The sequence below is a fragment of the Leguminivora glycinivorella genome, chromosome 6 (assembly GCF_023078275.1).
Source record: "Leguminivora glycinivorella isolate SPB_JAAS2020 chromosome 6, LegGlyc_1.1, whole genome shotgun sequence".
In the NCBI taxonomy this organism is placed as follows: domain Eukaryota; kingdom Metazoa; phylum Arthropoda; class Insecta; order Lepidoptera; family Tortricidae; genus Leguminivora; species Leguminivora glycinivorella.
Window position 1 is genome coordinate 3410950 of NC_062976.1, and position 62836 is coordinate 3473785.

Sequence of the window (62836 nt, forward strand, 5' to 3'; positions counted from 1 at the left end):
ACGCTATTTTTTAAAAAGAAGCTTAGAAAATATATTGGAACGAAACGCATTTTGTCAGTTTGATTTGATTGAAGTAACTATGGAGATTAGAAATATAAGGAGCGAAAGCTTTAGGCTGGGCGCACACGGAGGCGACAGTTGCACGGCGACATTTTTTGTCTCTGTCTTGGACGCAAGTAGTAACGACAGAGACAAAAAATGTCGCCGTGCAACTGTCGCCTCCGTGTGCGCCCAGCCTTAAGTATCAGAAGTGCACATATAAAAGAAAAGATAGTTTGACAATCTCTTTGCCTTCTCGGTAGTGACCCCGCCTACAGAACAAGAGGTCCCGGGTTCAAATCCTGATGAGACCTTTTTAGGGTTCCGTAGTCAACTAGGAACCCTTATAGTTTCGCCATGTCTGTCTGTCTGTCCGTCCGTCCGTCCGTCCGTCCGCGGATAATCTCAGTAACCGTTAGTACTAGAAATCTGAAATTTGGTACCAATATGTATATCAATCACGCCAACAAAGTGCAAAAATAAAAAATGGAAAAAAATGTTTTCTTAGGGTACCCCCCCCCCCCTACATGTAAAGTGGGGGCTGATTTTTTTCATGCCAACCCCAACGTGTGATATATTGTTGGATAGGTATTTAAAAATGAATAAGGGTTTACTACGATCGTTTTTTGATAATATTAATATTTTCGGAAATAATCGCTCTTAAAGGAAAAAAAAAGTGCGTCCCCCCCCCCTCTAACTTTTGAACCATATGTTTAAAAAATATGAAAAAAATCACAAAAGTAGAACTTTATAAAGACTTTCTAGGAAAATAGTTTTGCACTTGATCGGTTTAGTAGTTTTTGAGAAAAATACGGAAAACTACGGAACCCTACACTGAGCGTGGCCCGACACGCTCTTGGCCGGTTTTTTATTTTTTTCTACTATTTTTTTTCTTGAATTATTTTATTTTTTTAATGTCCAAAAATATTTTGTTTTGTTATAACTTTTCGAAATTTCATTCGCAAGGCTTACAACATTACCGAAGAATCTTAAAGGGCTTAAGTTAACATTTCTATGAATAAAACAATAAATAAACACAAATAAAATACAAAAAAGAAAATTAATGCATAAAAAAAAACAAAAAGTAAAAACCGGCCGAGGCCGTGTCGGGCCACGCTCAGTGTAGGGTTCCGTAGTTTTCCGTATTTTTCTCAAAAACTACTGAACCTATCAAGTTCAAAACAATTTTCCTAGAAAGTCTTTATAAAGTTCTATTTTTGTGATTTTTTTCATATTTTTTAAACATATGGTTCAAAAGTTAGAGGGGGGGGACGCACTTTTTTTTCCTTTAAGAGCGATTATTTCCGAAAATATTAATATTATTTAAAAACGATCGTAGTAAACCCTTATTCATTTTTAAATACCTATCCAACAATATATCACACGTTGGGGTTGGAATGAAAAAATATCAGCCCCCTCTTTACATGTAGGGGGTTACCCTAATAAAACATTTTTTTTCCATTTTTTTATTTTTGCACTTTGTTGGCGTGATTGATATACATATTGGTACCAAATTTCAGCTTTCTAGTGCTAACGGTTACTGAGATTATACGCGGACGGACGGACGGACGGACGGACGGACGGACGGACGGACGGACGGACGGACGGACGGACGGACGGACGGACGACAGACAGACACACATGGCGAAACTATAAGGGTTCCTAGTTGACTACGGAACCCTAAAAAGATCGCTGTCAGAATCGAACCCGAGAACATCTGCGTACGAAGCCAGCGCACTATTACCTTGACTTGCTCAGTCTGACGAAATCAGCCTATAGAAAAGAACGTCTAATGTCATCTCACATCGCTGATCATTGAGCGAGACATGCGCTCCAAGCGGAGAGATTTATAACTGCAATTACAATGCCTCAGCCGGTCATTTTTGCGACTGTTCTACTTCGACAGACTTTCCTCCTTATCTCTACTCTCCCTGGAAGTAACGAAATGTCACTTCAAGTGACACTGTTTTTCCCTCCTTTTTCGTTTGGCGCCTGTTGTGTCGTACGCGTCGTCCGTGATTGTGCTCTATGTGATTAATAATAACACCTATTCGTTTCATGGAAAAGCGAAAACATGTACTCTGTGATAAAATTTACTGAAAAAGACGGCGGAACCGTATCATTAGTGAACAACCAGTGGTTTACGCCAAGGAGATGCGAATATCAAATTCTACGGACATCACTCGGCAGTTCGTGGTCCCGGCCGCCATCATGCTTTGTACTGCTGCTCCAGCTATCCTCCAGTGCAACTTGAAGGCCTAATCCATGCACACATCGGTGTTTTTTTATATCTATGTAATACACTTGTCATTGGCGAAGGTCCACGAGGCTGCCATATTGAATAGAGAGAAATTCTTTAAGGGCCAGTGATCGAGCCATGCTAATTTGAAATCGCGAGTACCTATTTCGTATAATCGTAAGTATTTTCTCCCATCTTCGAATAAAATTTGTTGTAATACGTTCAGTGCTAATTCTTGTGTCCATTATTTTCAGACATTATTTTCATAAAATGACTTGAGGACCCCTTCCATTGACATGAATGCACGGAACTACAAGCCGGCTTCTTTTCTGCGTTGGGTATGTTTCACATTTGTACGCCCATGATTTTAACCCTCGCCAAGGGTTGGTAAAAGCCTCAGGGTCATTGTTTCTTTTAAAACCTATTTCAGGGTTCTTCGATTTGGAGGTTACGTTCAAAGGTAGCGCGGAGCTGATGCTTCCCGAGCCTGAACCGGTGGACAGGAGGCTGTGGCGACTGGGATGGAAGAGCTTCCATTCCTGTAGCTGCAGCTTCCACCTCCCTAAATTCTGTTACATGTCACCAAGGTCAAGGTCTGCCTCGGCCAAGGCGTGCCTCGTTTTAGTATTTTTAAAAGGAGCCCAACATAAATTATCATTTTTTAATTAATAAATTTACCCTTTACCCGGTCTTCTAGTACCAGAATCACTGACTCACCCATATGCTCTAAAGTTAGGTATTTGTGTTTGTTTTTAGTAATAGACTGAGCTAGCTATTCTAACGTATAATATTTATTTATTTAAGTTTTATTATTCTACATAAAAGATTTTCCTTTTCGATTATTTGTTTTTTAATCATTATTGATTTTCTTCTGTAGACCCCTTCTGTGTAAAAGCTTCTTCCATAAAAGTTGTAAAAGCTGTTTCCATTTTAAAGAATCCTGCAAAGATTCAAAGTGACCTACTAATTAAATTGGTTGACCGTACAATTTCAGATTATTCCTACTAATGCAAGTCCATCCTATATGTTTACTTAATAACCTTGTTTACTAGGGGATGCATTATTTCGTGTTAATTTATTATTTTTGCATATTGTGTGTATTTTTTTATTTGCATGTACCTAAAGATGACCTAGAGAAAGCAAAAAAAATACTGAAACTGGTTGAGGATACATCAGACTTACAGACTGAAGCCGAAACAGAACCAAGTCTTAAACGTAAAATGCAAAAAAGATATGTTTCTAGCAGCAGTGACGAAGATGAACAGTGAAAAAGAAATAAACAACCACTTCAAGCTGCTGACAATGAAGGAGATTATGGAGGTGGGTTTTATATTCAAAACACCTGCACGGGAAGCATGGTCGCGCGATAGACGATAAAATATCAGGCCGTCCCTATCGCACTTACAAATAGTGTGATAGGGACGGCCTGCTATTTTATCGTCTATCGCGCGACCATGCTTCCCGTGCTGTTATGAATATGTAGTAATTTAGTTGATATTAATGATGTAATTCCGAAGTACCTAATTTCAAAAATTATATGTTATGTTTTGTGCAGATAGTCGTCAAGCTCAGCCAAACATTGCCCAAGAAACCGCTTCAATAGCAGAAAGTAAGTAAATTATAATTAATAAATAATAGATAAACACATATTATACTCTTACCTGGTAAAGTTTAGATTTGGGTAGGGCTTCATAAAAATGCATAACATTTAAAAAGGTAATTGGGCAAGGTAACCTTTGACCTATAATAAAATAGATTCTTCAGGCACGCAAAATACCTGATTAACGGCTTACAAGTGAATAGTCATTTTTGTCAAACCCTGTAATTATACTAATTATAAATTATAATGTATTACATACTAAGGCCAACTTTAGAGTTTAAATAAATTGCTAACCTGGGGGTGTAAATATAATTCATATTAAATTAAATGTTTTTTGCCAACAGGAACCCTCTCATTACTGACTGTAGCAGATGAGCTTCCCATCTTGACAAACAGTGACAACAGACTGCAAGGTAAGATATCCATGTTTATATATTTTAACCCATGCGGCGCTTTAACTTTCATCATCATGTATGTGTGTGTGTGGTGTTCATTACTGTGTTCCCTGCTAGGCTGCTGTAAACAGCAAGGATGACTTTTTGTTGGATTCATCTTTATTTATTAATAGGTAGGTACTAAAAAATTTCCGCTTTTATTTTTATAGTAACAAGCTTTTATATTAGGTCGACCTGTATGTAAATTCCAAGGATCATAGCGTCATAAAATGGTTTTTCTTAGAATTGTCTCGATGAGTATTAGTTGTCTGTCGTAAGAAAAGTGCAGTCATGCAGCGATAAGAGCTTGTACCAAAAATATATTTTTTTGCCAAAAACTTATTATATTTGTATGTTGTCAGATTTGGCAGAAGACGGCGACGGACGGTTAACTCCCTTTGCACGCCAAGTTAGTCCCCGGTGCCGATATGAACAACCGTCGAATATCGGCAGCGACGAGCCAGCAGCAACGCCATCGAGAGTTCAGGGATTAACAGGTAGGTAATATACTATATATGACTATGATACATACATACATACATACATACAATCACGCCTGTATCCCATAAAGGGGTAGGCAGAACACATGAAACTACTAAAGCTGCAGTGCCACTCTTGGCAAATAAGGGGTTGAAAGAAAACGAAACTGTGACATTGCAGTGACAGGATGACTATGATGTAGTACTTTTTAGGGTTCCGTAGTCAACTAGGAACCTTTATAGGTTGACTCGTGTTTTAAAAAACTCGCAAGTTCAATTCTCGAACCACTCGCTTCGCTCGTGGTTCAACTATAGAATCCTTTCACTTGTTCGTTTTCCAATTCCACACTCGGCATTAAAATACAACTTTGCCCCTTGTATAACAAATAACTACTAATACAGTATGATTATTGTTGTTGTGTCAGTTATTGGAAAAATCTTTTTATGAATTAAAAAATAATGGCGTTAGAGCACTTCTGAGAAATAACCCTATGTGGATTTAAGGCTTTGTCCAATGGTATACTGTATACATAGAAACATCTATTACTCAAGAACAAATATCTGTGATAAACGCACAAATATATGCCCTTACCGGGGTTCGACCCCAGAATCTCCTGCTATGTAAGCAGTTGCACTACCAACTAGGCGTAGGCTAGGAGGCCGTCAAATGCTAACAGATAGACTGAGTTCCTTTCGCATTTATAATATTAGAATTGATGACTGAAATGGCGTGCCCATCTCGCGTTGTAGTCCGTTGCTTCTGGAAAGTTATGTATGAAAATGTTGGCATAATTAATGGAAGATTTTTTTTTGATTGGGATATGTACATTACAGGCCGAAGTTATTTTTCATCAACCCTCCCCATCCGCGTCACCCCTCTTCACCCCCTTAAATAGCCGAAAATGCGGTTTTTCACGATTTCTGACAAAACCGTTGTAGATACAGAAAAAGCGTGTAGGAAGAAAGTAATCCTTGATAAATTTACTACAAATCGTTTATTGACACTTTGGTTCTAGCACTTATAGGTTTCGCGTGATCCATCACGAAAGTTGGTCCTTTGCTGCAATTTTCTTCAGTGAATGTTAAGTTTTCTTCCAAATTGCTTACGAAATCTGTTTAATATTACTAAAATATTATAAACTGAAAATGAATTTCAGGGGGAAAAATCACTACCATGGGTGGGACTTGAACTCACGGCTACTGGATTGATACTCCAGGGCTCTACCAACAGCTACCAAAAGCTCATCCCCAGTCATAGATATACTATATAGATCAATGGTACTCCTAGCGACTACTACCGTGAAAATATTACGTCTTAAATAGTTACTGGAATTCCAAGAAATATTGGAAATTCCACCCATGGTAGTGATTTTTTCCCCTTAATTTTATTTTAGTCATGAGTTACAATATTTTAGTTATATCAAACAAATTTCGACGATTTCGTATGCATTTTGGGCGAAAACTTAACATTTACTAAAGAAAATTGCAGCAAAGGACCAACTTTCGTGACGGATCACGCGTAAACTATAAATGCTAGAACCAAAGTGTTAATGAATGATTTGTAGTAAATTTATTAAGGATTACTTCGTTCCTACGCGCTTTTTCTGTATCTTCAACAGTTTTGTCAGAAATCGAGAAAAACCGCATTTTCGGCACTTTAAGGAAGGGTAGAGGGGTGACGCAGAGGAGGGAGGAGTGGGGAGGGTTGATGAAAAATAATTTCGGTCTATAACGTACATATTTCAATTAAAAAAAAACCTTCCATTAATTATGCCGTAATTTTAGCTAATTTCCCCTACTATTGTCTCGGCGAGTGTGTACAGTCGGCATAACATGTATCTATATCGCAGCGGCCAATGTACACGCTCTCAAGTCTTGTTCCGATATATTTGACCACTTTGCACTTACACTGTTTTTATTTTATATTTATTTTTTAGGATACCAAACAAAAGTGCTGTAATGTTGACATGTATCAAAACTCAAAATGATCAAATAATAAGTCTGTTAAAACATGCAGGCACATCGAAAGGTAGCCTAAAACCGGAATTCAAATTCCCAATTCAAAATGCCGATGAATTAACTACAACTGAATTATTAATAGAGAAAAAAGAAAATTATGACAATTTGGTAAGTTACAATACCTACAATAACTCTTTATTGAACACCATATAATAAGATTTACAGAAAAAAGATAAATGGAGAATATTTGCACCAATAGGCGGCCTTGTAGCTTCAAAGCTATCTCATTCAGACAGCTTATTACATTCATAGGAAGAAGGAAGGAACATCTTGAAAAAGAGGGTGCAATTTATTTATTTATTTAGTAGTAATACAACATTTGTAAAGCTGAGTTTAGACCAGCAAGTTATTGCTGCAAGTTTTGAGATGCAACTATAGGTAAGAGTGGGTGGCAAAACTGGCAAATATCTGCATCTCTTATAACTTGCACGTCTAAACTCGGCTAAAAAATGTATTTCACATATTGCTATAATCTTCACTCAATTAGTGGTTTGTCAGGATCGTAGTAAATGGAAATCCGTGATATCTGCCTACCCCTCTGGGAAACAGGCGTGATTATATGTATGTATGTACTAAATTAGTCTGACCAACAATAATTTTTATTTGCTATTTTTCAATTATACATTATTTTGTTTGTTACAGGATTCATACATGAGAACTATTGGAGGCAGGGATATTGCGAGCAGTGTCTCGGCTAATGAAATTTTGTTTCACTGACCAGCTGGCTCAACAGTACAACTTTTATGGAAAGAGATCGAACAAAAAGCCTTTCTGCCAACTGCGCCTGCGAGATTGTATCGTGGGTAAGTTGGCTGTTTCATAACTTGTGGTAAATTTTTTAGGATTTTGGGGTTGGTCCACGTCCCATAGAAAAAGTTGTTCAATATGACCTACCTAATTACCTCGTACAATATGGTTAGTTGTAAAAAAAGCAATCTGTATGCTGGAGAATCTGGAGATGAAGTAAAAACTTATTAGTTTGCATAAATAGTTATATTTTTTTTTATTGCGAGCCTATAGTGTCCCACTGCTGGGCAAAGGACCCGTCCCACTTTTTCCATTGTTCCCTATCTTGAGCAGTCTCTGGCCGTACTTTTAGAAAGGAGTCAAACTCGCCTCGCCACTGTCGGCGGGGTCTGCCGGATCCTTGATTTGAATTATTAGGTTGCCATTCAGTAGTAATGTTATAACATTAACAAATGTATTATATCTTTATCTTTATAGAAGGAGTTGTCACCACTACATCTGGGTCTACAGCTAAAGACGTAGAAGATTCCATTAAAATTTGGCTAAAACATGCCCCCGAAAGATTGAAGAAGATTAATAAACAACAATAAACATGGCAGAGAAAATAAAATATTCGAGAAAAGCCATAGTTGGCCAACGTCAATTATTGAGAAGAGCCAAAGAAGCACAGTTAAATGTAATTTCAAATTTAAAAAAGAGTACTACAACTGTAAGTGCATCCTCTTCCTTAGTTAATTTGCCATGTACTTCATATAATAATTCTCAATCTGAAATTGTATTCCAAGGTTCTTAGTCCGAGTTCTTAACGGCTAATAAGTATGAGAGTACAGTCCCTGCTGGCAGAAAGCATGAAACTTGGCATGTATATAGCTTATAGGTTTATAAGAAAATATGGAAGTAGAAACACGCCGAGGTGTCAATGTTTCCCCTCTTTCCCCCAACTTTTGTATCCCTGATTTCAGTTTTTTAATATTTCCATGAAAACCGTGAAAGCTATCATCACGATGTCTAGGAGAAGTATATTCTTCATAAAATTCTCCACAATATTGTCTTTGGAAGTATAAAGCTAGAACTTATAATTTTCAAACTATGCTCATTTTCCCTAACGATATTTCTCTTTGGTGCCCTGAACGATAAGCAAGACTAGCGACTTTGCTCTTTTACCTGTGGCGATGTTGCTTCACAAAATTGTTCCTTGGGTCAAACTGATCCGATTTTGCTCAATAGTCATGAAATCGCACGTCACTACCCCCACAAAGACAAGGGGAAAGGGCCGTAATCCTCGGTGAAAACTATGCATTACATCTTTTTGCTCTTAGTGACTAGGGCAAATCGTATATCATTTTCGTGTAATATAAGGACGAGTTAATCATTTCTGAAAAAAATCGTTGCACCTTATCATACAAAAATAACGATTTGTCAATGTTCTCAACGTAAATGCATGCTGTTCTTATAGAAACACAAAAATCACTATATCTTATGCCTTTAATATTTGAGGAGTTCCCTCGACCTCTCCACGATTCCATCATCAGAACTGGGTTATTGGCTAATCTGTCCTATGTTTTATTTGTTGATAATTACCGCATTGTAACTGTAAATGCCATAACTTCCATACTTATTGAAATACATCGAAATTCATTATTTTGCTATAAAATCGTTATTTTTGTATGAAAAGGTGCAACGATTTTTTCAGAAATGATTAACTCGTCCCTATATTACACGAAAATGATATACGATTTGCCCTAGTCGCTAAGAGCAAAAAGATGTAATGCATAGTTTTCACCGAGGAAACCGGCCCTTTCCCCTTGTCTTTGTGGGGGGTAGTGACGTGCGATTTCTTAACTATTGAGCAAAACCGGATCAGTTTGACCCAAAGAACAATTTTGTGAAGCAACATCGCCACAGGTAAAAGAGCAAAGTCGCTAGTCTTACTTATCGTTCAGGTCACCAAAGAGAAATATCGTTAGGGGAAAATGAGCATAGTTTGAAAATTATAAGTTCTAGCTTTATACTTCCATAGACAATATTGTAGAGAATTTTATGAAGAATATACTTCTCCTAGACATCGTGATGATAGCTTTCACGGTTTTCATGGAAATATTAAAAAACTGAAATCAGGGATACAAAAGTTGGGGGAAAGAGGGGAAACATTGACACCTCAGCGTGTTTCTACTTCCATATTTTCTTATAAACCTATAAGCTATATACATGCCAAGTTTCATGCTTTCTGCCAGACCGGACTGTACATCTGGTTAAGAACTCGGACTATCTAGAAATAATTCCGGTTTATTGATAGAACATGACATTTCTCACGATAATCATATCATTACTAGTGATAATGAGCATTTACTATCTGATTCAGATTCTGTTAAGTCTATAAAAGAAGATGATTTCAAAACAGAGTTAAAACATTGGGCCACTCAATATCAAATACCACATAATGTACATGATGTGAGTACATGTTTTCGATGAAACGAATAGGTGTTATTATTAATCACATAGAGCACAATCACGGAGGACGCGTACGACACAACAGGCGCCAAACGAAAAAGGAGGGTAAACAGCGTCACTTGAATGACTTGACTTCGTTACTTCAATCAAATCAAACTGACAAAATGCGTTCCGTTCCAATATATTTCCTAAGCTTCTTTTTAAATTAGATGATGTCTATTAATTATATTTGTCCTCTTAGGAGAACATTTAAGTACTTACTCGTAATCATATTTTTATCTTTATTCAGTTTTAACAGACATGTATTAACCTCGAAAGTCCTGTGCTTTTGCAACACCTGTACTGAAGTCATATCTGCCGGTTGTACTATACCAAGTACGAACCACGAATAGTGCATCAGACCGAGACAAATAGATGTCGTTATTACAGATTTTTTTGATGTGAAGTCTTGTTGTCTTTATATTTTTAGGAGACCAGTCAGCGAAAGAAAAGTCTTCTAAAAATCGTGAGCGTTAGGACCCCTGGACCACTACAGATATTTGATGTTTAGTACATACTAAAATTTAGTACCTATTTGATACTATTTGGTACCTTGGACCTATTTGATACTATTTAGACATTCTGACGTCAGGATGTCTGGACCATTTTTGGTTTACATAGTTCTAGACAACACTACTAATTGATATCTTAGTCAATATTTACTACCTATTTGGTACCTGTCAATATATTTTTTTCAAATTTTTTTGGCGTATCAGAAAAAAGTTATGACGGAATTTAAAGTTGTGAGCCCGGCCGTGCCGTTGAAGTATGTAGCGCCAGTCAAAAGAATAGAGGCAAATCCGCCTGCCCTCCTGCGCGTCAACTTAAATAGGAATTTATTTTTAGGCACTCGCACATCATCTCTACTGACTAGTGGCATTAATATAGTCGAACGAAATATAAAAGTAATTAGTGTAATTACACTAGTTTTCAACTTTAAATTCCATCATAACTTTTTTCTGGTACGCCAAAAAATTTGAAAAAAATATATTGACAGGTACCAAATAGGTAGTAAATATTGACTAAGATATCAATTAGTAGTGTTGTCTAGAACTATGTAAAACCAAAAAATGGTCCAGACATCCTGACGTCAGAATGTCTGGCCACTTTATTCGCTCGATTTTTCGATATCACTGGAGGTACCAAATATATGTACTCAGGTACCAAATAGTATCAAATAGGTACTAAATTTTAGTATGTACTAAACATCAAATATCTGTAGTGGTCCAGGGGTCCTGACGCTCACTAAAAATTGATTTTCGCTCATGTCGTCTCGGATATGGATGAATATAGTATCGAGGTATTCAGTATAATGCCCTGAACACAAATATATGAGATGACAAGCGCGAAAGTGGTTGGGGTAGTTGCTGTGACTAAAGTCGACAGTACAAACTTTTTCTTTTAAACATAACATGTGGGGCCCCCAATGAAAGGTCTTTAAGTAGATCACAAATATATGACATACTGTAACATTTTCAATACTTGGTCTAACAAATTATTAGAATACGTTTAAAAATTGTACAATCCACAGTTACTGCCGAATTTATGACGTCACAGCAACTACTCCCACCACTTTCGCGCTTGTCATCTTATATATTTGTGTTCAGGGCATTACACTGAATACATCGATATCATATTCACCATATCCGAAACAACATGAGCGAAAATCGATTCTTAGAAGATTTCTTTCGCTGGCCGGTCTACTAAAAATATAAAGGGGTGAATCAACTTTTCTTTGCCAGCAAAATTACGCATACTTCGACTACATGTGGTCAGAAAATTTAATTTGTATTTAGTGTAATTAGTTTATACTGCTATATATTATATAGCAGTGACCCAGTGGACATTGCTGTCCCTCACTTTTGTATGAAAAAAGTGTCTCTTCCACTGAGTCACATATAGATTTAATTGTAAATGTTTTTTTTTTATTATTCCCTTAATGTAAAATAAAAATAAGGATCTTTATTCACGATGGCCAGGTTAAAACTCACAAAAGTAGAGCTAATAATAAGTATGGGCAATTCTTGCAAAAAGCAAGAAAAAGTTGATTCACCCAAAGACAACAAGACTTCACATTAAATAAATCTGTAATAACGACATCTATTTGTCTCGGTCTGATGCACTATTCGTGGTTCGTACTTGGTATAGTACAACCGGTAAATATGACTACAGTACAGGTGTTACAAAAGCGCAGGACTTTCGAGGTTAATACATGTCTGTTAACACTGAATAAAAATTAAAAATATGATTACGAGTAAGTACTTAAATGTTCTCTTAAGAGGACAAATATAATTAATAGAGATCCTACAGACATCCAGGCCCAATGTACTTTTAAAAGCTACCGACAAGAGCTAGGTTCTTAATACACACAAAAGTCAGTAATTTAGGCAGATTTTTTCGTAGTTAGTAATTAGTTTATGTTTAAACATATGTTGTGTACTTTGTATGAGTAAATTCGGTTTTTACAGTGTAATAAAAACAAATTTAAAAAGTCATTGGTTTTATTTAGTATCCAAATAAATCACATTTTTGCTCTTAACATAACTTACTTAACCTTTTGACCGCCAAAGACGGTTATGACTTACGTCGGAAAATCGTGCTGTGGACGCCAACGACGGCTAAGGACGTCAGCTTTGTTAATGTAATAGACACCTACGGGGATTCCGCAAAGTTCAATTGCGCTCAACAAAAAATGCGATAGCGTGACATCAGGGCAACGGCATATTTCTTCGTCGTCTGGTGTTCAAAAGGTTAAAAAGCGGCCGCCCTAATATTTTCGGCCCAGTAACGTCCCTATGAATTCAGTATATGACGTCACTCCGACGTCAGTGGCTGCCCTAATATGTACGTCCGTGTAACGTCCTCATGAACTTAGTATATGACGTCTCTCCAACGTCAGTGGCTGCCCTAATATGTACGGCCTAGTAACGTCCCTATGAAGTCAGTATATGACGTCACTCCAACGTCTTGGCTGCCTTAATATGTACGTCCGTGTAACGTCCTCATGAACTTAGTATATGACGTCTCTCCAACGTCAGTGGCTGCCCTAATATGTACGGCCTAGTAACGTCCCTATGAAGTCAGTATATGACGTCACTCCAACGTCTTGGCTGCCTTAATATGTACGTCCGTGTAACGTCCTCATGAACTTAGTATATGACGTCTCTCCAACGTCAGTGGCTGCCCTAATATGTACGGCCTAGTAACGTCCCTATGAAGTCAGTATATGACGTCACTCCAACGTCTTGGCTGCCTTAATATGTACGTCCGTGTAACGTCCTCATGAACTTAGTATATGACGTCTCTCCAACGTCAGTAACGTCCCTATGAAGTCAGTGGACCGCGTCACCTTCAAAGTTAACGGGGAGCCATGCTCAGGTATTCATCATCATCATCATTTTAGCTATTAATCGCCCACTGCTGAGCATAGGCCTCCCTTCGTGTACGCCACTTATCCCGGTCCTGAGCTAATCTCATCTAGAAGTGTCCTGTAGTTATTCGAATGTCGTCCACCCAACGAGCCAACGGATGCCAGGCGCTTCTTAGATGTGATGCCACCATTCGGTCAAGACCATCACTCGGCCTGGCAACATGCCCCGCCCAATTCCATTTGTTTGGAAATGACGTCACCTACGTCCCGCACCTTATTGAAAGAATAAAATCGAATTATTTCTTGACAGAATTCATATTGTCTGTTCTGGGTAAAGGCCTGCGAATTCCTTTTTGTATCCCTATCACCTGAATATGCTCAAGTATGGAGTATTTTAATAAAGAATACGACTGATTCTGCATGAAAACTGTCTACGTTTTCCTATCTGACATCTAATATATGTTAAATCACTGTATACATACGAGTATCATGTAGTTATCCCCATTTGAGTAGGTAACATTGATAGCTTTTATTTTATTAAAATTTGTTATGAAGATAATACATGTGAAATTTTTATTTTATTCAGTGAGTTCGGAGGTAGACTCAGACACAACGGTGCTCGAGTATGTGCGCGACACTCTGAACTTCCACGGCACCAAGTTCATGTGCAAGGAGGGCGGCTGCGGATCCTGCATCGTCAACGCCACCATGCCGGATCTATACACCGGTGGCCGACGAACCATGGCCATCAATTCTGTGAGATTTAAACATAAACATAAAACATATTTATTCAACTTAACAAATTCATATACATACACACAACATTAAATTAAAGAACAGTGAATTTGAAAAGAGATTTATTCCTTAGGCAATGCCTGTCCCGTAGGAAATCAAATTACAACCGAGTTACAATTTTATTACTAACACCATAGGTATTTAATAAGTGTGAATGGCATCATCATCAGACAGGTCTTTTATTGCTTAGCCATTAATACACCGTAAGGGAGTCTTTAGTTTTGGATAACTACCACTGTCCATTCCTGTGGACAGAAGGTTTCATTTTTACCTCGTAATGTTACGAGATATTTTCGTTGATCGAAGAGCAACTAAGAACACACGTTCTCGTGTTATGCCTACCTCGATTATGCGATGCCTCGCTCGACGAATCTTAATATTGAATGAAATTATATCCAGCAGCCAGCCCTGACAATAACCATTTCTCTTAAAAGTGTCTAGTATCAATAACGTCGTGTCAAGACTGGGAGATCAAGACTATAGAGGGCTTAGGTGACCGCCGAACAGGGTACCACCCCGTCCAACGGGCGCTGGCGGAACACAGCGGCACACAATGCGGGTACTGCAGCCCTGGCTGGGTCATGAGCATGTACAGGTAAACCCTACTTTGAACCGTTTGAACTACTTATAGGTTTTAAAAACTATCGGGCATTAAATAATAGGAATACTGATCAAAACATTAAGAAGTTTTATGAATGATTCACAAAATTTTACACAATTTCAGTTTGTTGGAGTCCAATCATTATGACCTCACCCAGTTGCAAATAGAAAATTCATTCGGTAGTAACATATGTCGTTGCACCGGTTATCGTCCAATTCTTGATGCGTTCAAGACCTTTGCAAAAGACGCGCCGAAACCGGATAACCTCGCTGATATAGAAGACCTCAAAATATGCAACAAATCTTGTGACAAATCATGCGATGGCAAAGACTGGTGTTTAGTTAATAAAGTTGATGCTAGGTCAAATGAAATGAAGAAGATTATTTTGAAAGACAAACGTACATTTTACATAGTGCATGAACTAAAACAAATTTTCGAGATTTTGAAGAAGGAAGGTGACGACTATATATTGATTGGAGGAAATACAGGAAAAGGTAAGAATGAAATAATGAAAAATGACAATATTTAATAGCTTTCTAAATGGTATACATTTATTCTTGTTATCTTGTTGACTAACATCGATACTCATTTCATTTTACAGGCGCCTACCCAATATTCGCGTATCCCCGGGTCCTCATAGACATCAGCAGAGTGCTGGAACTGAAGACGCACGTCGTGGACCAGAACCTGGTGCTGGGAGCTGCGACCACCCTCAACGACACGATATCGATCTTCTACGAGGTCTCTCGACAACGCGAGGAATTCAGTTACCTTGCATTGCTCGCTGACCACATAACGTTAGTGGCCCACATACCTGTAAGAAATGTAAGTAGCTACTTTAATTTGTCAGCTATTTCTCCTTTTCTGACTTACGGACATGTCAAGATCGGCATCTCTTCCAAAAACTCTATTCAAAGTATCCAGAATATAATTTACCCTGTTTTGCTCTTCTGTAAGTCGTTTTTTTTTTCTTGAAATGTTTTCTGGTGGAATTTCTGACAAAGATGCACATTATATTTCTAGATAGGCACCATAGCTGGAAACCTCATGGTTAAACACAGGGTGCCTGTGTTCTCGTCTGACTTATTCTTACTGTTGGAGACCATTGGAGCTGTCCTTGTTATCGGTATGTTAAAGTCCTATTAGTCTATAAGCGAAAGCATTACCTACCTTTTTATAAAGTGTTTCGTAGTGGTTTTCAACCCACATAACTATGGCTTGGCTTGGATTATATCAGATACTTTTTTGATGAAAGAACAGACAGACAGAAATTTTTTTTTGTATGAAATAAGCAGCAAACGAGCAGACGAGCTGCCTGATGGGAAGCAGTCATCGCCGCCCATGGACATAAGCAACATCAGGGGAGCCACTTATGCCTTGCCGACCTTTGAGAACCCTAAATACATATAAGAGTAGTAGGATACCCCCGTTACCAGCCCGGGTCTGGGGCCTGCTCCCAGGACCCCACCACCGCCCATCCATGGTCTTGCTAAACCTAAAAAAAAAAAAAAAAAAAAAAAAAAAAAAAAAAAAAAAAAAAAAAAAAAAAAAAAAAAAACTAATAGCCCCCCATTTAGATTCATTGCGCTGGGTCTCGACGCTCTCAGAAGCCTCCTTCTAGTATTTACAGAATACGTTCTTTACACAATACACCTTGTGCACGACGGTCACAAAAGGATTACCGACCCTTTCTATTGTTCGATCTGGACTCGGCGCTAGACCATTGTTACCCTACCCAGCTACCTGGCAGTGTCATGCACACCTTTTCCTTGTGTCTCATACTGATAGGTATTTTATAATTAATTTTTAGTATAACTTTGTGATCATATGGATTGCGATTCTAACCTAACCTAACCTAATTAAAATACCTAACTTTTCCATTCGTAACCTAACCAAATTTAATTAAAACCTACTCTTAGTTAACCTAAGTAGTCTAGACTTACCTTTATGAAACCTAACTGAGTTTCACCTACTTTTATTTTTATTTCTATAAATGTAGGTATTTATGAAATGTATTATAATTACGTTTTAACTTAAGAACTTCTGAGTTACATTTAAGTTTATCCAAATACCTAAACTTAACGATCCTATCTAGCGTATCTTTCTTTTTCTCGAATATTTATGATATCTTATACCTATTTCTATCATACATCTCTTTGTTGTATTACCAAATTTGTACATATGATTAATAAGTCAATTTTTGATTACGTCTTAATAAAAGTTAATTTCCCATCTTATCAAACTTTTTTTTTTTACATATATTTCAATGTTTTGTATCTGAATAAACCTCGGTAATTTTGTGAAGTTGCGTTTTTGCTTAATTGCTTTATTTATTGTACCTTCTTTGAATAATTTACTTACCTATGTCTATTATTATTTTTTATGACTTGTGTATTGTTTAAGAGAATGCATACTTTCAATAAACTTGTTAAGACGTGAGAAACTGAGAACCGGTTAAAACATGTTTAAGGCTAATTCTATGTGAATAAAAATGTCTTTTGTGCATTTTTAAAGATAATATATATTTATTGTTTCCGTTTATTTGAATAATTCGGGTTTTAGGTAAAGAGATCCTTCGACGAACATGTCAAGGCATGATACTTTGTATTCATATTTAACAAAGCATTAACTGGTGTAAACATGTTTTAGACTAACGCACCGGTAATTCTTGTGACTTGAATTTTTTATTGTAACAACTTAGTTGCTTTATTATAGATGTTTATTGTATTGTAAAATGACAAAAAGTTTATTGTTTGCGTTCAGGTATAAGATGAACTGGTTGAAACAAGATTTATGGTACGTTCCCCTGCTCTCTACCATATTACGAGTATAAAAGCCAAAGAGAGTCGAGGCTGAATAAGTATTCCTGTAGAGGCAGCCTTCTGTACCAGAGCTCCTTGTATCTAGTGTGGTATATAGAGAAGTGGAGTGTGCGTTTAAAAGTGAAGTGTTTATAGACAGATCCAACAATGGACGTGAGTATGTTTTTCTTTTTAAATTACTGTAACCCATATTGCCTTTTTATAATATTGTTTCGTCTAGTGTTCTTTGTATTTAATTAATAGAATTGTTAATAGTGTTTAAAATATTGTCTTTCATTGTTTCAGTTCTCTGAAAATACTTTCAAGAACTATTACTACCCGGAAAATCAGGGTGATTCAACCGATGAGGAAGGTACAGCTGGTTTCAAAGTTAAGCAAGCCCTCGCAAAGAAACGTCCTGGAAATAATATTGACAGCTTCTTTGAACGACCTAAAAAGCAGTGTAAAACCTTGAAACGGTCTTCGAATGTAAGCAAAAGTTCGCCAGAAGGCGTGGCTAATTTATCATCTGGACAAGATGATGGGGCGTATTCATCTCACTTAATTAAAATAGAGATATATGATATGCAAACAATCAAAAACATCCCACCCACGGAACACTGGAAGCACGCGGACGTCAGACTGAAGTATTTTGCGTTGGAAGACGACTTGGAATTACAAAATACGCGAAATATTGTATATAATATTACAAAACAATTAGCTTCTAAGGACACATGTGTAAAATATTTTATAGATAATAAGAAACAGTGATAAATATAATTTTTAACGATAGCAGTAGGATAGTGTTAAAGTGTTTCACATTTCTTATCTTTCCTTTTTATGATTTAAGTAAATTTCCTTGTAAGATATTCTTTTGCATTGTTTCACATTAAAAATGACGAAAAGTGTTAAGTCGGTCCACTACATTTGTTAATATGTAATAACCCTCTTTGTTTTATAAAATGTATACTCTTTATTGAATTACTTAACGCAGAAACTCAATGTGGGGAGGCGGCCTCGTTTGACAATGGATTCTCTGAACTGTGATGTTTATGATGCGGAACTTATAAGACTCTGTGAAGTAATCGAACTAGATGAAGAGTTATATGAAGCCGCCCGACTTGTGAGCCAATGTCACGGAGAGACGTAAGTTATTTTCACTTAAAATATTCATGTTCCTGCATGTTCAAACCATTTAACGAATACCTGCTTCATGTTGAGTTTTAACTTGTTATGACCGGATCTTGTTTCTACTTGTAGCGATTATTCCATTACCTGCTGAACAATAGGATAGTTTTTTAACGAGGCGATACTTGATCTTATTGTTACGTTGATGGTAAGGTGGGAGAGCCCACATATATAAACGGGGTATCTGAGATTGTTATCATTCAGTGTTTTACCACCGTGCTTCAATAATTGTAATACTTATTTGTGACGTTCATTTCCAAAATGGTTTTTACTTACTATCATATTGGTCCCACTTTACCTCGTGACAAGATTGCACAATTAAGTAAAGAATTTATTTTAAAATGTTTCCATAACAGTATAAGGCTCTGGTACACAGAAAATAAGTTACCTTCTACATTAGTGGAAGATTTTGATATTAAACCATACTTTACACCATGTAGTGGTCATTATATCAACGATTCCAAGAAGAAAACTGTATCTGAAGATGTAATTGACGGTGTTTTAATGTTGCAAGCCTATTGTCAGCAGTGTCGAAAAGATTTGAGTTAGTATAAATGAAGTAACATTTAAATATTTTTAATTATATCTCGCATCAGAGTATTTATAAATGTATATGTTTTCGTTGTTTTAGATCTTCTCAAATAGGAGGTGGATTGAAAAGGTCGGCTACAGTTTTAGAGACAGAAGAAGAAGAAGTATCTGTTAAGAAAAGTCGCCTAGCTGTTGAGCCTACATCATCAACGTCATCTAAACCAACCCCTTCTGTCATTGTAAGTACAAATAATAATGCTGAAATTGAATGTTCTGTATGTAAAAAGTTAGTGTCTAAAAGATATTTTAAAAATCATTTAAACAGTAATCTTCATAAAAATAATGTTATAAGATCTGACTTAGAATGGATTGATGTTCAATTAATTGAGAATGCGTTTAAGAATAGGGTGGCCACTTATAGAATACTACTTAATGAAAAAGTTTACCAACCTTTTACACCTGAAACTATTTTACAAAAGAATAGAGATAAAATCTTTGCATTATTGGATCGTTCCCTTGGTAATCATTTTGCATTGAAAGTTAACTTTATTCTAAATGCCGATTTTACACAAGAGAGCAAACAAATCAATAATACTTTTGATTTCCAACTATGTAACAATATTATTGATACTAGTAGCGACAAGGATGAAATTTTCGAGTCCGTGGTTAAGGATATATTAACAAAATTATCTAACTTTGAAAGAAAAGACAGTGGGTGGGGTTTAGTAAAATTTAACTATCTAGATGTTAATGTTAACAAATTTAATCCGTTGCGCGGTTCTTCTTATATTGAGTTACCACGAGATATTCAAAATAAAAAAGCAGTTATTAATGTAAAAAATAGTGATCAAGAATGTTTTAGATGGGCAGTATTGTCAGGATTATACCCCCAACAAACCATCGTTCAAACTGTACTAAATCGTATATTGTTCATAAAAATAAATTGAATTTTAGAGATTTAACTTTTCCAATAAAATTGGGGGATATTCCAAAATTTGAAAATTATAATAATATGAGCATAAACGTTTTTGGAATTGAATACAATTCTCAAAATAAAAAACATGATATAGTAGGGCCATTGCATTTAACAAAGTGTAGAAAAGATATCCATTTGAACTTATTGTATATATCCAAAAATAGTAACGGACATTATTGCTTTATCAAAAACTTATCTAGATTAGTATCTAAGCAATTATCAAATACACAGCATGCTGTTCATATTTGCGATGGATGCTTATCCAACTTCACAACTCATGAAAATTTAATGAAACATCAAAGAAACGATTGTTTCCATGTTTGCACACATTTACCTTCAGAACAAGATAAAAAGAAAAACTGGTTCAATGAAAACGTTCCCACCAATGAAGTTACCTTCGATAATTACGAACGTAAATTAAGGGTGCCTTTTGTTGTTTATGCTGATTTTGAATCCTTTTTAAACCCAATAGCAACACAGTCAAATAACCCTACAACATCTTCTACTACAAATATTCAAAAACATGAGGTATATAGTTTTGGATATTATATTAAGTGTTCTTATAATGATAAATTGTCTGTGTATAGAACATACAAAGGTAAAGATTGCACCCAGGTATTTATGAAGTACATAGAAAAAGATTTAAAAAGCATTTGTAAGAGGAATACTTTCGGAAAAACTCCATTGCCTTTATCCACTGAAAATAATAAACATATTGCTCAGAGTAGGACATGTTACATTTGTGATAGAAATTTAAATAGTGATTCTATCATTTCCTACAATTTCCATACTGGTCTTTACGAAGGCGTAGCACATACATTTTGTTCTGAAAAATACAAAGCACCTCAATTTATACCTGTATTTTTTCATAATTTGAGTAACTATGATAGTCATTTCATAGTACATGGACTTGGTTTGGTGGAAGGGGACATTGAATTGATTCCACAGAACAAAGAAAAATACATTTCATTTTCTAAGAAGTTACAAATAAATAATCGCACAATCAAATTGAGGTTTGTAGATTCACTTAAATTTATGCCCAGCAGTCTTGATAAACTAGCAAAAAACTTGTTTCCTAAACAATTTCATGAATTAAAATTGAATTTCACTTGTGAGGACGATTTTAAACGCTTATTACGAAAGGGTGTGTATCCGTATGAATACATGACATCATACGATTCTTTAAAGTTAACTGATCTTCCCTCTAAAGACAATTTTTTTAGTTCTTTGACTGATAGTCACATCTCAGAAGATGATTATAATCATGCAAAAGATGTTTGGTCCCACTTTCGTTGCAAAAATATGGGCGATTATTCCGATTTATACCTAAAAACAGATGTTTTGTTACTGGCTGACGTATTTGAAAATTTTAGAAACCTTTGTCTTAAGACCTATGGTTTAGATCCCGCTCATTATTATACTGCTCCAGGATTAAGTTGGGATGCAATGTTATTTACTACAAAAATAAAATTAGAACTCCTAACTGATATAGATAAAATATCATTCATTGCAAAAAATATTCGAGGTGGCATATCGCAATGTAGTAACAGATATGCGAAAGCTAATAATAAATTTATGGATGATTTTGATTCAAACATACCATCGTCCTATCTTATGTATTTTGATGCAAACAACCTTTACGGATGGGCTATGTCTCAATGTCTCCCTACAGGTAAATTTGAATGGGTTCATGTAGATACAGACTTCAATATAGCCGATGACGCTGATCATGGTTTCATATTAGAAGTTGACCTCGAATACCCTAACGAAATTCATGACTCACATTCAGATTTACCATTCTGTCCTGAAAACGTTTGTTTGGGTAATTGTAAAGAAAAAAACTGATTCCTAATTTAAATAGAAAAACTAATTATGTAATTCATTATCGAAATCTAAAACAGTGTTTGAAGAATGGTTTGGTATTAAGTAAAATACATCGCATTCTTAAATTTCAGCAGTCTATGTGGTTAAAAAGTTACATAGATTTAAATACCCACATGAGATCGCTGGCATCATCTGATTTTGAAAAAGATTTTTTAAACTAATGAACAATTCAGTGTTCGGTAAGACTATGGAAAATGTTGCAAAACGTGTAAACGTCAAATTATTAAATCACTGGGAAAATCGAGGGAAATCGCAAGAGGTTCAGTCTTTGATAGCTAGACCTGAGTTCCACAGTCTATCCATATTCTCAGAGAATTTAGTAGCTGTTCAATTGAAAAAAACTAAAGTCTTTTATAATAAACCGATTTATTTGGGGTTTTGTGTATTAGATATATCAAAAACTTTAATGTATGACTTTCACTACAACTACATGAAAATCAAATATCCTAACAAACTCAAACTTCTTTATACAGATACAGATAGTTTAATTTATCAAATTTTCACTAAAAATTTTTATGCAGATATAAAACAAGATCTTAATTTCTATTTTGATACATCTGACTATCCTCCTATCAATAAATATAATTTCCCACTTATAAATAAAAAGCGATTAGGATTTTTCAAAGATGAAAATAATGGTAGAATTTTAAAAGAGTTCGTTGGTCTAAAATCTAAAATGTATGCCTTAGATGTTGAAAAGTATGATGAGAATGATGACAAAAAAGGTAAATATGGTGTTTTATCAAAAGCTAAAGGAGTCAATGTATGTGTTACAAAGAAATTTACTCTAAATAATTTCAAAACATGTTTATTTAATAAAAATGTGCAACGTGCTCAAATGCTAAGATTTAAATCTATAAAACATGTAATATTCACTCAAAAAATTAATAAAATATCATTATCTCATGATGATACAAAACGTTACTTATTAGAAAACACTTGTGACACCCTTGCGTGGGGACATTGTAAAATAAAAAAATAATTTAAATTTTGTCATGTAAATGACAGAACATTCAAATTCGAATTATTGTTTGTAATATATATTTTTTATGTAAATTTGAATAGTTAACTTAAATTTAATTGTAAATTATATTTTAATTAATTGTCTAATTTAACATTTATTCGTGTTTTGGCATAAGAATATTGTAAACATAGATTTATTGTTTTTTATGTTTAAATTTAAATTGGTGGTTGGGTATATAAAATGTAACAATAGATTATAAAGAAAAGTGTTAATATCAAAATAAATATACATATTTTTTATCAGGTTTTTTTTTTTTTTTTTTACTCTACTTTAGTTTAAATAGTAATATGTTTATTGAATAGCACCATTTAATGTCTATCCGCATTCATATCAACACTGTTAAACATATTACAGCATTCAAAGATGATTCATTTTTATCATCCTTTCACTACCATTGTCGCAGGTCCCAGTGGGTGTGGCAAAACTCAATTTGTTACAAATTTTTTGAATAATACTAAAGAGATATGTAACATAGAATTTGATGAAATTATTTGGTGTTATGATGAAATGCAACCTCTTTATAATCTAGAAAATGTAAATTATAGTCAAGGAATACCAGATTTTTCAATTTTCGATGGGAAAAAACCTAAACTTCTAATAATAGATGATTTAATGAGAGAATCAGATGGACGAGTTGTTGATATTTTTACTAAAGGAAGTCATCATAGAAATTTAAGTGTTTTTTATATAACACAAAACATATTTCATCAAGGAAGAGGTCAACGTGATATTTCACTGAACACAAGCTACATTGTATTTTTTAAGAACCCTAGAGATAAAACTCAAATACGATACCTGTCACGACAAGTTTGTCCTGAAAACTCAAAATTCGTGGATGAAGCCTACAAAGATGCTACAAAGGATGCTCATGGTTACCTTATGATTGATCTGAAACAAAATACAAATGACATATGTCGTTTTAAAACAAAAATATTTCCATTTGATGGACATTGCACAGTGTATGTACCCAAAAAAGGATTTAAATATGATAAAAATCAACAAATTTTAGTCAGTTCTACATGATGCATGCAAGAGTAAACACATATAAACATTTATTAGAAGCATTGCACTTGCTTAAACCCAAATATCGTACTGCATTACTTAAATCTTGTGATGATGAAGAGATCAACATTATATGCGAGTGCATTTATAATGTTCTGAATGGGAAAATTCCTTTAGAAAAAAAGGAAAAAACAAAGTTAAAAAAGTACAAAGACATATTAAGGAAATTAGTTTCAAAAGGTAAACATAAATTAAGAAAAACGGTTATAATTCAAAAAGGAGGTGCCTTTTTACCTATTATTTTAGGAGCAGTTCTAAGTGCCTTAGTTAACTCTTTATCATAAATAAACAAAATGGAAAACACGAAAAAAATGTTATTAGTTGAATCGGACTTTATTGAAAAGTTGAAACGCAATGAGAACCCTCCTGAAAATTCCTCATCTCGGCTAGATGAAGAAATGCAAAAAATTCTCAAAAGTAAAATGAACGATCGTGAAAAATGGATGCTTTATTCTCAAGCATTGCAGCGGTTTCTACATTTTATTGAAACAGATCGAAAACCGTTTAAGATACCTATAGTAATGGAGGGGTTCGATCAATTCAACAAAGAAAGTAATGATATCATAAATTCAAAGATACCCAAAAAGGAGGAGACAGAATATAAGGAATCAGCGAAAGGTGATGTAACTGAGATAGCTGCACCATCTTTGTTTAACACGACACCTGGTGAAATAAATCAAGAATCAATGCCGATCAGTCCATCAAAAATAATAGAGATATTACCTAAATCTTATGAAAAAAAGCTAGAACGCTATTAGATTACATTGTTTTAAGTAAACCTAAAATTTGGTGGAAGCAGACTGGTGAAGTTGTTATAAACAACCAGACTATTCAAAATAGCAATATTACCGATTTGGTGAGCGACACGGTTAGATGTCTTAAACGTCCTAAACCAATTGGGTGGGAAGTGTTTGCTTTACTTTTAAAAGATATCAAAGTTCCTAAGTCATGCATTGGTAATCCTACAAATTTAGCATTTATTAATGACACTCCTTTGATTGAGCCCTTTACCCCTCTACTTCTATAAGAACACGAGCCTCGTTAGATAAAGAAAACAACACATCTACTCCTCTTACTACACGAGTACAAAAATCATCTGCAAAAACTATAAATTGGGAAAGATGGACTCCTTATTAGATATTAACAGAATCTACTATGATATCTCTCATCCCGCTGGTTATAGCAGTTTAAATAATTTAACAAAGGAAATGAAAGGTCAAATGAATAAAGAAGATGTAAAAAAATGGTTACAATCTCAAGACACGTATACACTACATAAACCTGTTCACAGGCGGTTTACTAGAAATAGATACATTCTATCTAACTTTAATGAACTTTGGCAAGCTGATTTGAGTGACATGAGTACATATAGTCAATTTAATGATGGTTACAAATATATTCTTTGTGTTATCGATGTATTCAGTAAATATGCTTTTGCAAGAGCCATGAAGAAGAAGGATTCAGCAACAGTTAAACATTGTTTTGAAAGCATATTTACTGAAGCCAACTCAGTTCCTCGTCATATCCAATCTGATAAAGGTACGGAATTCGTTTCAAAGGTGGTAAGAGATTATTTCAAAAGTAAAAATATTAATTATTATACCACTAATAACCCTGATATTAAAGCAAGTATAGTAGAAAGGTTCCAGAGAACTCTTAAAACGAAAATGTGGCGTTACTTCACTCATAAGAATACATATAATTACATAAATGTTCTACAAGATCTTCTTTATTCTTACAACCACAGCTATCATTCAAGCATAAAAATGTGTCCAGTTGATGTTAACTCTAATAATATTATGACTGTTTGGTGTAATTTATATGATCGCAATACAGATAGACAAATCTCACTAGAAACTGCAAAACTAAACGTAGGAGATCATGTTAGAATCACTAAATACAAACATATATTTCAAAAAGGTTACGAAAGTAATTGGAGTGATGAAATATTTATAATTAATTCAATTATTAAAAGATCTCCTAGGATTGTTTATACACTAAGGGATTTGGAAGGCGAACGCATAATTGGGACGTTCTATTCAAAAGAATTACAAAAAGTAACTTACCTCCCCTCCAACGAGTATAAAATTGATAAAATATTACGTTCACGTCGAGTTGCTGGCAGAAAGGAAATACTAGTGAAGTGGCAAGGTTATCCTAATAAATTTAATTCTTGGATACCTGAATCAAGCTTAAAGAAAATATGAGTGATAATAGCTTTTATTTAACTTTGTTAAGTAATAGTTCATCCGATTATTACACAGATAATACGACTGCACATTTTTTAACAAAATTACCAAAGACCATTAAATTGGATGGAGAATGGGTAGTTGGTTTGGTGGAATTTCAATACCCTTGTTCTATGTATAATGTACAAGAGCATGAAAACATAATTTATATAAAGAAAAAAGTGTTTTCGCCTGCTGACAAGACTTCAAAAATTGTGGATATAAAAACTCATATACCAGCCACTACTTACGATAATATAGATCACTTTCTTCAAGCGTTTAATGAAAACCCTCAGTTAAAAAATAATGTAAAATTTCGTTATGATGAACTAACAAAAATGATAGGAGTAACAACATCAAATAAAGATATCACTTCTATCATAACAACCCCAATACTAAGTCTTCAAATGGGTTTTAAACCAAGAACAAATTTGAAACAAATCACATTGGGAAAAAACCCAGCAAATTTATATTTAGGTTTACCATCTCAAATATTTGTTTATACAGATATCATTCATCCACAAGTAGTTGGAGATGTTATAACATCGTTACTTAGAATAATACCTTTAGATCCAACTAAGTTCATTTATGGAGCTTATAAAACACATATTTTCTCACCTGCTCACTATGTACCAGTTTTACGAAGAGAGTTTGATACAATTGAAATAGATATAAGAACAACAACCGGTGTTAGAGTACCATTTCAATTTGGGTCTTCTTGCGTGAAACTACACTTTCAACGTGTAAAATGATGTATAACAGATCATCAACCTCTTGTCCTTACGAACATTATTATTCACACCAAGCCGGCTCTGGTGTAGGAATTGTCTATAAGGGAGTTCCATATCAAAGAGGACATGGTATAGGCAGTTTTTTGGGAGGCCTATTTAGATCCGTACTCCCTTTATTATCTAGTGGTTTAAGAACCATTGGAAAAGAAACTTTAGGAGCAGGAGTTGGACTCTTATCTGATATGGTAAATGCTCGCCCTATAGACAGTTCCATACGATCACGATTCAAGGAAGCAAGTGCAAACCTGAAAAGAAAGGCCGATGAAAAAATTGATTCCCTTATGTCAGGATCTGGGTATAAAATGTCCAATAAAAGAAGGGAACCGCTCATTGCTCTAAAAGCATCGCGACGAAGAGGAAGTAAAAAAAATAAAAAAGATATAAATAACGATATATTTTCAAACTAAATAATGTCATTTTTACATAATCATTCATGTGAGTGTGCGAAATCTGAATTAGATATATTTGCCCTTCCATCAACTCAAACAAGCATTGAAAGCGGACAGTGGATTCATTATAAACCAATTTCATCTTTAAGCGATGACGGTCCAATCGAATTTCAAGTACCTGGATCAGGTGATGACTACATAGATCTATCACACACAATGATACACATTACTGCTAAAGTGTTGAACCAAGATGGTACTAAATTAAAAGCAGATGCTGCAGTTGGACCCACCAATAACTGGTTACATTCTCTTTTTAATCAACTTGATGTATATTTAAATCAAAAACTCATATCACCACCAAACAATACATATGCCTACCGTGCTTATATGGAAAATCTTCTCAACTACGGACCAGCAGCCAAAACAACTCATCTTACTTGTGGATTGTGGTATGAAGATACGCCGGGCTATATGGATACTGTTGACGTTAACAACAAAGGGTTTAACAAAAGGCTGGAATTTATCAAGGAGAGTAAGGAAGTAGAAATGATTGGTCATTTACATGGTGATATATTTAATCAAGAGAAATTCTTAATAAATGGTGTAGAACTACGTATTAAGTTAGTTCGCTCAAAAGAATCATTCAATCTTATTTGCCACCAAGATAAAAAATTCAAAGTACAAATAATGGATGCCAGCCTCATTGTAAGGAGAACGAGAATCAATCCTAGTGTTTTGTTAGCCCATCAAAAAGTATTAGCCACAACAACTGCGAAGTACCCCATTACGAGGGCAGAAGTTAAGGTTCTCACAATACCGACGGGGGTTCAGGGTAAAACATTAGATAATATATTTCTCGGACAAATTCCTAAAAGATGTATTATTGGATTTGTATCAAATTCAGGTTTTAATGGTAATTTAGCATTAAATCCGTTTAATTTTCAACATTATAATATGAATTCATTTAGTTTGTTCGTAGATGGTCATGAAGTTCCTTCTAAAACATTACAACCTTCATTTAGTTCTGGTACAATAGCAGCAGCATATCACACTCTATTTTCTGGAACTGGTATTCATTTCCATAACGAGGGTAATGGAATAAGCAGAACAGATTTTGGTCAAGGTTATTGTTTATTGTGTTTTGATTTAACTCCTGATTTATCTGCTAATTCAACTTCACACTGGAATCTTGTTAGACATGGTAGCGTTCGGATAGAAGTACGTTTTGATTCCGCTCTAACTAGTACCATTAACTGTATTGTGTATGCAGAATTTGATAATATAATTGAAATAAATAAAAATCGTGATGTATCTGTAGATTACAATAGTTAAGAAACATATAAATACCCCGTTCTCTTTAATTTATTTTATTTGGAATTCATCATTGTTTGCATGATCATCAATAATTTGTATATGTTACTTAACTATGGATACTAAAGAAATTCAATTTTGTATGAGGAAACTAAACCCATTGTTTAATTCAAATGTTTTTGCTGCCAACAAAATACCTATTCGGGTTAATCTACCTACCTTTATTGTCAGTAATTTGGACCCTGATTCAAAACCGGGTTCCCATTGGGTTGCTATACACATTGATGTAAATGGTGTAGGTGAATATTTTGACTCCTTTGGCAGGAAACCTTCCGGTTATCATAAGTCATTTCTAGATAGAAATACGAGACGGTGGTTTTACAATAATAAATCACTTCAAAACCATTTCACTTCTGTTTGTGGTGAATATTGTTTAGTTTATTTGTATTTTAAGTTTCATGGAAAATCTATGAAACATATGCTTAACTTGTTTTCTGATAATTCTTTATGTAATGATCTAGTATTACGAAATATGTTTAAGACCTTTTTTGTGAAATAAATAAAAATACGTGTACTGGTAATAATGATTTTTATTTTTAATTCTCACATAGTTACCTTTATAAAACTACAGACATTTGACACCATTTTATTTCTTATTTATTTTGTTTGGAATGTGAAACAATGCAAAAGAATATCTTACAAGGAAATTTACTTAAATCATAAAAAGGAAAGATAAGAAATGTGAAACACTTTAACACTATCCTACTGCTATCGTTAAAAATTATATTTATCACTGTTTCTTATTATCTATAAAATATTTTACACATGTGTCCTTAGAAGCTAATTGTTTTGTAATATTATATACAATATTTCGCGTATTTTGTAATTCCAAGTCGTCTTCCAACGCAAAATACTTCAGTCTAACGTCCGCGTGCTTCCAGTGTTCCGTGGGTGGGATGTTTTTGATTGTTTGCATATCATATATCTCTATTTTAATTAAGTGAGATGAATACGCCCCATCATCTTGTCCAGATGATAAATTAGCCACGCCTTCTGGCGAACTTTTGCTTACATTCGAAGACCGTTTCAAGGTTTTACACTGCTTTTTAGGTCGTTCAAAGAAGCTGTCAATATTATTTCCAGGACGTTTCTTTGCGAGGGCTTGCTTAACTTTGAAACCAGCTGTACCTTCCTCATCGGTTGAATCACCCTGATTTTCCGGGTAGTAATAGTTCTTGAAAGTATTTTCAGAGAACTGAAACAATGAAAGACAATATTTTAAACACTATTAACAATTCTATTAATTAAATACAAAGAACACTAGACGAAACAATATTATAAAAAGGCAATATGGGTTACAGTAATTTAAAAAGAAAAACATACTCACGTCCATTGTTGGATCTGTCTATAAACACTTCACTTTTAAACGCACACTCCACTTCTCTATATACCACACTAGATACAAGGAGCTCTGGTACAGAAGGCTGCCTCTACAGGAATACTTATTCAGCCTCGACTCTCTTTGGCTTTTATACTCGTAATATGGTAGAGAGCAGGGGAACGTACCATAAATCTTGTTTCAACCAGTTCATCTTATACCTGAACGCAAACAATAAACTTTTTGTCATTTTACAATACAATAAACATCTATAATAAAGCAACTAAGTTGTTACAATAAAAAATTCAAGTCACAAGAATTACCGGTGCGTTAGTCTAAAACATGTTTACACCAGTTAATGCTTTGTTAAATATGAATACAAAGTATCATGCCTTGACATGTTCGTCGAAGGATCTCTTTACCTAAAACCCGAATTATTCAAATAAACGGAAACAATAAATATATATTATCTTTAAAAATGCACAAAAGACATTTTTATTCACATAGAATTAGCCTTAAACATGTTTTAACCGGTTCTCAGTTTCTCACGTCTTAACAAGTTTATTGAAAGTATGCATTCTCTTAAACAATACACAAGTCATAAAAAATAATAATAGACATAGGTAAGTAAATTATTCAAAGAAGGTACAATAAATAAAGCAATTAAGCAAAAACGCAACTTCACAAAATTACCGAGGTTTATTCAGATACAAAACATTGAAATATATGTAAAAAAAAAAAAGTTTGATAAGATGGGAAATTAACTTTTATTAAGACGTAATCAAAAATTGACTTATTAATCATATGTACAAATTTGGTAATACAACAAAGAGATGTATGATAGAAATAGGTATAAGATATCATAAATATTCGAGAAAAAGAAAGATACGCTAGATAGGATCGTTAAGTTTAGGTATTTGGATAAACTTAAATGTAACTCAGAAGTTCTTAAGTTAAAACGTAATTATAATACATTTCATAAATACCTACATTTATAGAAATAAAAATAAAAGTAGGTGAAACTCAGTTAGGTTTCATAAAGGTAAGTCTAGACTACTTAGGTTAACTAAGAGTAGGTTTTAATTAAATTTGGTTAGGTTACGAATGGAAAAGTTAGGTATTTTAATTAGGTTAGGTTAGGTTAGAATCGCAATCCATATGATCACAAAGTTATACTAAAAATTAATTATAAAATACCTATCAGTATGAGACACAAGGAAAAGGTGTGCATGACACTGCCAGGTAGCTGGGTAGGGTAACAATGGTCTAGCGCCGAGTCCAGATCGAACAATAGAAAGGGTCGGTAATCCTTTTGTGACCGTCGTGCACAAGGTGTATTGTGTAAAGAACGTATTCTGTAAATACTAGAAGGAGGCTTCTGAGAGCGTCGAGACCCAGCGCAATGAATCTAAATGGGGGGCTATTTTTTTTTTTTTTTTTAGGTTTAGCAAGACCATGGATGGGCGGTGGTGGGGTCCTGGGAGCAGGCCCCAGACCCGGGCTGGTAACGGGGGTACCCTACTACTTATAAGTTAAAAAAAAATCTCTTAATATACTATACAGGTAAATAATAACCAACCTAATGAAACAAAGAAAGTTTGAAATGCACATACCTTTTATACCTTTAATTTTATTGATATCTGAGAAACCCCGATTTCGTCACTCATTCACTCACCGATGATCATCAAAATTCTTAGGGTCTCATAAGTCCCAGAAAGCTAAAATTTGCCACGTGAGCTACTATTAGTACCTACTTATACAAACAACAAAAAAAAGTGTACTTTTACCCCAAACACCTACAAATGTGTTGCTGACTTGTGCGAATGTTGCTTAAGTCTGTGACCATTTTATTTCATGCCATACCATTGTACGAGTATCCAACATATTTTACGATTCTTACGAAACGAAACAGCCAATTACAAATTAGGAGATGGAAGATGGAGATTGTACCTGACAGCAAGTTCTACCCAATGACTTACGATTGCTAATGCCACAATAAGTAAGTTTTCCAGTTGACTATTAGAATATTCATGAAATAAAACTATGGAAACGGATTAAATCGCGTATAATGAATTTAAAATACATCCCGACGTTTCGAACTCTTTACAGCGTTCGTGGTCAACGGGTGACTGAGGAAAAATTAAAAAAAAAAGAAGAAGGCTGTGAGACATTTGTGTTGTATGGTGTTGGACATTTGCATTTTTTTTTTTTAAACAGAGTAATGGTAAAAATTTTTTTTTTTTGAATATTGTATAACTGGCTTTATTAATAGTGTGTGAACCTGCCTTAGAAATCTATATTATTTGTGGTCATGGTTCGTTAATATTTCTTGTAAGTGGGTAGCTTTTGCACATTTTAATTTTTCCTCAGTCACCCGTTGACCACGAACGCTGTAAAGAGTTCGAAACGTCGGGATGTATTTTAAATTCATTATACGCGATTTAATCCGTTTCCATAGTTTTATTTCATGAGTAACTATCGCGGTAACCGAAGACAATATTATTAGAATATTGTTTTTTTAATGTTCTAGTTGATAAACATGGAACGGTATACGTGGTGACGCCAGCCGATTTCCTTCACCTGGATATGACGGGGAAACTTATAACAGAAATCAGGATACCACCATACTCACAAAATTATCGCTTTGTTTCATTTAAGGTATTACAAATGTGCACATAATTATTTGATTAATCAATGCACACTTATTAATTTTGGAAATACTACTTTGTCGACAACCCAGTCTGGCCTTAGTACCCTGCCCGTGAAACGATATTTTAACTGCAACGCTAAACGCCGCAGAAATGTAATCTGGCTCTGTCATGTCAATACGCAAGAAAGATAGCTTCGAAAGAGATATTATCGTGAGCGTTTGTGCATTCGGCTACGCACACTGCAGGTAATCGTAGATCCTTCTGCGCGTTCTGAAACTATATTTACATACCGTTCTACCCTAGGGATGGACAGAGGGCGCTACGAGTCCTTGTATAGATTACTCATATGAGAGATAATTTCGACCTCGACAGCTGTGACCTGGGTGGCCGAGCGGATAAAGAGGCATCTCCCGCGATTGGAGAGTACGCTGGTTGGATTGGACTTGGTCACTTTTTCTTTCATAATTATGTGTAATTTATTTCGGTTTTAATATATTTACTCACTTGATCATAAAATGTAGGGATATAGAAATCAAAATGTCTATTCGATAATGATGTTTGTAAACAGTAGTCATATTTTTTCGTCCCAGATAATGCCGCGGGGTGCGAGTGCGCACGCGCAGGTGAACGCGGCGTTCCTGTACGAGTTCGCGCGCGACGGCGAGACCGTGCGCTCGGCCAGGATCGTGGTCGGCGGCATCTCCGCCGCCTTCGTGCACGCCTCGCATACTGAGGAGTGAGCCAGTATTTAGTGTAGTTTCTATACGGATTCAACATTACAGTGACCGTACTTTTTTATCAGTTGTCTAGTGATCCAACCCTAGTGGGTTGCAAATAGAAAAAAAAAACATTTTTTTTTTTCAGAATTATGAAAAACAAACATAAAAAAAACTACTTTCATTGAATTTTTTTTCTAAATATGGTTTTTTTTAGATGAATAAATAATACGACAATAATGGTTTTTCGTGATTTGTAACGCATTAATAACAATAACGTACATTTTAATTCGATAAACGTGCAGTATGACAAACGTTTATTGGAGAATCCCCGATGCGGCGTGGAGCGTGGAGAGGCGTTGGTGTTGCCAACAGTAAATACTAAATAGCGATAACTACTAAATTCAGATTTCGTAAATGTTAGTTTTATAAAACCAGAAATTAAATTTATTAAAAAAATTAGTTTAATAGTTAACATAAAGTTTAAAAAAATCATATAAAAGTATTAACTGAATTGCAAATTTTGAGATTTCGTACTTAAAAAAAAAACACTCCAGAAAAAAAACTGTTTTTTTACCGGTTTTTCACATTTTTTTTTTTAAACTTAAATTATTTGGAGCATAATTTTATTATAATTGTAATCGTTCCATCTGATAAACTCCTGCGAGAATATTAGAGTGCATGGCGGTCTTCAAATTCCACGAGAATTTCAACAGATTCTGAGGACAAGAAGCTCACCTTGGAAACATGACCACATTTTTCTAAGTGTTAATTCTATGGGTGACTACTGACTACTAAAGATGCATCCTCTTTACCAAAAAGTTAAAAAGGAGGGACAATACCTGTCTCAGAGATTAACACGAGAGTTCTACATTCAAGAATTAATGCTTATTCTATATCCAGGTATGTGGTCGGCAAGAAAATCTTCACGGACGAGGTGCTGCAAGGAGCGCTGAAGGTGCTGGAACAGGAACTGAAGGCTGAGGAAATCGCAGGAGAATTGAAACCTGAGTATAGAAAGAAGTGTGCTTTGGGACTATTCTATAAGGTAAACTGACTAACCACTTTCTCACTAAGTTTTACATATGTGTAATAGTTTTCTAATTCATAATAATATACCAAATATATACTACTATGGAGTTCGTCAACAACTTCGCTCTTCTGGCAATCTTTCTCCGTCTATAAAATCTCACCTAATACCCGGATACATGTCCAATTGCTTTTCTGTTCAAGCTGCGCGTCTGTGGAATAGTCTACCTGTCAAAGTTAGACAGTGTCCGAAGAGCTTTGATTTAAAAAAAAACCCTCAATACATTTATTTCTGGTACATATTTCTGAAAATTCGAAGTAGGTATGTTTTTTTGACTATTGTAAAAAAATCCAACTTTTTTAAATTGTTTTAACTTTTAGATGATTTTTCAATAATTTTATTTTACATATGAAGCAACTGAAAATGAAAACGAAAATGTATTATTTTCCAGAGTCTGCTGGTGTTGATTCCCGAGAGCCGACTGAACCCTCGTTATCGCTCGGGGTCTCGCCGTCTGCGAAGGACGAGACCTTTGTCTAAGGGGTCCCAGGAATACGATACTAACCCCCTCATCTGGCCTATTACAGAACCTTCACCTAAGGTAACGGATAATTAAATTTATATTGCACGATTTCATGTTTTTGATATAATGGTTGCATACCTGCACTGCTGCTCCTGTGCTATCAGAATGGTTAGAAAAAGGAGGAGAGCATCGGTGTCTTTATTTTGAACAGTCACGAAATAGATTCGGTGGGAAAGTTTCATAAAGGGTATATTTTTTAGGGCTTATGGCGGTCAATAAGGCTTATTCAAATACACAAAAAATGGGAATTTACTAGTATGTTTCAAATTTGCAAATATCTCTCAAATAAATGTGAATTTAAATGTAAGTTACAGATATTTTTTTCAGGTTCCCATGACTTGTTTTCTTTGTATAATATTTGTATATTTTAGCATAAATCGTTGTCTGAGTAGAGTCAATCTGCGTAAGAACAAATATTATTATTATTTGTTTTAAATGTAGGTAGAGGCATTGACCCAGTGTGCCGGTGAAGTGAAGTACGTGAACGACCTACCCTCGCAGCCTCGGGAAGTTTTCTGCGCCTTCGTCACATCGGATATCTGCACCGGAGAGCTGTTGGACATCGACCCTACACCCGCACTGGTACGCGTTTTTTATACACTTAGATACGAGTACATATAGACACGCCTGTATTTTAAGAAAAGAGCAGAGTATATGGATCAAGTTTCAGTGCTTTTCTTACTAATTAAGGGGTTGAAAGAAATCGAAATTGTGTCATTGCAGTGATAGGTTGCCAAACTCTCGCCTACCACAGCATCAAGGTGAATGGTCGCCCGTATTTATTCCTAGCGAGGGCCTTTCATCTTTACACGACAGTTAATAAAAAAAAAAACTCGCCTACGCCACAGTTGAACACAAATCCTCGGTCGATTTCAACGTCACCCAATTAAATAGAGGAGCTGTAGTGAAATTCTTATACTATGGGGTCTAAACTGTACCTACAAATGTCCCATACGCCACTGACAGTTGAGATTTGAGACAGTATAGCCGTCTTTGTTGAATGGCAATGTCGATGCATTAAGCGAGGAAAGAGCTGACCTTACAGTCATCAGTGGATTTGATCGATTGCGATTGTGATCCAAGATATTGTAGCTTTTAGAAAATTTAAGATCCTACGGTTTCGACAGTAAAAGACTTGCCTAAATTTCTTGTACTTTTCACTTATCTTTTATCTGTCTTCATAGCCTATGTAATTGACAGCAATCCAATGTTATATGTAGTACTATAATACTATTTTGATTTCAGAAACTGCCCGGTGTGATTGCTTTCTTCTCAGCAAAAGACATACCAGGGCCGAACTGTTTTCTTCCACCTCAAGTACCGATACTTTTAAGCAGCGAGCAGATTTTCTGCGACAGTCAGATCAAGTATTACGACCAACCCATCGGAGTTATAGTCGCAGAGACTGACAAACTTGCCAACCGGGCTGCTCTGCTGGTGCACGTCAAATATAAGAAAGACACGAGAAAACCAGTCTTAACTATTGCAGAAGCTGTAAAAGACCCAAACAGGTAATATAAAGTATAAAGGCTACCATTTTTAAAACCAGTATTTATTATAAATACACCGTGGCCGCCGTATTATATTACCCAAAACTACTTAGAATTTTTGACGCTTTTCTTCCCGTATCAAAAATTGACGCAGGTTGCACGTGGTAATATATTAGTTTAAGTAAATCAAGGTTCCTCCTGTCTATCCTAACATACGGCGCCCAAACTTGGTCATTGACGGAAGCCCAAAAGTCCCGACTCAAGATTTGCCAGCGAGCAACAGAGTCCGCAAAACCGATCGGGTTAGGAACACCAACTGCGCTCCAAAACTGGTATTGTAGATGTGGGTGTTAAGTCTGCAAGGCTCAAGTGGGATTGGGCAGGACATGTCTGCCGAATGCATCCAGATCGGTGGGCCAAATTGGCTACCGACTGGACACCACCGATTAGCCGGGGCAGAGGTAGGCCAAAGAAAAGATGGCGGGATGACCTCGACGCATTTTGCAGCGACTGGCCGGAGCAGGCGTCAAATCGTGATGGGTGGCGGAAGAAAGGGGAGGCCTTTGCCCAGCAGTGAGACACAATTATAGGCAAGAAAAAAAATCAAGGTTGATTAGCACCTGCGGTATAAGTACAAGGCTAGTCATCAATTGAATATGTCAGATCGTCCTACTGATTCCTAATATTAACGGTGGCTCAGCAAAGAAAAGCAAAGGAAGAAGTTTACACTTATAGTCACATAACGACTTCATAATTATTTAAATACAAATAAGCAACTATTTTGCGCCTTAATCTTTTACTGATGTGTTGTGCGTTGTGCAGAATAAATTAATTAAAGAATATAAATTTTAACATACATACATACATATAATCACGTCTGTATCCCATAAAGGGGTAGGCAGAGCACACGAACTACTATGTTTCGGTGCCACTCTTGGCAAAAAGGGGTTGAAAGAAATCCAAATTGAAATATAAATTTTAAATTCCAGAATATCATTATTCAGTGCCATACCAGCACGAAACGCTGGTGGAAATGTGCAGAGAGTTATCAAGGACTATAACAGGATACTGCATCAGTACCACTTCTCGATGGAGACGCTTCACAGCGTGACCAGGCCTAGCGACGACGGTCTGGACGCTTTCATCAGTACGCAGTGGGCTGACGCCGTTCAGTCAGCTATTTCATACGCTCTAGATATTCAATCAAATCGGTGAGTACGAGTAGAGTACATATATTATAGGTAATAATTATGTAACTTTAGTTACTTTATAATGTAAACCATGGAAAATATTTCGATTACTTGAAATTACCCGCGTCGTGATTGTGCCCTGCCTTAGACAGAATAGAAGTAGATATAATATGAGATATTAAATATAATCAATACAAAAAACGACGTTAATTTGAAATGAAAAATTACCTCCAAGTATTTAGAGCCGATTATTATCTGGGAAACAACAGTGTTTGGAGAAAACAGTTTTGCTAGACTCGGGATAGATGTAGCGCCTTAGAATCATGTAAGCCATATTTCGTAAACTTAAAAATATTGACTCTTCCTTGTATATATAGTAGTTTTTGTAAAAAAAAACATCCAGATATGTTTAAACCTTTGAACAGTCAACGTTTGCAAAACATGGTGCGTGCACATCCACTGTTCTTTTGTCAAAAAGCATTCATGGCTCTCTGAGTGTACAACAAGCTATGTACCTGAGCATATAAGGAGATTATGTGACATAACATTATAAACAGTCCGTCAAATGATTTTTGGTCAGCAAGGCTTTCTATTCTTGCCATAAACTGAACTTGCCATGAAAACTCTGACTAATTATTGTTGTGTTTATTAATTAATTCTGACAAAGACTTCTACTCATGTAATTCCTTCAAGGATCTGCAATACATACATACTTATAGACTAAATTAACCTAGAGTACTTAGGCCCTAAAATTTTCACGCGACTATATTAGCGAATACATGACTTGAGTACCTAATCGGTGAAGTGAGAGCTTTTTTATGGACTGTTATTCCGATTTTTAGGTTTTCTGAATAAATACTTTATCTTGCGTTTTGTACACAAATTTTAAGTCACTCACGGTTGAAAGTTTTTTTGCAAAATAAAATTTTTGGCACAAGCTTTTATCGCCAACTGTATGTAGGTATTTACTTTTCTTTCAACAGTCATCTACTGCTTCGTTTCTAAAAAAACCCTACTCGATGGGCAAACGACATTACAGAGTTCCTGCGGCCACCTTTCTGAATCAGGTAAAGATATCTGCTTCAAAATTGAGTCGCAAGATTTCCCCCAAATACACATACTTACATTGCAAGTTAAACAAAAGCTTGTAATAACATTTTCTAAAAATTTTTTCATCGCTGCGGCCAGGTTACACTGGCCATGGTTATGGAAGAGTAATGTCCCAGCAAAATGTCAACGGCTTTCAGAGTAAACCTAGTGATACCTCGTAACGGTGGTGCGTACGGAGTGAAGCTGACCCGGCCCGGCTGGAACGCGACCGTGTGCGCGTTGGCCACGTACCTCACCAACCGGCCCTGCCGCTTCACCATGAGCATCCAGGCCATGCTGAGAGTTATAGGGAAGAGGCCTCCGGCAACTGTGGAGTTTGAGGTTAGGACCTTATAAAACATACATATTTAGATATTTTGTTAAGTGTTATGTTTTCCTTATATCATTAAAACAATTAGAAGAATACGTGGGTTCTATGTCGCGGTAATCACGTGCGCTAGCGTTCCTGAAAAATTTCTTCACTGAATAAAATCTCTATCTTTGCACTAAATATAAGTAGACTGTAATTTATAAACATAAAATTACCTTCATCTACCGTCTCGAGCAGTCCGACACGATGCAAAAGTATTTCACAAGTATGTACCAAAACAATTGGTTTGCAGGTGGGCGTTGACGACAGAGGTGAGATCCAGTACCTGGATTACAATCTATACGAGGACCTTGGCTACGTATACAGTGACCAGTTTGTCATTCTAATATCGTCCGGCATTAAAAACTGCTACGAGAATTCTCGCTGGTCAATGAAGATATATGACGTTTTAACAGATACAGCTACCAGCACATGGATGAGGTCACCAGGTCATTTCAATTTATCTGACTAATAATATAATTTAAAACTTGATTTGATCTTGACGATTTGCTACTGTATAATTCCATAAATATTAGGTACCTGATACGGAGTAAACATACAAAGCGTTATTCTTAATTTCAGGCAATTTTGAAGCAATAACACATACTGAAATGATAATGGAAGAAATATCCTACGTCATTGACAAAGACCCCGCAGAGGTTCGACGTGCCAATATTAACCCCCAATACCCGGAAGTAACTGAGATGCTCGACGAACTGTTGCAAGATAGAGAATACTATAGAAGAAAAAAGGAAGTTGATGAATTCAACTCCAGAAACCGTTGGAAAAAAAGAGGAATACGAATATCCGCCATGAGTTGGGGAGCTAGCATAAATTCCGGATTCCAAGTTGATATAAATGTTTTACATATTGATGGCACTGTAGTCGTAAAGCATGGGGCCATTGAGATCGGTCAAGGGGTGAATACAAAATTGATTCAAGTAGTTGCATACACATTGAATATTTCTACAGACATGGTGAAAGTAAAATCATCTGATTCGGCAACAGCAAATAGTTTCTTAGCTGGCACGAGCAGAGCTTCATCCTCGGTGTATATTGGTGCTATTAAATGTTGTCAGGTGTTGCTTGACAGGTTATCAGCAACAAGAGAGACGCTGAACAACCCTTCTTGGGCGTTGTTGGTGCAAACCGCGTTCCTAGCGGGAATCAATCTGCAAACAAGTTACTACACGACATCAAATGATACGGTGAATTATAGAGTGGGAGGAGTAGCTATGGCTGAGGTGGAGTTAGATATAATTACAGGAGAACATGAGATTAGGAGAGTTGATATAATTGAAGATGCTGGAACACCGATTAACCCAGAAATTGATATCGGACAGGTAATTTATTTAAATCAAGTATTTTATCCACATTTGCTATGCGTTATATTTTATAATATTGATAACAATTTTCATGATCTGTTTAATTTTACAATCCCATCTAAAAAAACTAAGCAATTTAATTGATATGATATTCTATCTTCTCTCTCTTGGTCTCCCATTATTTGGGGTCGGCTCTCCTAGTCCTTCTTCGTCAGGACATCTTTCATGTCCTTATTTATGGTAGCTATCCATGTTTGGGGGTCTTCCTGGTCCTCTTTTAGGCGCCGGAAACATTTCGAGTACTTGTCGTGTCATGTGTTCAGGTGGGCGACGCATTACATGCCCATACCATCTCAATCGGCCTTCCACTAGCTTTTCTTGAATTGGTTCACCCTTAAGCTACCACGGATCAGAGTATTCTGATGCGATCTAGTCGCGTTACACCCCGGTCCAGCCCAGCATTCCCATTTCAGCGGCATGTAGCCTATCTTCTTGTTATTTTTTTAATAGCCAGCACTCGGCCCCATACGTTTCGTTAGAGCTGGTCGTACGGCGGTGATATGATATTCTATGTATGTACTTATTACCCCCGTCGGTTCGTATAATCCGCCTTAACGCATTACGGCTTACAGAAACCTTACCGAGTAATTTGCACATACTTGGAGTTCAATAGATCTTATGGTTCTTTATCAACGGCTTTCGTTTGATTCGTGCCCCGCCCTACATACAGAAATCAATCGTTTCACAGATCGAAGGTGCCTTTGTCATGGGCATGGGGTACTGGACCTCAGAGCACATCATTTACGACGAAAACACCGGGGAGATCTCACAGACAGGACGTGGTTCTACCATGTGCCAAGTGGGGCTGATATACCTCTTGATTTTAGGATCAAACTGAGGAAAAATTCTTACAACCCCAGAGAAGTGTTGGGCGGTAAAGGTGAGTTCATATTTGAAAAAACTGAAAGTGCGCCTAAACTTGTATCATTTAAAGTTAAAGTAAATACAAGTATCAAATTAATGAACCAGATCATTGAAGTAGGTATATCAGCACAAAAAAATAAATAAATTCTCCTTACAGCCGTTGGAGAACCTGCTACATGCTTGTCGATATGCGTGGCATTTGCTCTGAGAGAAGCTATAGCGGCATCTAGGGAGGAGACAGGGTTTCCACGCACGGAGTGGTTTCACGTCGGTATGTATAGAAAATACTTTATTATGTCCAGTATTCTGGGATTCCAACTTTTTTGATTTTTAGATATACTAAATACTAATACAGGCTCGAAGGTCTCCGGAATCCTTAACATAAATTATAATCGAAACCAATTTATATGAAAAGGTGATTTGAATAATGAGACAAGATGTGAAGCATGACTGTCATACGACTTTGCCTGGCTTTACTAAAGGATCTGTGATTGTATGAGTAATTCTTCTTTATTCTCTTCCAGATGGCCCATTCACATTGGAAGCAAACGTGCTGTCAGCAGATGTGCGACTTGATGAATTTAAATTCAAATAATTACTGAATTATGTATCGATTTTTTTCGGGCATTATTCGTAGTGGATAATCCTGATGTTGCACTGTTCTGACTGTTTTCTATTTATTGCTTACTTGTAGATTACACATTATTATTTAATTTATTAAACTATGATAAACATGAAGCTAATTATTTTAATTTAGCTGTACAAAACGTACAAAAAATATAATCTTACCTTCTTAGGACCCCATGCCTCATTTAAACTAGATTGTAAGACAGCGGAAAAACACCTGAATATGAACGTTGTTCACCAGAATATTCAGGGTTTTTCCAGCAAAGAATTAGAAGTAGGATTATTTTTAGATAGTAATAATGTTGAAGTTATGTGTATTACTGAACATTGGTTGAAACAAGAACAGTTGATATTTGATTATGTTAATTTTAAATTAGCTAGTTTTTTTGCCAGAAAATCTGCTGCTCATGGTGGCTCCCTTATTATTGTTAAAAATTGTATGAAGTGTAAAGAGCGCAAAGATGTTGTAAAATATTCCATAGAAAGAACTATAGAAATTTCATGTGTTGAATTAGACAGATATATTATTGTATGTGTTTATAGACCACCATCAGCTGACTTCAGCATATTTGAATCTACAATGGAAAATGTTCTGAATTTAGTATGCAAGGGCCAAAAACATGTTATTGTATGTGGAGATTTTAATGTTAACTTGCTCGAGTCATCTAGTAATACTGTTAAAATGTTCTGTTTGTTTAAATCATTTAATTTATTTAATTTATTTCTTGAACCTACCCGGGTAGGTGTGACTAGTGCAACATGCCTAGATAATATTTTTTGTAACTGTGAATGTATAGATAAGAAATTATTTAACTGTTTTCATTCCGATCACAGCGGCCAAAGGGCAGCTTTCTTAAACGTTATTCATGATACTCCACAAACAATAACATATAGCCCATTACTGGATCTCGCTTGGAATCATTCAAAAATGAAATTCTGCATAGTTTGTCTATAATACCATTTTCGCATTATGACTGTAATCATTTGTATCAAGATGTTTTCAATGTAATTCTTAATCAATTTAATAACAATTTCAAAGTGAAATCTATTAGTGGGTCAAAAGTTAAAACAAAGTTTAGTGAATGGGCTACTGTAGGTATTCACAAAAGTAGAAAAAGACTTTATGAACTTTATGGTGAGAGAGAGCTGAACAAGAATTCAGAATTCCTGGACTATGTAAGAAACTACTCAAGAATCTTCAAGAAAGTGTGTTTAACTGCCAAGAAAAACTTTATTAGTTCTAAATTGAAAGTGTCGGACAACAAAGTGAAAACAACTTGGAGTATTATAAATAAAGAAGCTGGTAAATGTAAATCACGCGATTGTCAAGTCAACATTGTATCAGATAATCAACAAATAGTGTCGAACAGCGATGTTGCCTCGGCATTCGAAGATTATTTCTCAAATATAGCCGTTAACACCACAAAATGTTTACATTCTTCTGCGGCTCAAGCCCATTCATTACTTTGTGCTAATGTTAAGAAATGTAATAATTCATTTGAATTTAGTCAAGTAGACTCTGTAAATATTGTTAAAACATTCAAGTCACTCAATTTAAAGAAAACGGAAGACTTATGGGGAACATCAGTTAAAGTAATTAGTCATGTCATAGATATAATAGCACCTTACTTGGCCGTAATATATAATATTTCAATTTCACAAGGCACCTTTCCAGATCTTATGAAATGTAGCAAAGTCATACCGCTTTTTAAATCGGGTGATTCGAGTGATATAACCAATTTCCGTCCCATATCAATACTTCCTGTACTAAGTAAAGTCTTTGAGAAGCTAATGTTAAATGATCTACTGGGACACTTCAACAGACATAGATTACTTACAAGCAAACAGTTCGGTTTCACAAGGGGCCGTTCCACGACCGATGCTGCTTCGGTACTCATTAAACATATATATAATTTTTGGGAAAATTCTTGTGATGCAATTGGCATATTTTGTGATCTTTCAAAAGCCTTTGATTGTGTGGATCATGGAACGCTCATTTTGAAATTAGAACACTATGGTTTGTCTATAAATGCCCTAAACTTTATGTCTTCTTACCTTAGCAATAGAACACAAACAGTAGTTGTTAACAAAACTCGCTCTAGCGGGACTGTAGTCCAATTAGGAGTGCCACAAGGCTCAATTTTAGGTCCATTCCTGTTTTTGGTTTATATAAATGATTTGCCATGTATAGTGAAAAACTTTTGTGAAATAGTACTTTTTGCTGATGATACATCACTGCTTTTTAATGTTGACCGAAAATCTACGGATTACAATGTAATTAATAGCACGTTAGCTGATGTACTGCAGTGGTTTACTGTCAACAATTTACTTCTTAATTCTAAGAAAACCAAATGTATTCGATTTTCTCTGCCGAATGTTAAACCAATCGATACAAAAATACTTTTGAATGATGAATGCTTAGAGATGGTAGATACAACACTGTTTCTTGGTTTAACATTGGACAAAAATCTACAATGGAGTCCTCATATAAAGAAACTAGCAAGCAAATTAAGTTCAGCCGCATACGCCGTTAGGAGAATCAGGCAACTGACTAATGTTGAGACAGCTCGCCTAGTGTATCATAGTTATTTTCACAGTGTAATGTCATACGGTATTCTGGTTTGGGGCAAAGCAGCTGACATACAGACTATCTTTGTATTACAAAAGAGAGCCATTCGTTCTATTTACAACTTAGGAACACGTGAATCAGTAAGAGAACTCTTCAAAGAAATTAATATCTTAACTGTAGCTTCCCAATACATTTATGATAGTATAATTTATGTTGTTAAGAATTTAGACTGTTTCACTAAGAATTCTGATATCCATAATTATAACACTAGAAACAAAAATAAGCTTGCCATAAAGAAGTTTCGTGTCCGTAAAGTACAGAAGTCATTTGTTGGGCAATGCATTCATTTTTATAATAAGTTACCTGACACTGCTTTGAGATTACCCCTCCCAGCTCTTAAGAACTACTTAAAAAAATCATTGATGTTAAAGGCTTATTACAGAGTCGAGGACTATTTGACAGACAAACATGCATGGCCCGAACCAGAAACTACAAAAAACGAATAGCAATTAAAATAATTGTATTATGTATAGAGGACACAGTTCAGATAAGAAAGCACATCAAATATTTTATATTTTATGTTGTGTAGGTAAATTACATATTTAATGATATTGAGATTCATATTATCTTTTTCTTCTATGACAATTTGATATGTTTTCTCTGAAGAAGAACGACGTATTATTAAGCAATAATATAATTTATTGAAATTGATTTCCATAGAGTACCTAGTCTGTTCATATTCTTTGATGAATACTTTTGCATGTTAAATTGTATGTTGTTATTTAATGCATGTTAATTATAAGATGTAATGTTTTGAAAAGAAGTTGCCCGCCGAGTTTCTTGCCGGTCCCATAGTGGATACCCCCCTCCCAACTGAGGGGGGACTGAAATCTTCTCGAGGCTGAGGCGTAGGGTTAGAGCCGGCGTAGCTTTATTTGACGTTCATATGCGCATTGTAATATGCCTACTTGAAAAATAAATATTTCATTTTCATTTTCAATAAAATATGTGTAAATGCTGGGAATTTGCATCGATTTGTTTCAAGTAAGTAAGTAAGTAATAGTGATTTACGGCCGTGGTCTCTGCAAAGATTAAGAACCTTCCTAATTGGATTTGTAACAATTAACATGAATTACATCCGCTGCCTGCCAATTTTCGCTTTTATTTCAGGAGGTAGAAACTGCGATTTGAATGAAATATTGCACTTCGGTTAGACATTCATCGACATAATAATATAATTATCGATTTCTCTAAGAACATCTAGCAAACGTAGTGATTATTATTTTCTTTGCCTGCAGAATACGAGTAGAGTAACCGATTTATATTTTTAACCGCTGCCCAAAACCTAAGGGCGTTCCTTTGCGCCTTCGATTTGAATCCATTGATATTATGATAGTTTCTAAAGCCTATCATATTAACAGCATCGTTTTTAAACAAAATATTATCTAATAATTCCTTCACAGCTCATTGTTTCTGTGATATTTGGCATCAAAGTTGAAAATTTTAGGGTCAAAAACGGGTTTTTTTAGTGATAACTTTTGTTTTAACTACTTTAAAATTAAAATCTCTTTTGAATTTAGAAAAGTCAAAGGTAAATCCAACATTTTGAATTCATGTATAATGTAACACCTTCACTAAATTCAAATTTCGATAAAAGTGTCCTTTTAGACCATGTTGTAAAAAATATGGCAAAACATTTTTTTTTTTTCATAATATGGCTCTTAAGAATAGAGATAAAAGATTGAAGAACCGATGGCAGTTGGTCTTATAATTGTATTTGTGTAGTGCAGCTTTAGGAGTTTCTACTCAAAACTTGTCAAAAAACGATGAAAACCGTGTGTGGTTTAAGGGTGGAGGTTCTCTTCTCAACAGCCATGTTCGCAACAGTATGATCACCCAAGCAAGCGATAGTTGCCAACATTGCGGCACAAAAAAAAACAATCGAATTAAAATGACATCTATTGTCGTATACTAAGGTCTATTTACATTTTGGCATCCCAAATCTATGAGTTTTCTTCAAATTCAAAACGTCAAATGTCAAATGATCTGTCGTCGTCTGAATTTTGTAAATAATAAAATAACTGAAGTTATTATTGAAATTTCGGGCAAACCAATAAGAAAGTCTGAAATTTGTGGCGTTAGACATATAAAAAGATTAACGCTATATGTAGTCATAAACATACGTACATAATTTTAGCGTATAATTAGTTTAATTAAATTATGGTGGCCCCGCCGCAGAGCAGTACACCAATTCCGCTCCCCGCTGAAAGTGCCGCCCACCCCCTCTCGGTTACCTCACAGTTACCGTCTGTCAAAAACACGAACAGTCGATCTGTCATATTTCACTCATACAAGCATAGTACGCGTTCACCTACACGAGCTTAGACTGTGTGCTAGGAACGCGCCTCTTTCATATATTTGATCGCAAGTGTCCGATGTGTGCTACTACTACTGGGTGGCTAGCCGAATGGCACAATCGCTCACGAAACGCTCACGAAACGAAGCGCTAGTAGATATCTATCTCTATCGCGCTTGCGTGTTGGCGCGACAGAGCCAGCGGCGTATCGCTTTCGTTTGGCGTCGGAGAAATGCCATTCGGCTACGGGGCCTGGACTACCTGAAGTAGTACAGTGAAAACCACTTACAAACTAATATAAAAATTCAGCATCAAAATAGCGGATTAAGTATTACCTACCATTCATCGACATTGAAAAATTAATTACACTTGGACAGCTTTTACCAAAAATTTAAAATATTCAGTTTCAATACATTGCGATATTTGATTAGTCTCCAAGTATCCATTATCCAACCTGTCAAGGTTGGAGGTCGGTAATACATACATACATACAATCACGCCTGTATCCCATAAAGGGGTAGGCAGAGCACATGAACTACTCAAGTTTCAGTGCCACTCTTGGCAAAAAGGGGTTGAAAGAAAACGAAATTGTGACATTGCAGTGACAGGTTGCCAGCCTCTCGCCTACGCCACAATTTAACCCATACTCGTATCCCACAGTCGACTTCTACGACACCCACGGGAAGAAATGGGGTGGTGAAATTCTTAACCCATCACCACACGGGCACGGGGTCGGTAATGTAATGTAATGAAAACGAGTACTTGACCATATTTGACTAGTAGACACATAATAAGGAGCCTTTAATTATATGACACATTGGAAATGCTTCGATTAATTGAAATTACCCGCCATTCGAAATTGCTCCGATGCTCCTTATATGCGAGTTTTCGCAGCGAGTAAATTATATACAATGAGCATCGGTTTCCACACCGTCCTTCCCGGCAAACTGCAATCTACACTAAAATGAATCTATTGAATTGCTCACGTGAAGTAATTGTTGGTAGTACAATTTAATTAGGCTTATAAATTAATGTTTTCAGTAGGTACAAATGGTGTTTTTTCTGCACAAGTAGTACATTTCTTCTCTGAAAATCGTCGTACGATACTCGTGCGAAAAGGGAATTCGTAACTCGTGTCCAATACATGGTGTTAATTTCTCGCAATAGTGCGCAAATAGTATTTAAGACGCTGACAACACCCAATGACCTTGACGCTAGCGTACACTGTCTATTCGTATGGGAGTAAGTGAGAGCGCGATATCACTAAAATAGGGCGGCTAGGTACGAAAAGTACAGAAAAATAATGAAACAAAATAGAAAGATGCATTATTTGTGCAAAATGGTTCGTTAGTGTTTTAGATATGCATATTTTTGTTATTGTAATATTAATTAAAGACAACTAAGTGAATAATTGAACGACACAGAACCGTTTCATGACGAACTCGAGACCAATCTTTGCAATTTTTTTCTATCGAGCCAATTTCATTAAATCGTGTATCGAGTACGTAGCCGTACCTACTCGATACACGTTGCATTGAACGTGTTCGTTGAAATATAATAGATAGATAGATAGATAGATAGATCTTTATTGTTCAACCGTGTTACACAGGTGTTAATTCATTACATTAGTAGGTTACAACGGTGACCCAATTCGGGTATACAATTATCACTTAAAGCTAAAAAACTATACTAGGTATACATTATTAGCAATCATGTCATGGCGAATCATAATTATCAGTCATATCTTTCAAAGAAGTCTTTTAAGGTATAAAATTCATTGTTAATTAACCATTTCTTTAAACTAGGGATAAATTTGGAGTCCTCTAACATTTTTAATTCATCTGGCAGCTGATTAAAAACTCGAATGGCAGAGATGTATGTGCTTTTGTCAAAGATTTTGTTATTGACTTGAGGCAGTTTTAAATCATACTTATATTGAGAGCGGAGGTTGTCACGGAGGGAAGCTAATGTTATGAAATAATTCTTGTTGCTCTTCAGAAATTTACAAAGCTCGTATATATATATGCCAGTTAGGGTTAGAAAACCTTTCTCCTTGAAAACATTTCTTAATGAGTGTCTATAATGAAGGCGAAAAATAATTCTTAGGCACTTCTTTTGCAAAATGAAAGTGGTCTGCACGTCCCACAGAACTAAATCAAGATAGAAGGAAAATGCTCGGCGATTAACAGCGAAACCGAGCGTGTAACGTTTTGTGTCGAGCCTATGACGTCACGAGTGTACTTTAGTGATGGGAACGTTGTCGCCGCGTAACCTATTCGATCGATTGTGGAGGTTGCTTGCGGGATGCCCGCCGAAGTTAAAAATATCGGATGTTCATCTTCGTTGTGAAATGAAGTAAGTATATACCTGTATTCGTGTGATGACAAACAATTCACTAGTAGGTATATAATTTGCCTAAGGCCAGGAACAAAGATTTTAGTAGGTAGATATTAATACTAGTTAATATTTCGTAATATTTTTAAGAAAATCGACCATGTACTCACTTCATTATCCTCATGTTATTTGTTACAACTTTTAGTAATATGTATATAAATATAATTAACCATTAACACATTTTTAGAGTTATTTAAATTCATAATAAATATAGAGCGTATTATGTTTGTATTTGTTTTTCTGCCGACCACAAATTCAACGTTAATACCGTAACTGTAACCTATTTTAAAGTTAAATTTACTTTTCACTCGTACTTTATAAATGTATAGTTTCATAACAATATAAAAACATAATTATAATTTCCACTGCTTCGCAAAATCGATTTAAATCGAATAAGGAAATCGCAGCATACATGACGATATAGTTCCGTGGTGCACCACTATTCTTAAGTTCGACGTGAGTTCGACGGACAAAATAACAAATCTACCTTCACTTTGTCTCGACAGTTTGAATAGCCTATTTTTATATCGCTTGTTTTAAACGCACGCCAAGTCGGACTCGTCAAATTAAAGCCGCAATGGAAAACTAGTTTGACGGCCGTACGTCAGCTAATGTTTTGATGATAAAAATAGGAAAATCGTGTTTTTTATTTAATAAAAAATATTTTAGGACAAATGGTACTTACCGATGATAGGAAACACTTTGTTTAACACTCTTGCTTTTATTGGTGGTGTTTGAACAGTTAATTATCGAATACCGACCCATTTTGTATTTTTCACTGTATGTCACTCGCGGGCAGCGGTCGGGAGCAGACTGACTTGCGCGGCGAACAATGTCGCTTAAATATCGTTAAATATTGCTAGTAGACTATTCCCTTCGTTAGCGAGATTAAAAAATCTATTTAAATGGTTTTATTAATCAATTTACTTCGTGACCAGGGTCTTCTCACTCTGATCCCTGAGAACCGTCTCAACCCTCGTTATCGTTCCGGAACTCGACGTATTCGAAGGACGAGACCTCTGTCCAAAGGGTCCCAAGAATTTAATACCAATCCACTCATCTGGCCCATTACAGAACCTTCTCCTAAGGTAAGATTACGTCAAATCATTCTCATACTATGATCGCTGAACATAATTAATAGTTACATTCAGTTTAGGATTATAATTATGCCAACTGTTGTTTGTTGAGCGTTACTCTAGTTGAGCAGGAATTGTGGATTTTAATCGTTAATAAAAGTAAAAAGACTACTATTAATTTACAGGTAGAAGCATTAATCCAGTGTGCGGGTGAAGCGAAGTAGGTACGTGAACGATCTGCCATCACAACCTCGCGAGCTTTTCTGCGCCTTCGTAACCTCAGACATCTGTACCGGAGAGATCGTGGAGATTGACCCTACACCTGCGCTGGTTAGTATTCACGTACTTTTTGTTATTTTAAATATAGGTAATGTACTTTCCAGTGTACCTATGTCAAAATCTGAGTATCTTTGGCAAATAAAACAAGCGAACAAGAACAGAAATTTTAAAGACTAGTAGTCAGCGTTTGTTCAATATTTTCTTGCAGCACAACTCAGATAAAAATGAAGCAATTAGCACAGTTATATTTTCTACATCATAATTATATTAAAGCTACTTCAAAATTTATTTTCTTTTTCAGAAATTACCAGGTGTTGTTGCATTCTTCTCAGCCAAAGACATACCGGGACCGAATAATTTTATACCACCCGAAGTACCGACACTTATAGCTAAAGAAGAAGTCTTTAGCGAGGGCCAGATCAAGTATTACGATCAACCTATTGGAGTAATAGTGGCAGACACTGACAAACTAGCTAACCAAGCTGCTCTGTTGGTGCACGTCAAATATAAGAAAGATACGAGTAAACCAGTTTTAACTGTAGAAGACGCTAAACCAGATCCAAATAGGTAATATGAAGTATTAATAGTAAAAAAATAACCTGTTTCAATTAAATCAGACGCTATAAAATATCCTAATACCTACTCGTAGGTAAAAAAAACCCTACCTGTCTTTAAACAGGGAGACAAGCTGATTTCTAAATTAAAAGGGTTAATCTGTCTTACTGAGTGAAATTGATTGCACTTTACTAAAAAACTGGTACCGAAATTCGTATAATTTTAATTGTAGGACAGTAATATACTACGTTCAACCAGCCCGTAATAGCCCAGGCCCAAACGTGCAAAGAGTTATCAAAGATAGTAACAGGATATTACAGCAGTACCACTTCACAATGGAGACGCTTCACAGCGTGACCAGGCCTAGTGACGATGGTCTGGACGCTTTCGTCAGCACACAGTGGCCTGATGCCGTACAAACCACTATGTCGTCCGTTCTGAACATTCAAGCAAATCGGTGAGTAAAGAGCACAAAAAAGATACATGTAAAATCGAATGTTTCCATGGAGTAATTGTTGACATGTCAGGGGACATCGAAGACAAGACTACACGGACAAACCAAGGGGTTCAACTGACCACTAAGGAGGGAGTTGCACAGTCTGGTCAGCAGAGATGTACAAAATGGTTTTAAAAAAGCATTTAAATACAAAATGCAAAATACTTTTCAGATTTACTATTTCAAATGCAAAATACCAAATAGTTTTGAGTTTCGTATTTCAAATGCTAAATGCGAAATAGGTATTTTCAAAATACTTTTTGAAAATAAAATACCTTTTGACCGAATCTCAGATATTTTTATTTATTTTCTGTATCATGAGAAATAGAGTCACAATGCCGAACAAAAACGTCTAATAACATAACAGAATTTATTGATCGCCTACTATTTTTAGGTATTATTATACCTACTCACTTAAATAATGTAAAAAAACTAGACTAACGAAAAGAGAGCCATGGCTCCATTTTGTTGATTGTGCATCTAAAGCCTGTCAACCAAATTTTGGCAGTAGCAATGTACATCAAACTAAAGTATGGTATCCCTATGAAACGAACAAAAACCAGCAATGTACGTCGAACAGCCACAAATAATTTTTTTTCAAGGGGCTCGCTCCTTCCTTACGAATTAGATAATGTATTAAAAATGGACGGATATGTGCTAGTTATTTCTCTTTTTGGTAGGACGGAGATTTCCACAGATAAGATACAAATGACACGCGAACTTCCACCGATTTTCAAAACTAGTGTTGCTAGCCCGCGATTTTTCAAATTTGCCGCCTTTTTCTAGTGACAAGATTTGGTTGACGGTCTATAGTTCTCATATTTCATACCTATATCACCTAAATGCTCTTTATTTATTTTCATTCTATAGCTTAGGATTTTTACAATAGGAATAATTACTCAACACTTAAAAGTAGGTAGGTAATTAAATCAAAATCAGTCATTAGCACTCGGCACCAGCAGTCCAGCAAACAATAAATCCGTTAAATCGTCGGCGTCAGTGGCGTCGCTTTCCATAGATAATATTCGTTTTCGTTTGACATTGACAGTGTCAAATTGACACTAGTCAGTCAGGCGCGCATGGCTAGCAGGCGCCTCTATCGGTCAAATTCGGCAATACAAGCGTCATTTGTTCACATTTTGTTTGACTGGTAATGTTGGCTAAACTTAATTTAATCATAAAGTATTTTGCATTTTGAAATGCATATCAAAAATGCAAAATACATCTCAAAAAGTATTTCAAATAAAATACAAAATGCTTTTTACTAAAAGGCATTTAAATGCAAAATACAAAATAGGTATTTTGCATTTTGTATTTGCATTTTAAATAGAATTATTTCAAATAAGTCGCATCTCTGCTGGTCAGACACTAAATAACCGATTGCTGTTTTCGCCTTCTGAACCTGAAATAAGCCCCTCCTTCAGATGTGATGGACGAATACGGTCCAAGCTCGCCGCTTTAACGTGCTAGTTAATACGTGCTAGCCCATAACGGGTTACCAGGGCATTTTATACATGAAATTAATTTTCCCACCACAAAACATTAGGCAAACATTGGCATTAAGTCCGCCATTTGTATTTGTAACTTATTTTTTTGTGCAATAAAGATTAAATAAATAAAACGAAATACACAAATAACAGATAACAGACCACCACCAAAAATACAAAACTCGACACGTAAGTCTACAAGACTCGACAAATAGTCATCTCCTGAAGATGCCTCGTGCCAACATTCGAGATGTTAACGGTGCAAAATTGATTGGTTAGTTGTAGGATTTCGTCAATTAGCACAGAATGTCTAGCACCTTATTTAATCTCGAATTACTTAGAAAAGGAAAGTTCTAGGAGGCTAATATAAAACTGTGTTGTTTTCAGCATAAATCTAGTGGTACCTCGGTGTGGAGGTGCATACGGGCTGAAGGTATCGAGACCTAACTGGAATGCGGCAGTGTGTGCATTGGTCACTTACCTAACGAATCGACCCTGCCGCTTTACCATGAGCATCCAGTCCATGCTGAGAAGCATAGGAAAGAGGCCTGCGGTATCTCTAGATTTCGAGGTTAGACATTTTGCTCATCATCATTCGCTTACCCTTATACCATTCATTTGGGGTCGGCGTAGCATATCTTGTTCTTCCATAACTTCTTATCGCCCGTCATTGCATCATTCACTCACTTTTATCATCTATAAATCAGTTCTTTCGAACCTTTCTTTGGTTTCTCTATCCCGTTTATTATTTCTATATTTCTTGATTTGCATTTTTTTAACTTTATAATTACATTAGACATTTTGCTATTTTAGATGTTCTGACTAAACTTCAGTATTTTTTATAATTTTAGAACCAAACTGGACTTTATCGCGTAAACGCTTACATTTATATTTGGCCTGACGTTCACGTTCGAAGTGCCTACCCGTGACCACGAACGTAACATGGTGGAACATTAGTTCTAAAATTATGAGTGCAAATCGTGTTACTTGTTAGTTTATATCAATACATATATTCAGGTATTTATTTTTAGGATTACACTACTGCCACTAGAACAAGGTCAATCAGTGTACGTGTAAGCGGTATAAATAGTATAAATACTAAACAGTACTCAACACATAATCATAATTAAATTGTAAAGTGAAATATATACAATACGATGCATCCGGGCATCCCCACCAGAGGACTTGGTCGCTTTTTTGGTGTATGGTATCTATTTCGTACTTATTTTTGCTGTATTCGTATTATTTAGCTGACCGTTTAAATACGTACGCCTTACAAATGTCTGGGACACCATGGTCCCAAGATATATTAAAGACAGGCATAGTAATGATATTAAGTACTTACTTCAGGTAGGCGTTGATGAAAGAGGCGAGATACAGTACTTGGAATACAATCTATACGAAAACCGCGGCCACGTAGAAGGTGACCAGTTCCTCGGTTTAGCAATACCGGCTATTAAAAACTGCTACGACAACTCACGCTGGTCAATTAAGATTTTCAATTCTCTAACAGACACAGCTGCTGCTACGTGGATGAGGTCACCAGGTATTTAATACCAACAACCCATTTTATTGAAATAATTTGTTTGCTTCTATTAAACTACTGTTATGAATTGTGACATTTATGACAGCTACTACACATAATTATAATAAGCACTTTTTAATCCAAAACAAAAAAAAAACACTTAATTTAACACAGGTATTTGTTAGGTACTGAAAAAGAGGCACCGACACTTAAACTCTCTGTCTTTATCCTACCTTATTATACTTCGTATCCAAATCCGAGACAACAAATATTATTTACTATGCAGCACACGGAATCGTACCGTCCAAAGTCACACATTTCAGAGATATAAAATTTAAAAAACAAGTTCTCGCCATGCATACCTACTACCTTCAACATAGCCCAGCGCCCTGCGGCGTAAACCCATCATTACATGTTTTTGTGTCGTCCGAGTCACACGTAATTTCGTCAAAATAAGTGTTCCTCTAAAAGTGTAAATGTTGTGAATTTATGAAGTTCGGTAAGTGATTTAATACCTACTTATGTACCTATAGTGCGCTAAATGGTGATTATAGAATTCAAACCATATTTGAACAACTGCCGACTGCCGTATAGTACCGGCGAGTTTAGTCTAGTTATCGGCGAGTGTATAATAGTTTTGTTTTTCATTCGATCGTAGCTACGAGCTAATGTGATTTTACACATTAACACACAATTGTACTATCATTTAAGTAGCTTGCCTCACTTGCCTATTGATAACTAGAACTAAGAAGTTAACGAAATACTAAATTTATTTGCGGTCATATTTGGTCATACGATAGGATTTTCTACGACTACCTTCTTTTTCAAACAAAAGGCTTTCGGTATGAATACTTAAGTTGCAGTAGGAAAGTAATACGATGTAGTGTTACCTTATTACTAGTATATGTGTTTAAGTAATACGTAAATCACAGATTACTTACAGTAATATGTAACTATTAAACTACCTACTGACAATCGATGTGATCTCTGACTTCAATATTTACGAATATGATTTTACTCGTATATATCGTAGGCGTATAGAACAGTATATTATACGTTAACAACATGTCTGATCTATAAACATATTTTTTCTGGTTGGTGATAAAGCGCCTTTTATAAAAAGTTTAAAAGAAAAACGCATCGTTATGTAAATTGTAACAATATTCAACAATATTTATAAGTCAAACGAGCAATAGTTGTAGCAATATTTACAAATACTGGAACCAATAATTAAACTATATTTTTTCTTTTGATTCATTCAATAATGTATTAATAAATATAATGACCGACTGCACATTGCCAGTAACTGATGCATTTAAACAGGATGCGCTTGCACGATCTTACCTAAGGCGCCTTAACTAATACCGAATCCATGGCACAAACAGCAACACCTTTAACTGACTATCGTTAGACTTTATGCCGTGGTAATAGGGATCACAAATGTGTTGACAGTGTTGCCTGTTGCTTGCTGTTGTATATAGTACGGGCCGTACTTCGATGCCGACGAAAGGATTTATGCGAACATTACGGGTTTCTAGCTCGGCATCATGGTCACATCAAAATTTTTTCTATCAGTTTTGTGTGAAGACTAGAGTTTGCATTATCCGACGGGTTTTTAATATTCGAATAATTCGGATAATACAATTTTTATTATTCGAATATTCGAATAATCGGATAATTTCGGATAATTTATGAAATGGAACAAAATTAATGGTCCAGGTGCGTATAAGAGTGGAATTGATAACGGCTGAGATAGATGAGTGCCATAATGCGAAATTTACCTACATAATTATTTTATTTATTTTTTGCGTAAATCAGCAAACTGTAGAAATTAAAACACACCTAACTCTCTATCTTTAGTTCTATTGACTAGAATCTTGCAATCAGATAGTGAGCTGTTGATATAAGACAGTAGTAGACTAGTAGTGATTAGTTAGGTGTTAGGTATAAGGAGAAGTTTTTCTGACAACACCTTTACCTTGGAAATGGATGGTAGAGAGGATGGCTTGTGTAGAGTGGAACGTGAAACAACATCATTGGATATGATGATGGTTATAGGGCTATACAGCGTTGTCATATTATCCGATCCGATATCGGATGTAGGAAGGATGTCAAAGGCAAAAATCAAAGATGGCGCCTTGAATGATTTCGAGAATGTATAGGAGTCAGTCCTTATCGGATCGAATACTTATCTTAAATCTGCGAGGGTCCTTCCGGATACATTTCGACCCATCGGGATCTTTTGTGCAATTACCCCCTTCGATCCTAAGATCTGAAGGCAGCTAATCAGGAGCTTCTCGACCATCTCCACACGTATCGGATGATGACGCTCATGGGTAGCTCTCTGAAGTCCTTTGGTACTAGGTAGCCTGCTCCAAAGTTCTTCATTCTTTGTCTGGCGAGGGCGTGACATTCACACATTAGATGTCTGACGGTCTCTTCCTCTTCGCCAGACATGTGACAGTCAGTGTTGTCAGCGTGTCCCATTTTGGCCAAAATTCTTTTGATGCCGTAATGGCCTGTGACCTCCGTTATAATTTGGAGTTGTCTGTTGTTTAGCTTTCCTAGCTTTTTGCTCCACCCAGAGTCTACCCTCCGCATAAAGAGCTTTGAATGCTTCAGGCCTACCAGGGCATCCCACTCTTTTTGGTGATTAGATAGATAGCCGTTTTAATGGTTCCTTGTGAAAGGCCCACAAAAGGTTCCTGACCTATGAAGTTGTCTTCAGATCCGGCCTTGGCAAGTTCATCAGCATTTTCATTGCCAGTGAAGCCTTCGTTCCCTGGTATCCATACCAGTTGCACCCTGTTTTGCCTTCCAAGCTTGTTAAGAGCTTGAATGCCGTTTAATACCAGTCTAGAGTCAACTCTGGGCGATGTGAAGGCTTTGAGTGCCGCCTGACGGTCGCTGAGTATATAGATATTCTTCCCTTGGGTTTGTCTAACTATATTCTCATGTACACAGGCAATTATTGCATATGTCTCGGCTTGGAAAACAGTGGCATAATTGCCCTTGCTGATACTACCACTGTAGTCATTTGCATAAATGCCTGCGCCCGTACCAGATGCCATCTTGGACCGGATCGGATACTTAATATAAAAAATTGAAAACTCTCTTCGTAGGCTCTAAACAAAAGCGTCCTGGTTAGGGTATTAGAACAGGAATGAGCAAAGATATAGGTACTCGTGCAAAACAGAATAATAAAAAAAGAGAAGATCAGTTAGTCGAAGACACTTCCTATCCAGGTGTGGATCATTTTAGACTTTAGTTGCACAGTGGCTGGTACCAAAGTACCAATGGAAGGGGATAGGTGACAAATAAGCAAGTAAGTAAATTCTTTATTGTGCTACCAACACAAAATATACAAGACATCAAATTTAAAAGAATGAAGAAGGAGGAGGCACAAAGGCGAACTTATTTAAAAATTCAAATCCAAAACGCTTCAAATTACTCGGCAGCGATTTGATGGGTTTTAGTTTCCAAGCTGATCAGTAGATCGACTAGGATTTCGAAGTATAAGTAGTAATTAGACCGACTTTTGTGTATGCATGTAACTAAGGACTTAAAAGGAAAATACCTTATATTTCTTAGTGAAGTGGAGGGAGTTCTGGCGTACTAAATTGCTATGGAACTGGTAACAGCTAAATTCGGAGTAAGGCGCTAAATTTCAATTTCAAAACAACAAGGGACCAGGAAATCTAGGTATAAATCTCCCTTATTAAGTACGGTTTTACAGATAACTTCACGTTAGCTATTATCAGTAATGAAAGTAGATTGGGGTAACGTTTTCATATAAAAAAAAAATGATAATCGAACGTTTTTCTGTTTTTCTAAATCATCCAATTAATCGAATATTCGATAAGAACTGAGTGCGTGGGGTGAAGCAATTTAACTAGAAAAGCTAGAATGAAATAATATTAGTTTGATTTTGAAGATAAATAGGTGTTAACTTGTTAGCAATAACATTATCCGTATTAAGAATTGATCGAAATTGGTTTCAGTGACGTCTATTTATTAAATATATTACTTATAAATAAAAAATAATGTTTATAGAAATTATCCGTTTATCCGAATAATTTCACTTGGATTATTCGAATATTTTCGGATAAAAATATTGGCGGATATTCGAATAATTCGGATATTCGAATATTGCAAACCCTAGTGAAGAATACCCTATTCAAGGAGTAATTTCTATTTGGATGACATGTGTCTATGTCCAGCAATTAAATCATAAAGAAATAAAAATAAAGACATTAGAACATTAGATATTGTTTGACATTGTTAAGACATTAGAGATTATAATTATAAGAGCTTATTGTAAATAAAGATTTACTTGTGTCAATAATAAATATTGTAAGCATGTCTTGAAATAGTATTCCGATAGTATAATAGCGTCAAGGATGATTGGTTGAGTATCGGGTAGAAAAGAAATAAAACCCTGATGAGTGATGAAAATTGAGATAACAATGTTGGGTACCCGACTAAAAAAAAAAAAAAAAAAAAAAAAAAAAAAAAAAAAAAAAAAAAAAAAAAAAAAAAAAAAAAAAAAAAAAAAAAAAATCGAGAGAGCTCCGCTAAATGCGTTGTAACTATATGTACCAAATTTTAATAGTGGCGTGGCTATTTTTCTCCACAAATAGTGTCGCGGGCTCCGCTAAATGCGTTGTAGCCATTTGTGAATGAATTGAATGAATTACTTTATTGCGATAAACATGGTATACATTAGTTGGTACATTACTATTTTTGACTAGCAATACATGTTTAGCCAAAAATGGCATGCAAAATTATATCTGAACCTACAGTAAAATGCCCTTCTTTATTAGTAGCGTGACTATTTTTTCTCCACGAATTGTGTCGAGGGCTCCGCTAAATGCGTTGTAGCCATATGTGCCCCACTTTAATAGTGGCGTGGCTATTTTTTCTCTACAAATTGTGTCGAGTGCTCCGCTAAATGCGTTGTAGCTATATGTGCCCCACTTTAACAGTGTCGTGGCTATTTTTCTCCACAAATTGTGTCGAGGGCTCCGCTAAATGCTTTGTAGCTATATGTGCCCCACTTTAACAGTGTCGTGGCTAATTTTTTTTCATGAATTGTGTCGAGGGCTCCGCTAAATGCGTTGTAGCTATATGTGCCCTACTTTAACAGTAACGTTGCTATCTTTGTTCACAAGTTGTATCGAAGGCTCCGCTTAAGGCGTAGTAGCTGTTTGTGGCACATTTTAACAGTGATAGGCTATCCATTCAACTCAATTCAAAACCTTTAATGGCATAAACAAAACATGTCAAAAATACAAAAATAATAATACAATAAATAAGGAATTAAAATAATCTTAAACAACTTAGTCAAAAAATAATGATAAATTTAAATACTAACCATAATTATATATATAAAACACAAGAAATTAAAACAAAATGTTATCATTTTAAATTAAACTTACTATGTAATTCTCCACGAATGAAGTCAAGATCTCCGCTCTCTGACTGTTGAAACTTTGTGGGCTCCACTTTATTAGGAAATAAATAAAATAAACATTAATAGTGTGATCTTTGCTTCAAAACTGTATCGATGGCTCCACTTTTATAGATACATTTTATAGAGAACATTGTATTTATAGCGTTCTAGCTATATGCACATCAAGTCAACCTTAAAATGACTATATTTTCTCCACAAATTGTCTCAGGAGCTCTTCTTTCGTTCAAACTACATTGAGAATTCCGGTCTCACAGTGCATTGTCCACTGTGTTTTTTCAATCGGTTTACGCTTCGGTGGATTCACGCTTCTGTCGCTACGTTCATCGGTCACTTCGCTCTTCGCTCGCAACTCCAACGTTCTTAGATTGCTTCTCTCCTCGCTGTATTCAATCTGTTTATTCTTCGGCCGCTCCGCTCCTTGGTCTCTCACAAATTAAAGATAGTAACATTACTCCGCTTTAAAAGTGTTAATGTTAATGAGATTTACATTATCTCGAGACTTGTTAATCAGATTTAATGTAATGTAATGTTGTTATATAACTTATGTAGGTACCTACCTACTTAACGCACATTATACAGAATGAATATAAGAACACTTTCGTCTAAGGATTGAACCAATGAACCAATGATTGAACAGTGAACAAAAATGTAAATCTTATTTTCCTTAAAATTGCTAACTACTACTATTGCTCTGACAAGACATACAATATAATGTTGCTACACCATATGAGCATCATGCATACACTAAAATAATAAAATATACGCCGTATTAACCCTTCAGTCATAGCTCTATGACCTATACCACAGCCTATACCTACACAAATCACTTTACAATGCTTAGTACGTGTCATCATTAATTACTCGCTGTTATAATAGTTATAATAATGAAAATAAATAATCAAGGCGCAATAAATCCCTTTCAGGGTGGCTAGCCGAATGGCACAAACACTCATGAAACGCTCACGAAACGAAGCGCTAGTAGATATCTATCTCTATCGCGCTTGCGTATTGGCGCGACAGAGCCAGCGGCGTATCGCTTTCGTTTGGCGTCGGAGAAATGCCATTCGGCTACGGGGCCAGGCGAGCAACGACTATACCTGTACGTTGCCACATACGCATTAACTACCTACATCCTACACTTTAATTAACATACCTCGATTGAAAGAGAAATCTAATACAATATTTAGAGCTCTAAACTATAGGGGAATTGTGGTACGGAAAACAGGGGCTGACTCGTGGGTGGTGCACATTATCTAGGCCTATATACCCGGGGCGTAAAATCGCCGATGGAAACTAATACACACAATATAGTTGTGCAGTTATGCAGAGTTATTGCAGCCGTGAACAGCTAGATTAATAAATCCAATTAGAAAATAAAGTTTCCAATGAAATTAATATTTAAATTTGAAATCCCTGATTGACATACAGTCTCGCTTAGTAACTAGAAAGTTTAAATAGTTATGATTGATTGTATAACCCAACTACATATTTTCTTTCTTGTTAATTGTAGTTTTGTATCACAATACATAGTACAGCTTGTAACGTTATTTTATTTTATTAGTATGTATGTTTGTTGTTTGTTACTCCCTCAATTAATTAATAAAGGAAACTGTGGCAAGTGTGGAATAAGCAGAACTGTCTTCTGAAGGATTACCGGACAAACACACCTTTAAAAAAGTTCTAATGCTTCAGGTTTTTGGTGTTCATGGGTGACAGCGATCTGTCTGCTCATTTGCCTTCTTTACAACTTTACAATCAGATGTTAAAATTGAATGTTGTATATTTTGTCCTCAAAACATCGGCAATAATTACATAATAATTAAACTAGTAACTAGCTAAGTTTACTTCTTCCTTTTTAAGTATAGGAGCCTTTTTTGTTGGCATCTATATAAATTAATATAATACTTACCAGGTTACTTATGTTATATGAACAAAGTGATATGACGTTTTAAAACAATATTTAGAAAGTAGTATACTAAGGCATTGTATGGACTTACTTTTTAATTGCATAGTAACTGAATTTGACTTTTAATTCACCTTAGAATATAAATAAAACATTGTAACTGCGTATGCTTATTGCTTGCATTGCCAATGCACAAAAGGGAATTTGTTGCTACGCATAATTTTACATGAGATTTCTTGTACATCAGAAAAACCTTAAATGAAAACTGATGAAACTATAATGACCTTGACTTTAAAACGTAATTAATACTAATTTAAAAACATTTCATTAAAAGCCAAAAAGCGCCGTTCTA

At 35.6% G+C, this 62836-nt stretch overlaps 2 protein-coding genes across 2 annotated transcripts; both read left to right on the forward strand.

Annotated features, from left to right (window-relative positions):
* Positions 1-3498: 3498 nt before the first annotated feature.
* On the forward strand, positions 3499-8506 carry LOC125226939. The gene is made up of 7 exons (XM_048131119.1): positions 3499-3526; positions 3572-3598; positions 3834-3887; positions 4223-4291; positions 4675-4809; positions 7453-7613; positions 8035-8506. The coding sequence occupies exons 1-6, from the start codon at positions 3499-3501 to the stop codon at positions 7506-7508; spliced, it is 369 nt and encodes a 122-aa protein (XP_047987076.1). The 3' UTR covers positions 7509-7613; positions 8035-8506.
* Positions 8507-13373: 4867 nt separating this feature from the next.
* On the forward strand, positions 13374-42326 carry LOC125226943 (indole-3-acetaldehyde oxidase-like). Its single transcript, XM_048131125.1, has 19 exons — positions 13374-13425; positions 14004-14173; positions 14647-14807; positions 14937-15307; positions 15415-15638; positions 15837-15939; positions 32907-33034; positions 33618-33763; positions 34647-34791; positions 35225-35374; positions 35798-35938; positions 36602-36867; positions 37836-38057; positions 39284-39467; positions 39749-39944; positions 40078-40838; positions 41569-41760; positions 41902-42015; positions 42269-42326. The coding sequence occupies exons 1-17, from the start codon at positions 13374-13376 to the stop codon at positions 41716-41718; spliced, it is 3570 nt and encodes a 1189-aa protein (XP_047987082.1). The 3' UTR covers positions 41719-41760; positions 41902-42015; positions 42269-42326.
* Positions 42327-62836: the final 20510 nt, after the last annotated feature.

What these genes read in the sequence shown, in the direction of transcription:
- LOC125226939 (XM_048131119.1), top strand. Translation starts at nt 3,499, where the DNA reads ATGCAAAAAAGATATGTTTCTAGCAGCA. An exon ending in CAATGAAGGAGATTATGGAG is followed by an intron (nt 3,599 to 3,833) that starts GTGGGTTTTATA and finishes TGTTTTGTGCAG; the next exon opens with ATAGTCGTCAAGCTCAGCCA. An exon ending in GAGAGTTCAGGGATTAACAG is followed by an intron (nt 4,810 to 7,452) that starts GTAGGTAATATA and finishes TGTTTGTTACAG; the next exon opens with GATTCATACATGAGAACTAT.
- LOC125226943 (XM_048131125.1), top strand. Translation starts at nt 13,374, where the DNA reads ATGAAGTCAGTGGACCGCGTCACCTTCAAAGTTAACGGGGAGCCATGC. An exon ending in GAACCATGGCCATCAATTCT is followed by an intron (nt 14,174 to 14,646) that starts GTGAGATTTAAA and finishes TTCTCTTAAAAG; the next exon opens with TGTCTAGTATCAATAACGTC. An exon ending in CCCACATACCTGTAAGAAAT is followed by an intron (nt 15,639 to 15,836) that starts GTAAGTAGCTAC and finishes TTATATTTCTAG; the next exon opens with ATAGGCACCATAGCTGGAAA.